Source organism: Triticum aestivum, chromosome 6B (assembly GCF_018294505.1).
Source record: "Triticum aestivum cultivar Chinese Spring chromosome 6B, IWGSC CS RefSeq v2.1, whole genome shotgun sequence".
NCBI classification, from domain to species: Eukaryota; Viridiplantae; Streptophyta; class Magnoliopsida; order Poales; family Poaceae; genus Triticum; species Triticum aestivum.
Window position 1 is genome coordinate 430,566,978 of NC_057810.1, and position 72,089 is coordinate 430,639,066.

Sequence of the window (72,089 nt, forward strand, 5' to 3'; positions counted from 1 at the left end):
TTGTAGCAGGGCCTGCCGCAGTGTCGTCCAAATCTTCATACTCATCAGTGTCATGCAATGAAGAATAAGAGCTGGCCACCAGTGGAGGGACTTTGACCCTCGTGAATTTCTTCGGAGGAGGTGCAGACCAGTCAAATTCTTCATTGAGACCCATAGTCTTCAGTTCTTCAGCGCTATAGACATGAGTGAGGACAGCCCAGGTGCGGTTGAGGGTTTCATGAAGGTAGTAATGGTTCTTCTTCACTACATTGTGTGTTGAGGTCATGTTGTGAAGAATTGCACCAAACTGACGCTTTACCCATTTGTGATTGCGATCAACCTTCTGATGAAGACTGAGGAGTAACTCACGGTCAGTCATCACCCTGGGTGCTGTGGCTTGAGGATTTTGCTTGGCTGACGTATTTGCGGCAGTGTCATGTGTGGCAGAGTCGTCATTGGTAGAGTAAGATGTAGCCAGGCGAAATTGACCATCCAATGGACGAATGCCTTCATCGATCACAGCAGCTGCCTTGCCTTTATCATCAGATGATGAAACTGGCCGTTTGAGGACTTCAATGGGAGGCAAGTAGCTACCGTGGTTGAGAGTGTCAGCTTTGTAATTCAGTGAAGATCTTGCCCTTATGAATCTCATAATCCAAGGCGCATAGGGCTTCAGCTCGAATGGTGACATAGCAACATTTGCCAGAGTCCTCATGAAGAAATCATGGAAGTTGACGGGAACGCCATGAATGATGTTGAAAAGCATATTCTTCATGATACCAATAAATTCTTCATCATTTGAATCGTGGCCTTTGATAGGACTCATTGTCTTCGTCAGAATGCGATAGACAGTCCGGGGCACATAGAGTAATTCCTTGACGAGGAATTTGGTTTGTGGGGCCTGCCCTGGCTTCAAAGGCTTCATGTGCACTTGCATATAGTGATTTGTCAGTTCGGGGTCGTTGTAGATGCAACATGCACTGTCATGGGGAGGATCAAGAGGAAGGACACGAAGCAATTCGGTTGCTGGTGCCTTGTAGTGAGTGTTTTCGGTCATCCAATCCAACACCCATGAGTTGACATCTTCAGCGTCTCCAGTGATATGCAGTGTGGCGTAGAACTGAAGAATGAGTTCTTCATTCCAATCATAGATGTCAGTGCAGAAATTGAGTAATCCTGCATCGTGAATAACACTGAGGACTGGCTCGAAGCATGGCAGAGATTCCATATCCACGTGAGGAATATGTTCATGATCGAAGATTTTGTCTTTGTCAAACAGCACTGAGGAATAGAAGTTGGCTTGACTAGCAGTCCAGAAACGCCTCTTTCTTATGCGAGCAGAGTCATAGGGGTTGTAGTCAGTGAAGAATACATGCTCGGAAAAGAAGTCTTCAGCCTTGAACTTCTTTTTGCTTGAGAACGGATTCTTCGGCTTTGGCAGAGGGGTGTCAGTGATTTGCAGTACCACCTCAGGAATCGCGAGCTCAGGTTCTTCAGGCTGAGGAATTTCTGGTTCCTCTTCTTGTGCAACTTGAGGATCAGTAGCAGCAGGTTCTTCAGCACTAGTGGCTGGAATTTCTTCATGAACAGAGGGAGTGGGATGAGTTTCTTCAGAGCCCATTTGAACTGTTGTTGCCGGGGACTGAGGAATCTGTTGGATAGGTGTGAATAGAGGAGTATTGGGATGCTGACTTTCCCAAAAGTCATCATTCATCACAGGAGTGGTGCATCCAATATCCACATCTTCATCTTCAATTTCCTCAACACCAGCCTCTTCAGCTGTGAACTGAGGCATAGGTGAGGAAATGATTGGCGTTGAAGGGATTGCGTCCACTTCAATTTCTTCATCAATCTGCTCTGACATAGCAGCAGAATGATTTTCTTCATCAGATCCGCTTGGGATCTTATAGTCTTCTCCAAAAGGAACAATTTCCTTTGATGACATGGACGAAATTGGAACATCATCAATTGGATTTTCAAAGGAGCTGGTCATTGACTTCATTTTCTTTGCAGCCGAAGAATTTGACGCAGCTGATGCCTTCCTTTTCTTCACTGCAGCTCACTCTGCAGCCTTGGTCTTCTTCACCTCATAGGCAGAAGGAAGAATTGGAGTTTGTGTAGGCGCAGGAGGAGCTGACGCATCTGGTTGATTTTCTTCAGGCACAACTGATGCAGTTGCCCTGATCTCTTCAGTTTCTTCAGGCGCACCACTAGTGGATGCCCTGGCAATTTCTTCAGCGGCTGGAATTTCTTCATCAGCCCTGGAACTAGCATTTTCTTCAGCAGGCTGAAAGTCGTCAGCGGTGCTGGCATGTTCTTCAGCAGGCTGAGCAGAGTCTGCAGCCTGAAGATTTTCTTGTTGCGATGGGGCTGCAACATTTGTGAATTTCTTCGTCAGATCGATGAATCTCACTTTGGCTCCTTGCCAATCAGCATAGTAGGCATCAAAGTCTTTGCTGAGGGCTTGAATTTCAGACTGAGCCTTGAGAAGTTCCTCAGGTGTCATTCTGACAACATTTTTCTTCAGGAGCTTCTCCTTTCTGTATTGAGCTTTCTTTATCTCTCTTGCCTTCTCAAATTTCCATTTCTCTTGAGTGATGAAATGGGTCATCATGTGACTTTGACCAGGAGTCAGAGGAAGATCAGGCATTGGGGTGTTTGGATCCTTGTGCCAGAGATCAATGTAATCGAGGATTTTTCTCGGATCCAAAAGCAGTGGCACAGATGTGCCTTTGGCTCTAGCTGCCTTCACCTGTCTATCTCTGATGATTTCTATAAGTTCATCATCAGAAGCTTCATCATCAGAGGGCACATGGAATGCGACCTGTTTCTTCCTTGGACTTGGTCGAGGACCGCGTCCAGCTATTGCTTTAGTCTTCAACAGTGTGGGGCCTGATGAGGACATTGGTGCAGCTGAGGAACTTGCTGAGACACCAGAGGCAATCGAGAAACCCGTAGTCCTTTGACATGTAGCCAGATGCACAGGAGCTGAGGACTTTGAAGGAGCTGCAACAGTCTGAGGAATTTTCCGTGAGGGCATAGCTGAGGAACTTGGCCGTGAGGGCGTTGTTGGTGAAGCACTTGGCTTACGAGCAGGCTTCTTTGGCATTGATTTCCTCGGCTTGACCGAGGCCTCAGTTGCAGCAGCAGCGGCAGAATCCTCATTGAATTTCTTCACAGCCTCCTTGGCTTGTCTTGCCAATTTGGCTTGGCGCTTAGCCCATTCTTCAGGAAAGTCCTCACCACTTTTGATGCTGGTGGGATCAGCTACTTGGCCAGGTGCCAATGGAGCTCTTGGGCATGGAGGATTGAGGGCGAATTTCTTCATGTACTTTGGAGTCACATATCTATATTCCCTCCATTCTCTTGCCCATCTCCGTTCAATCCTCTGTATACGCACCTTGCGCTGATTTTTGTTCTCTTTGCCGAACTTGGCTTCATCAGGTGTGCAGTAGTCCTTGTAAATGTCATCAGGGATCTCGAAAGCAGTCATGACCTCAGGCTTCTTTCCTCCTTTCTGCGGTCTTTTACTGTCAGCCATATTCTTCAGATGAGGAATTTGAACAATTGAACACTTTAAAGAAGTATGCAGTTTTTCTTCGAGGAACGCTGCAAATGAGTTAAGTTGATGAGAGCCTAGTGATTCAGCAGCGGACATGAGTACCTGTGAACAGAGTGTAGGTGCAAGAAATTTGAAGAGGTCATATGCGTTCTCAGAAGGTTTTTCGAAAAGACAAGTTTTGAGGAATTTGACCAGATAAACCTTGAGGAATTTCACCAAGCGTTTTTGTCTTAGGTTCCAGAGTTGTACAGATCGAAGATCCACACAATTAGGGAATCTTGAAGAAAATAATTGCTTAGAGAAATAGATCAAGAGCATACAATGTGTGAGGTGTTCATATGTGTGAAGATTTGAAGAATAAAACACCTTTGAAGATTTTCAGGAAAGCTTGAGAATCAAAGTGAGTAATAAAAGTAACTTTTAATTACCCGAAGTGAAGAACACGACGAACTAAGAGGAACGGATGCGAAGTTCGTCAGGTTAGATCTCCCACGCCCTAACTTGGCAGAGGAAGACAGCTACGGCGGCGGCGGAGTGAAGATTTTCGCAACCGGCGCGAGTACGACGGCGACGAGGTCGAGGCAGCGAAGCTCTTCCTCGCCGGCGATGATGGAGTAGCGGCGGCACTAGGGTTTGAGGATCTCGAGCGAGAGACAGCGGTCAAGCGGAGTAAATGAAGTGAGGAAGGGGAGAGGGGTCTTTATAGTCACGGTGAAAAACTGTTCGCCCGAAGATTTTGGACGAATATGCCCCTGCCCTTTCTCCTTCTCGCGACATGTGTCACCCACGTACTGTGTAGTTGAGATCGTGTAAGATCGAGGATGAATAAAATAATGCATCATGGGATGCGGAACGGTTTGAGCGGCAAAACCGAAAATTTGGATAAGATTTGTTTTAAAGTTTCGTTCGCAATTTCTTCAACTGACAAGGACACAGTGAAGATTTTGAACGAGTTTCAAATAGAACGCACATGAAGAATTTGTGAATAGATTGGATTGAGTATATCATAGAGGGGGAAGGGTCCGATCACATTCACTTAGCAGAAAAAGCAACATGAGGAAATAGCCATAAGTGAATGTTGTAGAGGACATAAACTCATATATATATAGCCAAGGAAGAAAAACGATGGAAACAGTGAAGATTTTGCAAAGTTGAAGAATTTGAAAAACTGAAGAATTTCAAAAACTGGGGAAAAACTCAAATTCAAGATTTTCAACTTTTTGTGGTGGCGTGACCCACCGTATAAGAATGATGATTTCAGACACCGCGTACAATTGTCGTAGGGTTCTGAGAATCAAATTCTTCATTAATTTCTTCACACTTAGAGTGTTATTCTTCATTGATTGAAGAAAAACGTTTCTTCATGTGTTGCACATCTAAGTCATCAATTTTGCATAAGTGTTAGGATGTGTGTCCTTTTAAAGAACATTCAAAGATTCTAAGATATTTAGCTCACACCGCAACTTGCTAAATCTCTTCTCATCAAAGGGCTTAGTGAAGATATCAGCTAGTTGTTCTTCAGTCTTCACGTGCTCGATGGAAATGTCGCCCTTCAACACATGATCACGAAGAAAATGATGACGAATCTGGATGTGCTTTGTCTTCGAGTGCTGAACTGGGTTGTGAGCAATCTTGATGGCACTCTCATTGTCGCAGAGGAGAGGCACATTCTTCACGTTGACGCCATAGTCCTTGAGGGTTTGCTTCATCCAAAGCAGTTGAGCACATCAAGAGCCAGCAGCAATGTATTCAGCTTCGGCAGTAGACAGTGATACACAGTTCTGTTTCTTCGAGGACCAACAGACCAAATATAGTCCGAGGAAATGACAAGTGCCAGATGTTGACTTGTGGTCCACACAATCACCAGCATAGTCAGAGTCAGAATATCCAATGAGATCAAAAGCAGAGCCCTTGGGGTACCACAATCCTAGTGTTGGTGTGTGAGCTAGATATCGAAGAATATGCTTCACAGCCTTATGGTGTGATTCCTTCGGTGCAGCTTGAAATCGGGCACACATGCAAACACTAAGCATTATATCTGGCCTAGATGCACATAAGTACAATAAAGAACCAATCATGGAGCGGTATACCTTGTGATCGAAGTCAATACCATTTTCATCAGTGCATAGATGGCCATTTATGGGCATAGGAATTTTAACGCCTTTGCAATCTTGCATGCCGAATTTCCTCAGTACAACTTTGAGGTATTTCTCCTGAGATATGAATATGCCATTGCGCTGCTGACGAATTTGAAGACCTAAGAAGAATTTCAACTCTCCCATCATAGACATTTGATATTCTTCACTCATTATATAGGCAAATTCATCACTATAACGTTGGTCAGTACAGCCAAAGATAATATCATCAACATATATTTGGCACACAAACAGTTCACCATCATAAGATTTAGTAAAGAGAGTAGGATCGAGTGAACCGGGTATGAAGCCATTCTTCACGAAGAATTCCTTCAATGTATCATACCACGCCCGAGGGGCTTGCTTGAGGCCATAGAGGGCCTTATTAAGTCTGAAGACTTTGTCAGGATTCTTTGAATCTTCAAAACCTGGGGGTTGAGCAACATATACTTCTTCCTCAAGCTTGCCATTGAGGAATGCACTTTTCACATCCGTTTGATATAAGATGATATCATGATGGTTAGCATAAGCAAGTAATATGCGAATAGCCTCAAGTCTAGCAACAGGTGCAAAAGTTTCATCGAAATCAATTCCTTCAACCTGTGTGTAGCCTTGAGCTACCAGTCGTGCCTTATTCCTAACCACAAGGCCATTTTCATCTTGCTTGTTGCGGTAGATCCACTTTGTGCCAATGATATTATGCTTGCGAGGATCTAGGCGATTGACCAGTTCCCAGACATTGTTAAGCTCGAACTTATGTAATTCTTCTTGCATAGCCTGAATCCACTCCGGCTCCAGAAATGCTTCATCTACCTTAGTGGGCTCTGTGATAGAGACAAAAGCATAGTGCCCACAAAAGTTAGATAAATGTGAAGCTTTTGAGCGTGTGAGAGGACCTGGGGCTCTAATGTCATCGATGATCTTCTCCACTTGCACTTCTTTTGCAACGCGAGGATGAGCTGGTTGTCGCTGAGGAATTTGATCAGCATTTTCTTCAGCACCATTTTCCTCAGGATTTTCTTCAGGTGCATCAGCTCGACGTTCTTCATGAACTGGAATGAATTCTTCAGCAGATTCTTCAGTAGGAATGACATCCTCAGTTGCCTTGAACTTGATAGAATCCTCAGGTGCTGGTTCATCTAACACAGAAGGTAGGTGCTCTCTTTGCGAGCCATTAGTTTCATCGAACCGCACATCTACAGTGTCAACAATCTTGTGAAGAACAATGTTGAAGACTCTGTAGGTGTGCGAGTCCTTTCCGTAACCAAGCATAAAACCTTCATGTGCTTTCGGTGCAAATTTAGAGTTGTGGTGAGGATCTCTAATCCAACATTTAGCACCGAAGACTTTGAAATAACCCACATTGGGTTTCTTGTCAGTGAGGAGTTCATAGGCCGTCTTCTTGAAGAATTTGTGAAGATATACTCTGTTGATGATGTGGCACGCAGTATCAATTGCATCAATCCAAAAACGTTGAGGCGTTTTGTATTCATCAAGCATAGTGCCAGCCATCTCAACAAGAGTTCTGTTCTTGCGCTCCACGACGCCATTTTGCTGAGGAGTATAGGGAGCAGATAACTCATGAGTAATACCAAGTTCATCAAGATAGGCATCAAGACCGGAATTCTTGAACTCAGTTCCATTGTCACTTCTGATGTGCTTGATCTTCACACCAAAGTTGGTTGAAGCCCTCGAGGAAAATCGTTTGAAGACTTCCTGCACTTCATGTTTGTAAGTAACAATGTGTACCCATGTATATCGAGAGTAATCATCAACAATGACAAAACCATATAGAGATGCATCATTAGTGACTGCTGAGTAATGTTAGGTCCGAAGAGGTCCATGTGAAGCAATTCGAATGGACGAGTAGTGGTCATGATAGTCTTCGCTGGATGCTTGGCCTTGGTCATTTTTCCGGCTTCACAGGCTCCGCATAAGTGATCCTTGAGGAATTTGACATTCTCAATGCCAATGACATGCTTCTTCTTCGCAAGCGTGTGCAAATTCCTCATGCCTGCGTGCCAAGTCGTCGATGCCATAGCCAGCCTTCTGAAGCTTTTGCAAGTAGACACACGGCTGGTTGTGGTCCTATAGAGAAATCAACAATATACAGATCTCCTCTCCTAAAGCCTTCGAAGACTTTGGAATTGTCAGCTTCCATAATCACAACACAGCGATACTTGCCAAAGACAACAACCATATCAAGATCACAAAGCATTGAGACTGACATGAGATTGTATCCTAAGGACTCAACAAGCATGACTTTGTCCATGTGTTTATCCTTAGAGATTGCAACCTTACCAAGACCCAATACCTGACTTTTGCCTTTGTCAGCAAAGATGATATGCTTCAGATGTGACGGTGATAAGGGAGCATCGATCAATAGATTCTTGTCACCTATCATGTGATTTGTACATCCACTATCGAGGACCCACTCAGTAGATTTGGGTTGATCATCCTGTAGATGAATTAGTGTAACTTACAATCTCATATGCTTCATCAGTGAAGAATATGATATCAAGTTCATTAGATGAATTTCATCAAGCAGTAAACAGATATAGCAGTATTAGGACGTGTGAAATGAAGGTTCATTTCATCATGATTTGCCTGCGTCCTTTCAGGCAATTTCGTCAGGTCCCCAGCAAATTCTTCAGACGTTAAAGCACGTCTGGAGACCTGACCCTGTAGAAGAGATTAGTTCTTTTTCTTCACCACCCACATCTGAAGGGGTGGCAAAGAGTTCATCATTCTGCGAGCACCATATGAGAAAGGTGGCAAAGATGCCAAACCATTTCGTTTCACATAAGAGGGGTTAGGGTAAGCATATGAATAAGCAGAGAAATTCTTCGAGGACTTATGAACATAATGATTTGAAGAATAATGCACATATTCATAGCCCTTAGCTCTACCCTGCGAGACAGAGTTGTTAGCACGATGATAATCATATGAGGACTTTGATCCTTTTGAGGAATTTGATCCATGTGAGGAATTTGGTCCGTATGAGGACTTGGATCCATATGAAGAATTTGGTCCATATGAAGAATTTGATCTGGGGTTCCTGTTCTTCACAGGTGGTGTCATGAGGACATTCACCTGGAGACTTTCGAGGCTCTTCTTGGGAACCCGAATTTTCTTCATAGGAGAACCATTCCTACAGTTAGTGCCAACATATCTAGCAAATACTTCACCATTCTGATTTTTGAGCAATTTATAGTTGGAGTCAAATGACTCATCAGAAGAATGAGGAGATTCACATGTAAAGCCAGATAAGTTAGATGGATCAACTAGAGGTCCCTTTGCAGCAACCCATGAGGTTTTGGGGTACTGCTCAGGCTTCCAATATGTTCCATCAGCATTGAGTTTCCTCTCAAAGGCAATACCCTCTTTCCTAGGGTTTCTGTTGAGGATCTGCATTTTAAGCACATCACAAAGAGTCTGATGCCCTTTGAGGCTTTTGTACATGCCTGTCATGTACAATTCCTTCAGCCCTGCATTGTCAGTGATACGAGCAATGTCCTCAGATGAGGAATTAGTGATAGCAGAGGCAGGTGAAGAATTTGTAATAGTTGAAGCATTTGAACATTCAGGTGAAGAATTAGCAGATTCACGTTCAATGCACTTTAAGCATGGAGGAATAAATTCTTCCTGAGAAGCGCTGATTTGTTGAGCTAGTAATGAATCGCGCTCCTTTTGAAGATCATCATAACACACTCTTAGCTTTTCAAGATCTTCCTTTCTTTGAAGATATTCAGAAGAAAGCTTCTCGTGATCTTGCTTTCCTTGAAGAAATTCATAAGAAAGTTTCTCATGATCAGATAAGAGAGTGTTATGATGACTTTGAAGGTTATCAAACCTAGACTGAAGTCTCTGAAGATTTTCAGTCAGGGCTTTGGTGCGATCCATTTCTTCACCCAGCATATCATCACTTTTGTCTAGCATGTTTTGAACCTTTTCAAAAGCCCTTTGTTGTTTTACAGCAATCTTAGCAAGTTTAGAGTAGTTGGGCTTGAGATCCTCATCAGATTCATTTTCACTAGATTCAGAGGAGTTGTATTTGAGTACCTTTGCACCTTTCACCATGAAGCAATAGGTGGGAGCGTAGTCATCATTATCTTCATCAGGCTTGTCGGTGGAGTCAGTTTCTTCAGTGTTGAAGATGGACTTGCTAACGAAAGAAGTAGTGAAGGCCAGACTCGCCACACTAGATTCAGATTCTTCAGACGCCTCCTCTTCCTCATTTTCCTCAGATTCAGCTTCAGAGTCCATTTCCTTGCCAATGAATGCCCGAGCCTTCTTGGAGCTGCTCTTCTTGTGAGATGAAGACTTCGAGGATTTTGATGACGAAGATTTTGACGATTTCTTCTTCTTCTTTGCATCATCAGAATTGTAATCCTTGTATTTCTTCTTCTTCATTTCCTTTTCCCACTGAGGACAATCTTGAATGTAGTGACCAGGTTTCTTGCATTTGTGGCACAGCCTTCTCTTATAGTCACTGGATGAGGAATCACTGCTTCTTGAGGATTTTCCAAAGCGACCACGTCTTGAGAACTTCTGGAATTTCTTCACGAGCAGTGCTAGCTCCTGGCTCAATTCTTCAGGATCACCAAGGCTACTACCAGAATCCTCACATTCAGAGTTAGACACAGCCTTGGCCTTCAGGCACGTGGTTTGCCATAGCTTGAACCATAGAGATCTCTCTTTTCAGCAAGCTGGAACTCGTGAATATTTAGCCTTTAGAGGATATTGGCAGGATCAAGAGACTTGTAGTCAGCCCGTTCTTGTATCATCGGTCCCAGAGTATCAAATGAGGAATCAAGCGATCTCAATAGTTTCTTCACCACCTCATGATCAGTGATGTCAGTGGCACCGAGGGCTTGAAGCTCATTTGAGATGTCAGTGAGGCGATCGAAGGTTTGTTGGACATTTTCATTGTCGAGTCTTTTGAAGCGGTTGAAGAGATTCCGAAGAACATCAACTCGAGAGTCACGCTGAGTTGAGACTCCTTCATTCACTTTGGACAGCCTATCCCAGATAAGCTTAGCAGTTTCCAAAGCACTCACTCTTCCATACTGTCCTTTACTCAGATGGCCACATATGATATTCTTCGCTTGAGAATCGAGTTGCTTGAATCTCTTCACATCGGTAGCGTTCAATGAGGGTGAGATAGATGGAACACCATTTTCCACAACATACCAGAGATCATTGTCAATTGCCTCAAGATGCATTCGCATCTTGTTTTTCCAGTAGGGGTAGTCTGTCCCATCAAAGGTAGGACACCCAGCCAAGACCTTGATCATACCTGCGGTCGACATAACTAAAACTCCAGGCGGTTAAACCAAAATCACACAGAACAAGGGAGTACCTTTCTCTGATACCAATTGAAAGTGCGTTATATCGACTAGAGGGGGGTGAATAGGCGATTTTTATGAATTCTTCACTGAGGAATTTGCCGGTGAGGAAATTCCTTAGCGAAGAACTACTTGCAGCGGAATAAGTACTTAGAAGTAAGCATAACAGAATACAAGCATGGTCATCATGGTGAAATGAAGACTAGCACAGAGTACAGAAAGCGTAATCACAGGATAACACAAGATGAAGACAAACAGACTGAAGAAATTGAACTGAGGAAATTGTGAAAGTCTTCAGTCAAAGTCTTCAAACACAGATATGAACAAACACTCAACACAGTAATGAGGAAATGAAAGGGTTGAGGAAATAGAACCAGTTAGGTTGGTGAAGACAATGATTTGGTAAACCAGTTCCAACTGCTGTCTCAGTTGTACGTCTGGTTGGAGAGGCTGAGTATTTAAACTCGAGGACACGCAGTCCCGGACACCCAGTCACTAAGCACGCAGCTCAGGACACCCAGTCCTCACCGTATTCTCCTTGAACTAAGGCCACGCAGACCTCGTCCAATCACTCGTGGTAAGTCTTCAGGCGACTTCCAAACCTTCACAGACTTGGTCACTCGGCGATCCACAATTCCTCTTGGATGCTCTAGACCATGACGCCTAACCGTCTGGAAGAAGCACAGTCTTCAAAGGTAACAAGCGTCGGATCCATGCAGGATCAATTTCTTCAGTGATGCTCAATCACTTTGGGTTTGTAGGGGTTTGGTTTTGGGTTTTCCTCACTTGATGATTTTTGCTGAAAGTCCTCGGAGGATGGGTTGCTCTCAAATGACAAGTGTCAAGTTCTCTCGGAGCAGCCAACCAGCTAGTGGTTGTAGGGGGCAGCTATTTATAGCCTAGGGAGCAGCCCGACATGATAAGACATAAATGCCCTTCAATGATATGACTGTTAGGTGGATAGGATATTTTGGGACAGCTGGCGCGCAGCACAGCAACGGTCGGAAATTTGACTCTCAAATTCCTCAGGGCTATCATGTTCCTCACTGTGTAGGCAATTCGCACTGGCGAATTCCTAACTCCTCAGTCAGAGCAAAAGTCCTCAGTGACCAGAAGAACTGCGTCTCTGTCATTGAAGAAATTGACTGAACTGTATGAGATTTCCAATGGCTTCACTCGAAGGGATTGGTAGGTGTAGGATTTTGAGTTGAGCATCACATGGAAATTTTTCCTTAATATTTCCTCGACCCCCTTTAACAGTACGGTGTTTCCTATGACTCAAGAAAGAGAAAATGAAACTACGAAAACAAAAGTCTTCACGCTTCATGTTCCTCAAATGAATACCAAGTCTTCAAGGTCACACCAATTTCTTCACTTTCAAAGTCTTCAGAAAGTCTTCAGAATATCAAAGTCTTCAGTCGAAGAACTTCATTTTTAGGGGTCGACTTTCTCTGTAAATATCAAACTCCTCATAGACTTATAGACCTGTGTACACTCACAAACGCATTAGTCCCTTAACCTATAAGTCTTCAATACACCAAAATCACTAAGGGGCACTAGATGCACTTACAATGTAGAATATTGCACTCCTAATGAAGCCAAACATGGCAAGGAGAACAAGAATCGGCGCAAGGTGCGCATACAGAGGATTGAGAGAAGATGGGCATGTGAATGGAGGGAGTACAAATATGTCACTCCTAAGTACATGAAGAAAATCACACTACACCCTCCTTGCCCAAGACCTCCACTGGCACCTGGCCAAGAAGCTGATCCCACTAGCCTCCAGCGCGGTGAGGACTATCCTGGTGAATGGGCCAAGCGGCAAGCTAAGTTGGCCAAAATGGCTATAGAAGCAGTGAGGAAATTCAATGAAGACTCTGCTGCTGCTGTTGTGGCCTCTGCTAGCAAGCCCAAGAAGCCAGCTCGCAAGCCCAGTTTCTCAGAAATGCCCTCACGGCCAAGCTCATCAAAGCCCTCATGACATATTCCTCAAGCAGCTCCAGTCCCCCCTGTTGCAAAACCTTCAGTTGCTCCTGCAAAGTCCTCGGCACCTGCGCATCTCGCCTCTTGCCAAAGGACCACAGGTATCTCTATTGATTCATTAACATCTGCAAGTTCTTCATCTCCTCCTCAGTTCTCAATAGGCCCAACATTGCTGAAGACAAAGGACAGTGTTGGACAAGGCACAAGACCAAGTCCTCATAAGAAGCAGGTTGCCTTCCATGTTCCATCAAGTGAAGACGAAGCTGGTGATGAGGAACTAGCTAAAATCATCATAGACAGACAGCAAAGGGCCGCTAGAGCCAAAGGCGGTAATATGCCATTGATGCTGGATCCCAAGTTGATCCTAGACTTCAACGACCTATGGCATAAGGACCCCAACACTCCTTTGCCTGAGATGAACCTCACTCCTGGCCGAAGTCATATGTTGACTGCCTTCATAGGTGAGGAAAATGGAAATTTGAACAGGGAGGAAGGTGAAGAAAGCTCAGTACAAGAAAGAGCGCTTTCTGAAGCAAAATGTTTTGAAGCTATCACCTGATGAACTTGTCGCTCTGCAATCAGAAATCAAGAGTCTTAGTGATGAATTTGACCGATACTATGTTGACTGGCTGGGAGCCAAAGTCAGATTCGTCAAGCTGACCAAGGGATTAACCTCAAATGTTGCAGCCTCAACGCAATGTGAAATTCCTTAGGCTGAAGCATCTGCTCAGCCTACTGAAGAACATGCCAGCACCGTTGATGAAGATCAGGCTGCTGAAGAAAATGAAAGCATTAGGGCTGATGAAGATATTCCAGTCGCTGAAGAAACTGACAGGGCAACCTCTAGTGTTGCACCTAAGGATCAATCCGGCCCAGTTGAAGAATCTGCTACTGCGCCTGAAGAAACAGACAATGCCAGGGCAACTACATCAGTTGCGCCTGATGAAACTGAACCAAATTCCTCTCCTCCTCGTGCACCAACGACAAGTCCTATCCTTCCTTCTGCATCAGAAGCGAAGAAAACCAAAGCTGCAGAGCGAGCAGCTATGAAGAAAAGGAAAGCATCTGCCTCCTCAAAGTCTTCAGCTCCAAAGAAAGTGAAGACTTTGACGAGCTCCTATGAAAATCCCATAGACGATGTTCCTATATCAAGCATGCCATCAAAGGAGATTGTTCCCTTTGGTGAGGAACATGTGATTCCAAGTGAATCTGATGAAGAAGATCCTTCTGCTGCTACGTCAGAGCAGTTGGATGAAGAAATTGAAGTGGACAATGTCACTTCCACTCCACTGGTATCATCGCACATGCCTCAGTTCACAGCTGAAGAGGCAGGCGTTGAGGAAATTGATGAAGAAGATGAAGATGTGGATATCGGGTGTTCAATGCCAATTCTGAAGGATGACTTCTAGGAAAGTCATCACCCCAATTCACCACTGTTCACACCTCTGCAACAGATTCCTCAATCCCCGGTTCAAGCTGAAGAAATTCACACGGGCTCTGAAGAACATCATGCTTCTCTTCTCACTATTCATGAAGAAGTTCCAGCCACTAGTGTTGATATAAATCTAGCTGAAGAAATGGAGACTCGGGCTGCTGCTGAAGACACTGTTCCTGAAATTCCTCAGCCTGCGGCTCCAGAGTCCGTGATTCAAGAGACTGTGAAGACTTCAACTGACAATCCTCAGCCCAAGCCAAAGAATCCTTTCTCCAAGAAATAGAAGTTCAAAGCTGAAGATTTCTTCAATGAGCACATTTTCTTCACTGACTACAATCCCTATGACTCTGCTCGTCTTTGATGGAAGCATTTTTGGACTGCTAGCCAGATGAACTTCTATTCTTCTCTGCTATTTGATAAGGACAAGATCTTTGACCATGAGCAAATTCCTGATGTGGATATGGAGTCGTTGCCCTACTTCACACCAGTCCTCAAGGTTCTTCATGACGCTGGGCTGCTCAACTTCTACACCGACATCTGTGACTGGAATGAAGAACTCATTCTTCAGTTCTATGCCACGCTGCACATCACAAGCAATGTCGAAGTTGTGAATGCATGGGTATTGGACTGGATGACTGAAAATACTCACTTCAAAGCACCGGCCACTGAATTGCTTCATGTCGTCCCAGTCAGTCCTCATGTTGAGAGTGCACGGCTCATCTATGCTGACCCTGAACTATCTAATCATCTGATGCAAGTGTTGATGAAGCCTTTGAAGCCAGGCCAAGCTCCAAGGACCAAATTTCTCGTCAAGGAATTCCTCTATGTGCCAAAGACAGTGTACAGGATATTGACCAAGACCCTCAGTCCTATCAAAGGCCACAACTCTGATGAAGAAGAGGTTGCTGGCATCATGAAGAATCTAACTTTCAACATCATACATGGTATTCCTATCAACTACACCATCATTTCTTCATAAGGACTTTGGCCAATGTTGCTCTTTCACCATTTGAATTGAAGCCTTACACTCCCTGGATCATGAGATTCATCAAATCAAGGTCTTCAATCAACTACAAGGCTGACACTCTCAATCATGTCAGCTACTTGCCCCCAATTGAAGTCCTCAAACAGACTATTTCCTCAGCTGATGAGAAGGGCAAGGTTGTTGTTATTGATGAAGGCACACGTCCATTGGATGGACAGTTTTGCAAAGCAGCATCCTACTCCACCAATGATGACTCTGCCACTCATGACACTACCGCAAATGCTCCAAAGCAAAATCCTCAAGCCACTGCTCCAAGGGTGATGACTGATCGTGAGCTTATCCTCGGTCTTCATCAGAAGGTCGATCGCAACCACAAATGGATCGAGCGGCAGTTTCGTTCAATTCTTCAGAACATGACAATCATGCAGAACTCTGTGAAGAAGAACCATTACTATTTGCATGAAGTGTTTGATTGCACCAGGGCTGTATTGTCTCACCTCTACGGTGAAGAAGATCTCAAGCGGATGGGCTTCAAGCAGGACTTTGACTGGTCTCAGCCACCTTCAAAGAAATTCAAGAAGGCCAAAGTTCCTCACGCAAGACAGGTGAACATGAAGACTTGGACGACACTGCGTTAGGCCCTACATCAACGGACGACCCCAACAACGTTGGCGCTTGAGGGAGTTCTGGACTAGGGGGTGTCCGGATAGCCGGACTATCATCGTCGGCCAGACTCCAAGACTATGAAGATACAAGATTGAAGACTTCGTCCCGTGTCCGGATGGGACTTTCCTTGGCATGGAAGGCAAGCTTAGCGATACGGATATGTAGATCTCCTACCATTGTAACCGACTCTGTGTAACCCTAGCCCTCCCCGGTGTCTATATAAACCGGAGGGTTTAGTCCGTAGGACGAACAACCATTACAACAATCATACCATAGGCTAGCTTCTAGGGTTTAGCCTCCTTGATCTCGTGGTAGATCCACTCTTGTACTACCCATATCATCAATATCAATCAAGCAGGAGTAGGGTTTTACCTCCATCGAGAGGGCCCGAACCTGGGTAAAAACATCGTGTCCCTTGTCTCCTGTTACCATCCGCCTAGACGCACAGTTCAGGACCCCCTACCCGAGATCCGCCGGTTTTGACACCGACATTGGTGCTTTCATTGAGAGTTCCTCTGTGTCGTCACCGATAGGCTTGATGGCTTCTTCAATCAACAACAACGCCGTCCAGGATCAGACTTTTCTCCCCGGACAAATCTTCGTGTTCGGCGGCTTCGCACTGTGGGCCAATTCACTTGGCCACCTGGAGCAGATCGAAAGCTACGCCCCTGGCCATCAGGTCAGGTTTGGAAGCCTAGACTTCACGGCTGACATCCGCGGGGACTTGATCTTCAATGGAGTCGAGCCATAGCCAAGCATGCCGGACTGTCACAATGGGCACGATCTAGCTCTGCCGCCGGACAATACCCTGGGGGCCACACACAAGTCCGCTCTGAGCCATAATTCGGAGCCGGCCGTGCAGACCGAGGATAGGTGGCTGGACACCGCCTCGGGAGCTGCAACTTCCACGGCGATGGAGCCGAATACTGACATTGTCCCTTATAAAGCTCGTGACTCCGAGGCGCCGGACTCCGAACCTCCTGCGCCCCCGCCAATCGAATCCGATTGGGCGCCGATCATGGAGTTCACCGCCGCGGACATCTTTCAACACTCACCCTTTGGTGACATCCTGAATTCGCTAAAGCATCTCTCGTTATCAGGAGAACCCTGGCCGGACTACGGTCAGGACGGTTGGGATGCGGACGACGAAGAAATTCAAAGCCCACCCACCACCCACTTTGTAGCCACTATCGATGATTTAACTGACATGCTAGACTATGACTCCGAAGACATCAACGGTATGGACGACGATGCCGGAGACGATCAAGAACCAGCGCCTACAGGGCACTGAAAGACCATCCCAACCCATGATGTATATATGGTGGACACCCCAAAAGAAAGCGATGACGAGGAACAACGGGACGCGGCAAAGGATAATTCCGCCGACAAACAACCAAAACGGCGACGCAGACGCCGCCCTAAGTCCCGCCTCGACAAAAATAGCACTCCTAACGACCCAGCAATAGAGCAGGGCAAACCAGTGGACGACGAACATGCAACCAAGCAAAAATCCGAACAGGACAAATCGGATAATCAATCCATGCCCGGCGAAAACAACAGTCCAGACGACCTCACGCCGGACACACCACCGGAGCATAAGAACCTGCACAAAAGACTTGTCGCTACTGCAAGAAGTCTGAAAAAGGAAAAACGGAAGCTCAAAACAGCGGAAGACATACTCAGAATGAGGTGGAGCAAAGTACTCAAGACCGCAGACAAATATGGCAATAGCCACCAAACAAAGCGCTACCCGAAGCGCAAGCTGCTGCCAGAATTCGACGAGGAGGCCATAGAGCCCCCACAGTCAAAAAGCAAAGAGGCCGCCTGGCCGGATAGACAACCAGATGACAAGCCAAAAGCGACAAGCGGTGCCGCACACAAGACGACACACGATCCTCACAAAACAGATGGCCCAGTCAGGTCCATTTACGGGCCAAAAAAGAGGGCCCCAGGAAGCAACACAACACGCCGCATGCTTGAAGATAACGGCACGCCTAAATACAGGGGCGCCGCACACCCACTATGTTTCACCGATGAGGTGCTGGATCATGAATTTCCAGCGGGATTCAAACCCGTAAACATAGAGGCATACGACGGAACAATAGACCCTGGAGTCTGGATTGAGGATTACATACTGCGCATACACATGGCTAGAGGAGATGATCTCCACGCCATAAAATATCTACCCCTCAAGCTCAAAGGGCCAGCTCGGCATTGGCTCAAAAGCCTCCCAGAAAATACTGTTGGAAGTTGGGAAGAGCTCGAGGATGCGTTTAGAACAAATTTTCAAGGGACCTATGCCCGACCTCCGGATGCAGACGATTTAAGTCACATAACTCAACAGCCTGGAGAGTCAGCGCGCAAATTCTGGAACAGGTTTCTTACCAAAAAGAACCAAATAGTCGACTTTCCGGACGCCGAAGCCTTAGCAGCTTTTAAACATAATGTCCGAGACGAATGGCTCGCCAGACACCTCGGCCAGGAGAAGCCGAGAACTATGGCTGCGCTAACAAGCCTCATGACCCGCTTTTGCGCAGGGGAAGACAGCTGGCTAGCAAGATGCAGCACCAGCGACCCGAGTACATCCGAGATCAGAGATGGAAACGGAAAATCACGGCGCAGAAAGGACCAGAGCCGAAATAAAGAAAAAGACCAAAGAATACGGCGGTCAACGCCGGATTCAAAAGCTCGCGGCCGAACAACAAAGCACTGCTTCTTAAGGACAACAGTGAAGAGCTATCCAACTTAAACAAAATCTTGGATCGGATATGTCAAATCCACAGCACCTCCGGAAGGCCTGCAAACCATACCCACCGAGATTGTTGGGTCTTCAAACAGTCCGGCCGACTCAACACCGAACACAAGGGGCTCGACGCGCCAAGCGAGGATGATGACGAACCCCACCAGTAGAGCGCCGGAAAACAGAAGACTTTCCCACAAGAAGTCAAAGCAGTAAATTCACTTCATGTGATAATACGGAACAATAGTGCGGCACCCGCCAAAGTAGGCGTCGCACGGTCTACCCCAGCGGAACCTCAAGATTGGATGTCAAAACCAATTACTTTCGACCACCTGGATTACTCCAGAAGTATTCGAAATGCAGGATGGACTGCTCTGATATTGGATCCTATAATCGACGGACTACAGTTGTCGGGGAAACTGATCCACGAACACCTATGGGACCGGCGGACCGAGCCCCTTTCTGTTCGGCGGGGGGCGGAGATCGCACGAAGAGCGGATTGAGGCGAAGCACACGAGCAGTTTACCCAGCTTTAGAGCTCTCCGGAGAGATAATACTCCTACTGCTGCAGGTCTGAGTGTATTGAGTTCTTGCTCGGGAGCGCTGAGTGCTACAGTACACCCTAGCTGCTAACGAGGCCGAGCGTGAGTGTTTTTCTGCCTTTGAACCCCCCTCTATGTTGCGCATGGGCCTCCTTTTATATGCTCAAGGGGTCATCGATAGGTGGCAACGCAGACAAGGGTAAAAATGGAAAAGGAATTGCGGTTGGTACAACTACATGTATAGTGTATCATACCTAACCCTGACGGCAGGGGACAAAGGCATTAAATGCCCGTCTGCGTCGCCCAAATAGCACAAGAAGGGACCGTCAGGGACGCCACCGCTTGCCACGATGGCAATCTTGTCAGCGCCGCTTGCCACCGCACACCGCTGGCTGCACAACCTCTTGCCACGCGCGCCTGGAAAGGCCCCAAGGTGACACGTTGGTGGATGTGCTAGAGCGCTGGTACAGAGTGGTAGCTTGCTGCGGCAAGCGCCTTGCCGCGGTCGTTGTCTTGTCGTGTCCGGAAGCTTGTCGCTCACCGGGCCTCGCCGGGACGCGTGGCGCGTCGCGGCAAGTTCCTTGAGATGCCTTGGTTGGCCTTCCCGGCAAGCTCCTCTTGCCGGGGCCTTGTCTCCTTGGCTTGAATACTTTGTTCTTGAATGGCTCCAAAGGAACCACGGAGGACCTTGGCGGTCACCCGGCAAGCCTTGCTGCAGGGTGCTGCGACTGCCCGTGCACAAGTTCGGGATACTAGGGTACCCCTACTCTAGTACACCGACAGGAGCCCCCGGGCCTGGGCCACACACGGTGCCGAGCGCTGTTGGGCCAGGCCCAAAACAGGGCATGGGCACGCGCGGCCTGGGTTACGCCGTATCTTACTCCGTATCCACCGCGCCCTCCCCGAACGGCACGCGTCGAATGCGGCGTCATGGGAGAGATCGTGGGTGGTTTCTTTATTCGGAAAGACGGAACGTACTCCCCCTCCCTCTTTATTAGCAGGGGAAACAGGGGCAGTTCGCCCATCTTGCCGGTTGCTACTCGAACCTCAGAAAACCTCCGCCGCTCCCCCCTTCTTCCCAAAGCCAAAAGAGAGCAGCGCTCCACCCCCCATCGCCACCAGCACCACCAACGCCATCGACCTCCCCCACCAACTCCGCCATGGCTCCGAAAGCCGACAAGGGGAAGGGCCTGAAGTCGGCCGAGGCGCAGCGGCTCGCGGTGCTGCGAAAGGAGCGGGCAATCTCCCCCCCCCCCCAGCTCGCCGCGAAGGAGCTGAGGGAGTACTACTACCTCTTCTGGTCGACGGAGACGCGAGCGCATCCGCGCACGAAGGTACTTTCAGCCGCCGCTTCAGAACGGGCTCCGAATGGATATCCTTTCTTCGCGTTGTTCTTCTACTACAGGCTCTGCCCGCCTTTCTCTGAATTCTTCTGCGACATTATGAACACCTACGGGTTCCGCCTCCTTGACTTCACCCCCAATGTTGTTCTGACCATGGCTGTTTTCGCACATCTCTGCGAAAACTTTGTCAGAGTCTATCCAAATGTAGCTCTTTTTCGCCACTTCTTTATGCCCCGAGTTGAGAGAGGGGAGCCTTTATCCGGCGGAATCGCCTGGATCTCGAGAACTGGCAAGAAAGAAGCTTATCTGGAGGGAGAGCTTCACAGCAAGTGGGATGAATGGAGAGCAGACTGGTGCTGGATTGTCGAGGAGAACCCGCAGCCATTTACCGCCCAACGCCAAGCCCCAGTAGCGCGCGGCAACGATTGGAGCAATGTGGCCCCGGAAGATGATAGGCTGAAGATTGCCGTCACCCGGATCCTACGCCTCAGGCTTGCCGGGCTCACTGTAGGCACCGTTGGCGCAGATTTTCTCCGCCGCCGCATCGCCCCCCTGCAGGAGAGGAGGAGACCCGCCTGGGAGTTCCAGAATGCGGCGGATATCATGAGGCTGTGCCCGGGCCTCAACTTCAACTTCACTGTCCTGGAACTGGACGCGATGCTCCTGGAACTGTTCAAGCACGATCCTCAACATCCCGGAGTGTTCAGGTTGCCGAGGGGTGTCGTTCCGCTGTGCAACAATTCCTCGCTCGACCCCATCCGTGCAATGATGCCGCTGTGCGATTCGCATGGAATTGTCCCAACTTGGCAAGAGCCTGCAGACGACGTCGTGCAGGAGTTTTTTGACGGCTTGGTAGAAGTGCCGGTCCACTCCGATGAAGAGCAAAGCCTTACTCAGGACACCACCGATGCAGAGATGCAGCGCATCGCCACTAGGCTGGAAGAGGCGGCGGCAGCCACTGCCGCGGGCAAGTTTGGATTCACCGTGGAGGAAGCAGAGGCAGCAGAGGCGGCAAGCCTTGCCGAGCGAGAGGAGCTTGCCGGCGAGGGAGAGCTTGCCGAGCTTGAAGCTGAGTCGAGCGAGCCCGCCGAGGACGCGAGCGACTCGTTGAAGATCGACTCCTCCCCTCCCTCATTTTCAGGCAGCTCGCCGCAAGCAGAGCCCCCAGCTCCACCAAGAAGGCGTCTCCGCAAGGCCGGGGACGTAGCGGGGCGGCAGATGGGTCAACAGCCGCCACGCCGCGCGACGCGCTCCACCGTGGTAAGCACTGTTGCCGCGGGAGCACCTCACGCCGCTGCGGCAACTGGAGCGGGGTCCTCCCGGTCCACCGCTCCTGCTCCTGCCAAGCGGCTAAGGGAACCTACTCCTCCGCCTCGTCACGCCGAAGGTGGGTCGGACTTCGACCTCTCCGCGCTCAGCTCCGACGAGGAAGAAGAAGAGTAAGATTCTTTGATGTACTTTTAGTTCTTCAATTCTTGTTGTTTTGTCTTGTATCTGATTTGCTTTACTCCGAACCCATTCCTTTTCAGGACTCTGGCCCAGAGAGCGGCGAAGAGAACCAAGGTCCTGGTGATTGTCATCGAGGACGAACCCACCGCGACAGCAGGGGACGGGTCCGAGACCACCTTGCCGGACCCGGCAACTATTCCCCAAAGCAGCCCCCAGCACAGCCCCCAGCATAAGTATATAGTTTACATCCTGCTGTTAGGCGCACATGGGTGCTCCTTCTTTGCTGACATCTGACTATTGGTTTGCGTAGGAGCAGAGCAGCCTCACCAGGAGTGCCCGAAAGCCGCTCCCGACGTGCCATCTGCTTCGACTACACCGCCAAGGGAGGATTCCCCGGCAAGGGAGCGTTCTCCGGCAAGGGACAGTTCTCCGGCAAGGGACAGCACCAGCGACCCCCCGGTGGCGGAGACCACGACTGTAGATCCTAGCACAGGTAATCTTCTTGCTTGAAAATTGCCCTTGGGTTCTTCTTCTTCTGATTTTCTTTTTGAATATTTGCTTGACTTTTCTCCCTTTTCCGGTCGTCAGATCCATATGCCACGGAGCCGATGGAAACCGAGGTCGCCGACGAGGAGAACGCGCGCGGCAATACCGACGACGCCGCCGTCACCGAAGAAGAAGCCGGCGCTGATGATCCCACCGGCGAAGAGGCCGCCAAAGCTGCCGCCGCAGAAGCTGGCGAGGGGTCCGGCAATCGCACTGACGGCCCCGAGGCCGCAGGAGCGTCAGGCGCTACGCCGACTGCCGATCCCTCCGCCACTACTGCAGCGTCAGGCTCCGAAGAGCCCCAGCCCGGCGCCTATTTGAAGGCCGGCGATGGCGTCTTCATCAAGCTCCCCTGGACGTCAAGCTCCAGGGTGCCGGTCGAAGGAGAAATCTTTGATGAAGAGTTGCTCAGCTCCGCTGGGCTGACGCTGGTCGACGCGCCGAGCAGCAGTAGCGGCGAGCTTGAGGAGGAGCGGCTGCTGCGGAAGCTATTGTCACTATACCACGCTCGACAGGCCAGGCTGGAATCCCGAGAAGCGCTTGTCGCGAAGGCGGGAGTGGACATCGAGAAGCGCGCGGAGGAGCTCCGGGGTCTAAACCAGGAAGCTCTCCGGTCCCTGGCAGAGGAGCGGGAGCAACTCGCCGAGGAGCGGAAAGCCTTCCTCCTCGAGAAGGCTGAAGTTGAAGAGCAACAGCGGCTTGCTGCCGAGAAGCTGTCTGCGCAAGAAGGCGAGTTGGCGCAGCGGAAGGTCAACCTTGACAGCCACGAGGAGGAGCTTGCCGCGCACGAGCAAACATTTGGTGGGGCTCTCAAGGAAGCAAAGGACGCTGCCGCAGCTGCCGAGGCCGCCAAGAAGGAGCTGGAGACGAAGGTGGCGCAGTTGGAGGCGATCTCAAGGCGAGCAGCGAGGAGCTTGCTGCGCTCAAGTGTGAGCGCGAGAAGGACGCCTACACCCTTGGCGAGTTGCAGGGCCGTCTCGCCAAGAGGAGCAAGGAGCTTAGTGCCGCCAAGGACTCCAACGCAGATCTTGAGTTGAAACTGACTACTTTGACCAAGACGCTGGACGGCGCCAGGGAGTAGGAGGTGGCCTTGAAGGAGGAGATCAAGGCCAACGAGGTGCTGCTGACGAGGGCTGCCGACACCCAGAACACTTTTAGGGAGAATGTGGAGCACTGGACGGAGGGTCTCGTGGATATTGCCGCAGCCATCGACAGGGAGCTGGCGCAGCTGGGGATGGAGGATCTCGGGTACTCCTCCGATGAGCACCTCCAACCCAGCGCCAAGCTCAGCTTGTTCTTCAAAGGCGTGGCGAGGGCCCTCCAGCGACTCCGGGAGAAGATCCCAAAGCAGTTGGCCGACGAGTCGCGCAAGATCTACGCGGGAGCTCTTCAAAAGGTGCTGGTGAAGGTGGCCTTCCGCAACCCAGGCCTCAACCTCACCAACGTCCTCAGGACCTTGCCGCCGGATGCTGATCTGGAAGCGCTCAAGGCCCTTGTCGCACCCATTGTGGACAAGGTGAGCGGGATCAAGAGGGTTGAGGGCGATCGCGTAGATTAGGCCGCCCATTTTCTCTTTTTCTTGTCGCCGCTGGTCATGTTATGAGAACAATCCGTTAGAGCTGCGACAAGCTATCTTGTAATATGACTCCAGTGATTGCTATGTTATTTCCTTTACTTGATTCCTTCCTTTGTATGTTTTTGCCCTACGCTTTTAGGGAACTTGTCGGTGCAGGCACCATAGCCGCGAGCGCTGAGTGTGGGACGTCAGCAGCCTGCTGGCGGTGCCGCTACCAACAAGAAACCTTGTCGCAGCTAGTCGCAGCTCACTTAAGTTGTTGAGCGGACTCGAAACAAAGTAAGGGCGCAACTAGCTATGAGTTGGTTCCTCCGTGCACAGGTTTTCCATACAAAGCACGGTCATTCGAGGAAGATAACTTAAAAATTTTAAAACTGATTGCTCAAACTTTAGCAACTTAGCTTTTCTGTCGTTTGCTTCCCAGTAAGGCGATTCTTCTTCGAACGACGCTTGGTCCACATCATTATCTTCTCCTTTCCCCCCAGCAAACTTGTGGGCGAGGGAACCTTCCTTTCTTCGAGAAAGAGGAAGAAGAGAAAATAAAGATATGAAGCCTTACGGCTCGTTATTGCTTACCGGGGGTAGGCGCTGCACAAAGTGTCAGATAACACATGCAAAAAAGGTAGAAAGCATGAAATTGACAAGATGTGCGGAGCACATGAGCTTTACTTATGCACGGGGCTGCGCCCGGCTTCGTACAAAGGATTACATGCAACATCGGCAAGACTTGTACAAAAGGTGGTTGCCGGAACAGGTTCCGACAACCGCGCCCTACGGGTAAACTTACGAAGATGCTCAATGTTCCAGGAGTTGCTCACCGGAATGCCATCTTCGGTCTCAAGGCAGACAGCGCCAGGCCTAGTGACTCGTTTCACCCGGTAAGGGCCTTCCCACTTTGGCGTCAACTTGTTGGAATTCTTGGCGGACTGAACGCGTCGAAGAACAAGGTCGCCTTCCTCGAGACTTCTGGCATTAACTTTGCGGCTATGGTGGCGGCGCAAAGCTTGCTGGTATCGAGCAGCTCGTACAGCGGCCTGAAGACGGTCCTCCTCAAGGAGCAGCGCGTCATCTTTTCGCGGCTGCTCTTGCTCAAGCTCATCATAAGCGAGCACTCGAGGTGACCCGTATGCGAGTTCCGTGGGGAGAACTGCCTCTGCTCCATAGACTAGAGCGAAAGGTGTCTGGCCAGTGGCTCGATTTGGCGTCGTTCTGATCGACCAAAGAACCACCAGCAGCTCCTCAATCCAGTTCTTTCCGCACTTGCGCAGCCTATCGAAAGTCCTGGTCTTGAGCCCGCGCAGCACTTCAGCATTCGCCCTCTCCGCTTGACCGTTGCTTCTCGGATGAGCAACAGAAGCGAAGCAGACCTTGGCGCCAAGATCTTGGATGTACTGCATGAAGGTGCGGCTCGTGAATTGTGTGCCGTTGTCGGTGATGATCCTGATAGGGATCCCGAAGCGGCAAACAATCGACCTGAAGAACTTGACTGCTGACTGTGCTGTCACCTTCCTCACTGCTTCCACTTCCGGCCACTTTGTGAACTTGTCGATTACAACATACAAGTACTCAAAGCCCCCGATAGCTCGGGGAAAGGGGCCGAGGATGTCGAGCCCCCAGACCGAAAATGGCCAGGATAAAGGGATCGTCTGGAGAGCTTGAGCTGGCTGGTGTATCTGCTTGGAATGGAACTGGCACGCTTCACACTTGGTTTGTGCAGTTGCATCCTGGAGGGCTGTCGGCCAAAAGAAACCTTGCCAGAACGCTTTGCCGGCAAGTGCTCTTGCGCCAATGTGGTGACCACATATGCCTCCATGTATCTCTGCCAACAGGTTGTGTCCGTCTTCCCGGTGAATACACTTCAATTTCACACCGTTGAGTCTCCTTCTGTACAGTGTGTTGTCGACAAACTGATACATACTTGACTGCCGGGCTACTCTTTCCGCTTCTTCTTGCTCTTCGGGAAGTTCTCCTGTCTGAAGGAAACGGACAATCTGTTGTGCCCATGCTGGAGCTTGCGGCTCGACAACAAGGACTAAAGGCACATATGCTGCTGCGGGAACATCCGCTTCTACGGCGAGAACCTGCGGCTCAGCCGGAGCTTGACGTTCCCCGGCAAGCTTGCCGGAGCAAAACTTGTCGGGAGTGTCTGCTTCAACGAAACAAACCCTAGGGCTTGCCGGAGCAGACTGCTCCTCAGCACCCTTGGTGTCGATCTTGGGGACCTTCTTGGCGGCGCTTCGGGAAGCTCTGCCGGAAAATAGTCACCAGAAATCAACTTCCTCTTCTTGCTCTGTCCAGTTGATGGTGTTACAGACAGCTGAGTCAGTCTGAGCACAAAGATCCCTGGTTCCACAGGTAACTTAAGTGCAGCGCACTTCGACAGGCCATCGGCAATGTCGTTCTGAGCTCTTGGAACATGTTCCATCTGTAGGCCGTCAAAGTGCTCTTCTAGCTTTCTCACTTCATCAACGTAAGCTTCCATCAACGGACTCTGATAATTCTTGTTCACTTGGCGGATGACAAGCTGTGAGTCACCCCTGATAATGAGCTTCTTGATCCCAAGGTCTGCTGCGATCCTAAGACCGGCAAGCAAACCTTCATACTCTGCGGTGTTGTTCGTTGGATGCTCCTTGGGAAAGTGCATCTGGACTACGTATTTGAGGTTCTCTCCGGTGGGTGCAACAAGTAGCACGCCCGCACCGGCGCCTTGCAGCGAGAAGGCAGCATCAAAGTACATCAGCCACTCTTTGCTTGCTTCCTTGACGGGGATGCTCGTTTCTGGAATTTCTTCATCTTGTGTTGGCGTCCACTCTGCCAATGCTCTGCTTTGGATAGTTGAAGTGCTCTCGAACTTGAGGCCAAAGCTTGACAGTTCCAGTGCCCACTCGACAATCCTGCCTGATGCTTCTGGATTTTGCAGTATCCTCTTCAGCAGAAAACAAGTGACGACTGTGATCTCATGTGCTTGGAAGTAATGGCGCAGCTTTCTCGAGGCCATGAGAAGGCCGAAAGCAATTTCTGCACACCAGAGTACCTTGACCTAGCCCCCTGCAGAAGGGAACTGACAAAGTAAACTGGGCGCTGCACCATTCTCTTCTGCATCTCCTCACGCGCCTGCACAGATCCATCTTTGTCGGGACCAGAGCTTGTCGGTGAAGTCCCCTGCTTGTCAATGGACGCATCTGCCGTGGTTGCTGGCTCATCATCCGCCTCCCTCTCCGCTACTAACGCAGCACTAACCACTTGATTGGTTGCCGCTATATACAGCAGCAACTTCTCTTGTGGCTTAGGTGCGACAAGTGTTGGAGTGGAGGACAGGTATCTCTTTAAGTCCTGCAGAGCAGCCTCTGCTTCCGGAGTCCATTTCATTGGACCTGCCTTTTTCAATATTTTGAAAAACGGCAGGGCGCGCTCAGCAGACCTAGAGATAAACCTGCTGAGAGCAGCCACGCAACCGGCAAGTCTTCGTACATCCTTGACACGCTTTGGTGCTTCAATCTGCTCAATGGCCTTGATCTTGTCGGGATTGGCTTCAATTCCCCGCTGAGACACGAAGAACCCGAGAAGCTTACCGGAGGGGACTCCAAACACACACTTCTCGGGGTTAAGCTTGAGGTTGATCTTGCGCAGATTTGCAAAGGTTTTGTCTAAATCTTGAATCAGAGTCGCCTTGTCCTTGCTCTTGACCACTATGTCATCCATGTAGGCTTCCACATTTCTGTGTATTTGTGGCTCAAAAGCGTCATGGACTACCCTTGTAAATGTTGAACCAGCATTCTTTAAACCGAAAGGCATCCGTACGAAACAGTATGTGCCACATGGAGTGATGAATGCGGTCTTCTCCTCATCCTCTTCTGCCATGAAGATCTGATGGTATCCTGAGTATGCGTCAAGAAATGAAAGCAAGTCACATCCGGCGGTGGAGTCAACAATCTGGTCAATGCGCGGCAAGGGAAATGGGTCTTTGGGACAAGCTTTATTGACATCGATAAATTCGATACAAAGCCTCCATTTCCCGATTGCCTTGCGCACGACTACAGGATTGGCCAACCACGTAGGATGGAGAACTCCTCAGACAAGGCCTGCTGTTTCCAATTTCTTGATTTCTTCTGCGATGAATTCTTGGCGCTCCACTGCCTGTTTCCTGACTTTCTACTTGACGGGCCGCGCATGAGGACAGACGGCAAGATGGTGCTAAATTACTTTCCTGGGAACATCGGGGATGTCAGACGGTAGCCACGCAAACACGTCGACGTTCGCCCGCAGGAAAGCAACGAGCGCGCTTTCCTATTTAGGGTCGAGAGTGGCACTGATGGTGAAGGTACCACCAGTGCCGTCCTCCTTGGCGGACACCTTCTTGGTTTCTGGCGGAGCTGCCATTGTCTTCTTACACTTGCCGGTGGAGCTCGATGGTGCGTCCTCGACGGTAGCGCAGCACTCCAAAGAGGTGTGCTTGCCGGAGTGGGCATCGGAACTCTTGCCGGACTTGGTCTTCTTCTTCCCCCCAGGAGCTTCAACGGCAAGTGACTTGCGATCTATTGCGGCTGCTGCTTCCCGGTAAATCTTGTCGGCGCAGATAAGAGCATCCTTCTTGTCGCCAGGGACAGAGATGACACTTATCGGGCCTGGCATCTTCAGCATGTTGTATGCATAGTGAGAGGCTGCCATGAATTTGGCAAGTGCTGGATGGCCGAGTATCCCATTGTAAGGCAATGGAAAGTCAGCAACGTCAAACGTGACCCTCTCAGTCCGGAAGTTCAACTCGCTGCCAAATGTCACCGGCAACGTGATCTTTCCCTTCGGCTTGCTCCTTCCCGGATTGATTCCTTGGAATGTGCCGGTCTCTTCGAGCTCGCTATCAGGGATCTGGAGTTTCTGGAGTACCGCGGAGGAGATCAGGTTCAAGCCGGCCCCGCCGTCAACTAGCATCTTAGTGACCTTGAGGTTGCGGATAGTTGGTGAAACCAACATCGGCAAGCACCCGACCGCAGTTATGCGATCAGGGTGGTCCTCAATATCAAAGATGATAGGCGTGCTGGACCATTTTAGAGGCCTGCGTGACTCGATGGGTGGTTCTGCCGCATTGACTTCCCGCACCCACTGCTTGAGCTGGCGGTGTGAAGTATGCAGAGAAGCACCGCCGTCAATGCACAGGACCTCTGTGGCTTTCTGGAACTCCTGCTCATCGGTCTCGTCATCATCCATATCTTCATCGTCGTCGTCATCTTCATCCTTGTCGCGGCCGCGGGGAGGTCTGTCTCCTTGCCGCTGCTTGGCCTTGTCGCGGCGTCCTCCTCGGCCGGGGCGTTTCTTGCCGGCTCCTCCAGCACCTTCCTGGGCCTTCTCCTTGTCGCGTCGCTCGTATTCAGCCTTTTGCTGCTCAACAAGCTGCTTGACCTTCTTGCAGCTCTGGAGGTCATGGCCCTTGGTGCGGTGGATCTTGCAGTACTGCTTGTTGGTGATGTCCTGCTTGTCGGCGACCGCCACAGCCTGGTAGTTGGTGTCTGCGGCAATCTCCTTGCCGGAGCTACCAGCTTTGGCTTTCTTGGCGCCACCTCCGTTGCCGGACTGCTCAACGACTAGCACATCTTTGCCTTTCTTCTTCCTGTTGTTCCGTCGCCGGTTTTTCTTTGCCGGGGCAGCATCCTCACTATCAGATCCTCCTGCTTCTGTATTCTCTCCGGGGAGTTTCCTCCCTTCCTCGGCACGTGCACACTTGTCGGCCAGGGCATATAGCTCACTGACGTCTCTGATCTTGCACATCGCCATCTCCTCCCGCATCCTGCGGATTCGTACGTTCTGATGGAACGCGCTGATTACCGCGGCAGGGTGGACATCTGGGATGTTGTGCTGTACACGGCTGAATCTCTGAATATACTTGCGCAGGGGCTCTCCTTCCTTCTAGGCGAGCAGATGAAGGTCGCTCTCTTGGCCATGAGGCTTGTGGCCGCCTGTAAAGGCGCCGACAAACTGATGGCATAGGTCTGCCCAGGAGGATATGGAGTTGTCCGACAAGTGCATGAGCCAGGACCTGACATTGGGCTTGAGCAGCAGCGGGAAGTAGTTGGCAAGGATCTTGTCGTCCTGCCCCCCAGGCAACTTGCACCGCGATGGTGTAGATGCTGAGGAACTCCGACGGATGCGACTTGCCGTCGTACTTCTCTGGTACGTCTGGCTTGAAATTCTTCGTGTTGGGCCACTGGACTTGCCGCAGCTCACGAGTGAACGCAGGGCAACCTACCGCGTACGGCAAGTCGCCTGGTTCCCCTGGCGCATGCATGTTGACAGAGGGCCCAGCGCGCTGGTCCGATTGATGTCGCGCTTCTCTTTGGCGCTCGATGCGAGTACGAGCGTCTTCTTGCTGTCGTTCATGAAGAACTTGGTGCTGATCGCGACGAGCTCGTGGATCTGATGATGCGGTGGAGTCGCTGTCGAGGTGGATCCGGCGAGTCGGCGATCTTGGCCTTCGGGGTGGAGAGTGCATGGTGGTTGCACCCCCACCAGTTTTGTCGCCATCGGCTCGCGCCTGGCACTCTTGCCGCGGCTGCGATGTACTCGGTTGTCGTGGAATGTCGCCGTTGGCGAAGCCGATGAGACTCTAAATGGTGGCCCTCCATTCGTCGATCTTGTCTGCCGTTGGAGGGTAATCCAAGAGCAGTTGAGCTCGCCCCAAAGCTTCTGCTGGAGTGGTGGGTGGCAGTGGCGAACGGTGCGAGGAGCGGGATATGCTCGGACTTCTAACTATGTTAGAAGGAGCAGTATCCCGTCCAGGCGACCGTGCCTCGCTCGTGCCAGCATGTTGGCGTGCATGCTGGTCTTGAGCACCCCGAGATCCACCAGCTCGATCTTGGCCCAACGAATGTATGGTACTGCGAATACCATGACGCTGTCGGTCCCGCGCCTCCTGAGATGGGCGCGGTGCATGTACGGACGCCGAGGTCTGCGCAGCCTTGTCCTTGGACCTGGCACCACCGTGAGCTCCCTCGTCGACGCCCGTTCCTCCGTCGGCGTCTACCCCACCACCCGTTTGCTCCGGTGGTGGTGGGATCGACGTGGACGGAACAGCTGCCTCCAAAGCCTTCTTCTTCGGTGGCATGTCGATGAAGAAGATGAAGATCTAGCTCGTGTGAATGCCGGATCAGGTTCACACAACCTCGCGCCCCCTACCTGGCGCGTCAAAGATGTCAGGGAAACTGATCCACGAACACCTATGGGACCGGCGGACCGAGCCCCTTTCGGTTCGGCGGGGGGCAGAGATCGCACGAAGAGCGGATCGAGGCGAAGCACACGAGTACTCCTACTGCTGCATGTCTGAGTGTATTGAGTTCTTGCTCGGGAGCGCTGAGTGCTACAGTACACCCTAGCTGCTAACGAGGCCGAGCATGAGTGTTTTTCTGCCTTCGAACCCCCCTCTACGTTGCGCATGGGCCTCCTTTCATATGCTCAAGGGGTCACCAACAGGTGGCAACGCAGACAAGGGTAAAAATGGAAAAGGAATTGCGGTTGGTACAACTACCTATACAGTGTATCATACCTAACCCTGACGGCAGGGGACAAAGGCATTAAATGCCCGTCTGCGTCACCCAAATAGTGCAAGAAGGGACCGTCAGGGACGCCACCACTTGCCATGATGGCAATCTTGTTAGCGCCGCTTGCCACCGCGCACCGCTGGCTGCACAGCCTCTCGCCACGCGCGCCTGGAAAGGCCCCAGGGCGACACGTTGGTGGATGTGCTGGAGCGCGGGTACAGAGTGGTAGCTTGCCGCGGCAAGCGCCTTGCCGTGGTCGTTGTCTTGTCACGTCCGGAAGCTTGTCGCTCACCGGGCCTCGCCGGGACGCGTGGCGCGTCGCGGCAAGTTCCTTGAGATGCCTTGGTTGGCCTTCCCGGCAAGCTCCTCTTGCCGGGGCCTTGTCTCCTTGGCTTGAATACTTTGTTCTTGAATGGCTCCAAAGGAACCACGGAGGACCTTGGCGGTCACCCGGCAAGCCTTGCCGCGGGGTGCTGCGACTGCCCGTGCACAAGTTCGGGATACTAGGGTACCCCTACTCTAGTACACCGACAACAGTTTACACAAGTCCTGATGGACGGCGGCAGCGATCTAAACCTGCTATATCCGAACACAATCCGCAAGTTGGGGATAGACCTTACTAAACTTTGACATAGTCGCACTTCCTTCAAAGGAGTGACACCAGGCCCCTACGCCAAGTGCACGGGCTCCTTACTACTAGAAGTTGTGTTCGGGTCACCCGACAACTTCCGACGCGAAAAGCTAATCTTTCATGTCGCCCATTCAAAAGTAGCCATCAAGCACTATTGGGACGTGAAGCTTTTGTCCGCTTTAATGCAATACCACACTATGCGTCTCTTACACTTAAAATGCCCGGTCCACGCGGCATCATCTCACTAAAAGGTCGTTCAAGACCCCGGACACGGCTAGACGAGGCCGGCATAAAATAAGCTAGGGGCTCCCTAGCCACACACCCCTTTACAAGGGGTTGTGCGTATGAGCTAATATAAGCTCAGCTTCATTTATTCATTCATATTTCAATTTTTAATTCATTTTGTGCACGATTACTTTTCAAACTAAGTTCCTCTCTTTTACAGATGAACAGCGTGTCACACCCGTCCAGGATACAGCACAACGGACACACAGGCGCAGACATGCAGCAGGGACCCGTTGCAAGGATTCTTTTCAGATTAAGACCCTGCGTAAACCTTTTTTACTGTCTCTTGTTGCTATCCATCGCCTGGTTTTTCGCTATAACTGGAGAGGAGCCTGACGTTTTGGCATCGGCCGCGTTAGAGGACCTTGCGTGTACCTGGACAATAGGGGCTTAGGGCATTGTTCTGCCCGCTATCATAAAGACCGAACACCTTAGGGAGTGTTCGGCGTCTCGAGTTAGGCCTTATATGCATCAGCTCCGAATCATGTCTTTGGTCAAATGTTCGGTTTGCCCGGCTCCTGTGTTTTGCTGCCTTACGTTCCGTATCATCGGCTAACGCGGCACCAGGAGAACTACTGCGATTGTGCCCCGATTCGGCCGGGCGAGCACCTCAGTAGAGAAAGCCGAAAACTGACTGTCATGATACAGCGAGAGACTGGTCAACCACTCGATCGACTACCAGAATGTTTAGAATTCCTCCGCTTTGACGAAGGACCGTTTCCCGGTCAGGCACATACGCGCCCCGAATTCGGCGAACGCGGTGCCCCTAGGGGCTATATCGTAGCCCCACCCTCGAACTCCTATGGCTAAGTGAAAGTGATAAAGCATTATAGGCCGGTTGCCTCATTTGCTACGCTACCACCTCCTTAACAGGACCGAGACGTCAGATTAAGTGTGAAAATGTGCTATTTTTGCGAACACCCCCGCACCTTGTGCGTGGGGGCTGAAGCCGGCGACTGCCATCTTTCAGGTTATACACACGTATACATAAACGGCCGCACAGGAGATATTTCAATACTTGAACGCACAAGTACAAAAAGCGCTGACATCATAAACATCGTTTTACAAACCAAAATGTTCACTTGAACATGACATTTTTTGAGCACTGCGACTCAATTACACGAGCACCGCATAGAACTTCCCCAAAATAGTGCTCGGCGGGTAACCGGCTCTCGTCCGAACCCTGGGTCGCAACAGCGGTGGCATCCATCTCTGTCCAATGTGTCTTCACACGGGCCAGGGCCACCCGCGCACCTTCTATGCAAGCCGACCGCTTCATCGCCTTGATATGCGGCACCGCCCCAAGGAATTGCTGCAATAAGCCAAAATAACTCTTCGGCTTGGGCCTATCCGGCCAGACATGAGCCACGATATCCGTCATGGCAAGTCCAGACAATCTATTAAGTTCAGCCCACTCGGCCAGCTGATCGGTCAGCGGAAGTGAACGCTCTGGACTATGGAATTGAGACCAAAATAGCTCTTCCGTCTTGTGATCCTCCTGACTTCGGAAGTGCACAACAGCGTTTGCCGCACTCGCCGCTAAGTCCATATAAGGATCCTCCGGACCCCACAGCTGGCCAAGCTGAGCATACTTTGGATCTGTAAACCTTCGGCGCAGCAGAAAGGGCTTGCCAGCCACAATCTCTCCCGCCTGGCGCAGCTCCTCCCTTATAGCCCGCATTGCAGAACGGGCATCCTTGGCTTCGGCGGTGGCCTTCCCCAGAACTTCTTGCTCCGCTAGGCGTTCCTTTTCAAGAACACCATTGCGGTCGGTAGCATCTTTCAATTTCACGGCCATTTCGGCCATCTCCTCCCTGCTTCGGCAGTGTGCAGCCCTTTCGGCTTCTAGCTCTTCGGCCGCCCTCGAGGCAGCCGCATCACTCCTTCTGGCTTGCTCCTTGGCTTGAGCAAGTTCTGCCCGAAGGCTCTCCACAGCAGCGGCACCATCTGCATTGAACACACATGTTGTAAGGAGTGGGCTTCGGCTCCCTTACTAGGTGACCACGAAGAATAAACATACCTTGTGACTCATCAAGTCGTTTATTGACCAGCGCGATGTCCGCATCCGCAACGTCGAGCTGCCGCTTCAGTTCGGCAACTCCATCTGTCCGGCTAGCCACCGAACTATCTGCCATCTGCTTAGGAAAGGCGTGAATCAATACCTGGGATTTTGATCCTCGGCACGCTGTCGTTTTCGACACCCTACCGAGTCTCAGGGGCTACTATCTATACAGGGCGCACTTTATGTGTAAAACTGTTAAAGGGTATGTCATTTTTACGTACCTCAAACCCCGCCAGCAAACTCCTAACGGCATCACGCAATCCGCCTTCAGCAGATGAAATTCTTTCAATCACCGTACTCATCAGTGTACGGTCACCTTTTGAGATGGACGCCCTCTCAAGCAGATCCTTTAGCTCCCCCGGCCGCACACCAGTTGGTGCCGAACTATTTGGCCCCGCCGGACTCGGGGATACCCTCCGTGATGACACTTCAGGCTCGTCCGCCCTATCTGATGGGGCGGCAGATGGAGGCGTCTCGCTCTCCATCATCTCCGGACGGAGTTCCCCCGAAGACGAGCTCATCTGAGAAGGACGGAGATCCGAACTACAAGGTAAAAACTTAAGTTATCCTCAGAAGCACAAATAGGGATGTCCCTCATTACAAAACACCCTTTTTTCTACTTACGGCTCGCTGGAGGGCTGATTAATTAGGGGAGACTGTGCGGCCGGAGTCTCTCCGGACGCAGGACCCTCTGGTGAAGATCTCTTCCCCCGCTTCGGGGCTTTGGCCTCCGGGTTTTCGGAGGCGGTCCTCTTCTCCCCCTGGAAGGAGGGATTCTCGATCCCCCCTTCCTCAAAAGCCTCCTTGGTTGAGGCGGTAGTTCCTATGTTCTCCCCTTTGCCTTCCTCTGAAGGCGCAACCTCCAGCATCCTGAACAGCACGGGGTCCGGCGCGGTCTCTGGGAGGGGGGCCGGACACCGTATCAGTTTAGCTTGCGCTATCCACTCCTGTTTAGAGGGCAGTTGGTCAAAAAAGCGAATTATAGAAAGGCAAATAAACGGTATGTCCGGACACGGAGCTACTTACTTGTGTATCCGGGCGATTGCAGCTTAGGCCGGCGTCCTCGGTCAATTCCGGACACGCCTCTCATGATCCGAAGAACAGTTTGTACATCTCCACGGGTGTCGTACCCATGAAGTGTTGGAGAATTTGCGGTCCCTCCGGATTAAACTCCCACAGCCGGAGAGGACAGCGTTTGCAGGGCAGGAGACGCCTAATCAGCATGACCTGCATCACCACGACCAGATCGATCTCCCTCGCCTGGAGGTCATGAATCCGGCCCTGCAATAGGGGCACGTCCCTTGACGGCCCCCAGTTGAGCCCTTGGCTGACCCATGACATCAGCCACTGCGGAGGGCCCGAGCGGAAGATGGGCAGCGGCTTCTGCCTGCTGCCCCTGGGAGTGGTTATGTAGAACCACTCCTGCTGCCACAAGCCGAGCTCCTCCTGAAAAGAGCCCTCAGGCCATGGAGCGTCGGCCCTTCTGCTCACAACCGCCCCGTCGCACTCTGCTTGACGCCCCTCGATCATCTTCGGCCCCACGTCAAAGGTCTTAAGCCACAAGCCGAAGTGAGGGGTGACCCGGAGGAAGGCTTCGCAAACGACGATGAATGAAGAGATGTGGAGGATGGACTCCGGAGCCAAGTTGTGGAATTCCAACCCATAGTAAAACATGATCCCTCTCACAAAAGGATCCATCGGGAAGCCTAAACCCCGACGGAGGTGGGATACGAACACGACATACTCGCCGGGCTCGGGGGTGGGGATGACTTGCCCTTTGGCGGGCAACCTATGCGAAATCTCGTAGGACAGGTACTTGGCCTCTCGCAGCTTTAGCACATCTTCTTCCGTGACGGAAGAAGGCATCCACCAGCCTTGTAGGTCGGAGCCGGACATTGTTGAAGGTCCGAAGCGCTCAAATCTGGGGCTCTGGGTGTTGGAACTCGGGGCAGGGAGCGGATTCGATTGGCGATTGAAGAAAAGAAACGAGCCTTGGTCCCATTATAAAGGGGGAGAATACCAAGAGCCGTCCCCGTGACCGTTCGGGACTCACCTCCGGTGGAGGGGGCGTAGCAACGGGCACGGCTGGGTTACCCACGTCCGTATTGATGAGAATCCCGGAATAAGGGGAGCACGATCTCTGCTTCGACAAGACGTGCCAATGAAACCGCTTCGCTAAACGCGCTGAGGTGGGGTAATAAAAAATGATTCAAGTAAAGGCTTGGTAGTGGTGTGACGTCATGCCACAAAATACATCAACAGATTGAACTTGTGTACATATTATTCTCTCTATGGTGGAATGTGGAATTTATTTTGCAGAGCCGGACACTATCCTGGTGTTCACAATCTTCTATGAATTATTCGGAGGAGGAACCCGCCTTGCAATGCCGAACAATATGCGCACCGAACTCATCGTCATTGAAGCCTGGTTCAGGGGCTACTGAGGGAGTCCTGGACTAGGGGGTGTCCGGATAGCCGGACTATCATCGTCGGCCGGACTCCAAGACTATGAAGATACAAGATTGAAGACTTCGTCCCGTGTCCGGATGGGACTTTCCTTGGCGTGGAAGGCAAGCTTAGCGATACGGATATGTAGATCTCCTACCATTGTAACCGACTCTGTGTAACCCTAGCCCTCCCAGGTGTCTATATAAACCGGAGGGTTTAGTCCGTAGGATGAACAACCATTACAACAATCATACCATAGGCTAGCTTCTAGGGTTTAGCCTCCTTGATCTCGTGGTAGATCCACTCTTGTACTACCCATATCATCAATATCAATCAAGCAGGAGTAGGGTTTTACCTCCATCGGGAGGGCCCGAACCTGGGTAAAAACATCGTGTCCCTTGTCTCCTGTTACCATCCACCTAGACGCACAGTTCGGGACCCCCTACCCGAGATCCACCGGTTTTGACACCGATAGCGCTCCTCCATTGACTTCATGATGACATTCTTTAGGGGCATTAGTCCTCATTTTTCGTCCCTTTTGGTCATTCAATGACAGAAATTTGAGTTAGTCTTCAAGCGGGTCTATATTTATGGGCGTTTTTTTGCTAAGTTACAACTCGTTCTTCTGAAGTATTGTTGGATCGAGTTGTAAACTTAAGTCCGATGGTGGTCTGATACTTTTGCTCTATTTTTCTGTATGCTATTTCCTCACATATGTTAATGCACGCATGCTGAATTATATCAGTCACCATATTTCATCATGCATTTCAAATTCTTCATATCATATGTTAAATGTGTGTATGAATTACAAGATATAGGGGAGATCTCCATGATTCTACTCTACAATGTGCATTGCTATTCAAAGCAAATTCCTCACATATGCACGTCTTCAGGGGGAGTTCTTCTATATCTTGTAATCAAATTCCTCAAAATCAGTATTTACACTTCATATGTTTATCCCCGTTGAAAACTTAACATATATTGTCATCAATCACCAAAAAGGGGGAGATTGTAAGTGCATCTAGTGCCCCTTAGTGATTTTGGTGTATTGAAGACTTATAGGTTAAGGGACTAATGCATTTGTGAGTGTACACAGGTCTATAAGTCTATTAGGAGTTTGATATTTACAGAGAAAGTCGACCCCTAAAAATGAATGTCTTCAACTGAAGACTTTGGCTTTCTGAAGACTTTGAAAGTGAAGAAATTGGTGTGACCCTGAAGACTTGGTATTCATGCGAGGAACATGAAGCGTGAAGACTTTTGTTTTCGTAGTTTCATTTTCTCTTTCTTGGTTCATAGGAAACACCGTACTATTAAAGGGGGTCAAGGTAAAACTAAGGAAAAGTTTCCAAGTGATGCTCATCTCAAAATCCTACACCTACCAATCCTTTCGAGTGAAGCCATTGGAAATCTCATACAGTTCAGTCAATTTCTTCAGTGACAGAGACGAAGATCTTCTGATCTCTGAGGATTTTGTTCTGACTGAGGAGTTAGGAATTTGCCAGTGCGGATTGCCTACAAGTGAGGAACATATAGCCCTGAGGAATTTGATAGATGAAATATCCGACTGTTGCTGTGCTATGCGCCAGCTGTCCCAAAATATCTACCCACCGAACGGTCATATCATTGAAGGGCATTTATGTCTTATCATGTCGGGCTGCTCCCTAGGCTATAAATAGTCGCCCCTACAACCACTAGCTGGTTGGCTGCTCCGAGAGAAACTCACACTTGTCATTGAGAGCATCCCATCCTCCGAGGACTTTGAGCGAAAATCATCAAGTGAGGAAAACCCGAACCCAAACACCTTCAAACCCAAAGTGATTGAGCATCACTGAAGAGATTGTTCCTGTGTGGAACCAATGCTTGTTACCTTTGAGGATTGTGCATCCTCCAGACGGTTAGGCGTCATGGTCTAGAGCATCCAAGAGAAAATTGTGGATCACCGAGTGACCGAGTCTGTGAAGGTTTGGAAGTCACCTGAAGACTTACCACGAGTGCTTGGGCGAGGTCTGTGTGACCTTAGCTCAAGGAGAATACAGTGAGGACTGTGTGTCCGAGACTGTGTGTCCTCAGGTTTAAATACCTAGCCGCTCCAACCAGACGTACGACTGTCATAGCAGTTGGAACTGGTCTACCAAATCACTGTCTTCATCGAGCTATGTGGCTCTATTTCCTCAACCCTTTCATTTCATCATTACTCTGTTGTTGTACTTAATCGTTACTATTTGAAGACTTTGACTGAAGACTTTCTCAATTTCCTCTATCCTATTTATTTAGTCAGTTTGTCTCCTGCCTGCTTATCCTGTGTTTACGCTTCCTGTACTCAGTGCTTGCTTTCAATTCATCATGATGATTGTGCTACTGCTTTGTTATGCTTACATCTGATTACTTATTCCACTGCTAGTTGTTCGTGACTTAGGAATTTTCTCACCCTGAAATTCCTCATTGAAGAATTTGTAAAAATCGTCTATTCACCCCCCCCCCCTAGTCGATATAACGCACTTTCAATCGAACTCTTGGATAGATCGATCAGAAAGAATACCTTCGAGGTAGTTTCGTACCCTACAAACAATTTCTTCTTATTGTTCTCCGCTAGATAGGAACTTTGGAGTGATTCTTCATCGCACGTTGAGGGATAGTTATATGATCCAATTATGTTAGCATTGTTGAGAGATTGCACTAGTGAAAGTACGGACCCTAGGCCTCATTTTCAAGCATTGCAATACCGTTGTTGTGCCCGTTTACTATTTGCTACCTTGCTGTTTTTATTTATTCATATTATAAAAGTATATTCCTACCATCCATATTACACTTGTATCACCATCTCTTTGATGAACTAGTGCACCTATACAAATTGCCATTGTATTGGGTGTGTTGGGTACACAAGAGATTTCTTGTATTTGATTGCAGGGTTGTTTGAGAGAGACCATCTTCATCCTACGCCTCCCACGGATTGATAAACCTTAGGTCATCCACTTGAGGTAAATTGCTACTATCCTACAAAACCCTGCGCTTAGAGGCCCAACACGAGTCTACAAGAATAAAGTTGCGTAGTAGACATCAAGCTCTTTTCTGGCGCCGTTGCCAGGGAGGTGAGTGCTTGAAGGTATATCTTTAGATCTTGCAATCGAATCTTTTAGTTTCTTTCTTGTTTATCACTAGTTTGGTTTATAAAAGAAAACTACAAAAAATGGAATTGAGGTTGCATCATATTATTCATATTTATAATGTATTTTGTGAAAATGATGGAAAGGAAAATTGTGCTCAACTGATAGAAGAAGAATTCAATAGAATGTTTGGTATAAATGATGAGCATGATTGCAATGTTGTTATTATGAATTAAATGAATATCCATTATGCTAATGATATGCAAAGCCATAAGCTTGGGGATGCTATGTTTGATGAAGATGATATATTTAGTCCCCCAAGATTTGATGTGCAAATTTGTTATAATGATTGCATGCCTCCTATTATGATGATTATATTGATGAAAGTGTATTTGGAGAGGTCATTGATGATGCCATAGACCTAGGGTAGGGTCATGGGCCTGACCTATACGCCCTACCCAAGGTCGCTACCCTAGAAGCAAAGACATTCAAAGCACAACAGGAAGTATCAACTGAAGCCATCGAGTGCAATCCACTCGACCAGTCACCTCACTTAGATGCCCCCAATTTCACTCGACCAAGATGAAGCCATTTGACCATACAGGAAACCACTCAGAGTACAGAAGACCTAGAGTCACTCAGAATGACAACAGTCAGGCGTTCACTCTGTAGTCTTAATGATCATTAATAACACTTTATAGCTGGCGTTACTAGTAATGCCCTATCTTAATGTACATTGAACCCCTGTAACGGAGGGTGGATGGGGTCCCGGCGCACTCTATATAAGCCACCCCCTCCTCTGGGACAGGGGTTTGCATCCCTTGTAACACACACCCATATTCCGGTCGACAGCCTCAGGGCACCGAGATGTAGGGCTTTTACCTCCTCCAAGAGGGGCCTGAACTCGTAAACTCATGTGTACAACCTCGCCATAGCTAGGGCCTTGCCTCCTCATACTTACCCCCTATTCTTACTGTCAGACTTAGTACCACGACAGTTGGTGCCCACCGTGGGGCAAAGCGTCCTAGCAACTTCCGACGAGGTTGCGTTTTCTCCGACCTTCATCAACATGGTTTCCGGTGGCGGTTTGTTCATGGGCCGCGAGTTCCGACTCGGTGCGCTCACTTTCCACTTTCATAGCCGACGACTCCGCCTGGCTCCAGGAAGCCCCCCTTGATGTCGAGGCTCTCCCGATCCATGGATCTTCGCACTTCCGTGCGAGTGCCTACGGCGTCCTCCTTCGACAGCCATCGACCCCGTATCGGTCTGCCCTCGCGTTGCCTTCTCACTCCGCAGGACACCGCCACAAGCGATCTGGTCGGTCGCGGCTCCAGCGGTGGGTGAGGCATGCAGTGGCTCGCCAGACGGCCACCCCCAAGTCGCGGCAATTGAGCCCGACGAATTTCACTGCGGTCCGATTGACCTATCGGCTGGCTTTCCAGACACATTTTCCAAGAGCGGGAGTTGTGACCCCGTGGCAGAAGTTCTTATGGTCGACTCCCATTGCATCCCGCCTGGGTTCCCCCGCAGCGGTGGCAACGATGGCGACGATGGCTCGTCATTCGACCATGAAGAGTACGAGCCTCAACCTCTCAACTCGCAGCATAAGGAAGAGTTGCACCGCCGCAACGTGGAGGCCCTCCAGACCCCCATCATAGGGGAAACCGTCGAGGCTCGGGCCTTGGAGGTAGCACGCCTGGCCATGCTGGCTGAGCGCACTCGTTTGGAGAATCTCCAACATTCTCTCGACGAGCGTGCCCGTCAACTGATCCCCGGGTCCAGTCGACGCCCACGACAGTTGTTTCCGCCTGAACCTCAGGTATTCTGCATTACGATTCGGAATCTTGTAGCAGCTGCATGCTTCGTAGAGCCTATTCAGCCGTCCTGTTCAAAGGCTGGAAGGGGCTTGGAGCAGATCAGAACGCTGCTCCGAGCAGCAGGAGAGCTGAACTCCATCGTTTCTCGGTCGCGGAACAAGATCTACTGCAGGTCGGTAAGGGCAGATACTATTCGGTCAGCACATAGTCCTGGGTCGCCTTTGCAATGTGAAGATCGTGATCACCGTCGAGATCGGCACCTGGGAAGAGCTCATGGAGAGTTTGATCGTGAGTGCGCCAGCGACAACCGTCGTCGAGTGCCTTCACCCCTTCCAAGGGACGGGTCGTATGCGCTCCGGCGGTATGACGACAGCCGCTCGTATGGTAATGACCGTAGAGTTCCAGTCGACCCAAGAGAGCCTGGGTTTGACGCAAGGTTAGTCCTTGTCCAAGGTTTGGTCGACTGGAACAGAGCATACAGAGAGGGGTTGGATAGAGACAGGCCCGGTGGAAGTAGGGTCCACGTTTCCGGCCTCGAGTGTTTCGGAAGAGCCATCCGAGAGATTCCTCACAACTTTAGATTGGCGATTGGCGTTAGTAAGTTCACAGGAGAATCGAAGCCCGACACTTGGTTAGGAGACTACCGAGTGGCTGTGCACATTGGTGGCGGCAGTGATGAGGTGGCCATGAAGCACCTCCCTTTGATGCTTGAAGGTTCCGTCAGAGCTTGGCAGAATCAGTTGGCCCCTGTAAGCATTTTTAGTTGGGATGAGGTTGCCCGAGTGTTCACCAAAACATTCGAGGGCACCTGCAAGAGACGTGCTGGTTTGTCAGAATTGCAGCATTGCATGCAGAAACAGAATGAGACCTTGAGAGATTATATCCAGAGATGGATCACTCTGCACCACACAGTGGAGAATGTATCGGATCACCAAGCAGTCTGTGCCTTTAAAGAAGGAGTTCGCTACAGAGAGCTCAATCTTAAGTTCGGTCGAACCAGAGACATGTCTCTGGCTTAGATGTTGGAGGTTGCCACTAAGTATGCTAACGGCAAAGAAGAGGACCGACTCCGGAGTGGCAAGAACAGACCAGTTGCCCAGGACACCGGAGGAGGAAATTCCAGTCGGAAGCAGAAGCGAAAGGCTGAGGCAGCAGGCCCTGCCGATGCAGCAGTGCTGAACCAAGGAAAGTTCAAGGGGAAGCCTAAAGGGCCATGGATCCCTAAAAAAGTGAAGGATCAAGCAGGAAATGATGTGATGGATTTGCCATGTCATATACACACCAAAAAAGATGGAGAGGGGAATCTGATTCTCCCCAAGCATACCACTCGATAGTGTCGACTCCTGATCCAGAGCTTCCGGGAAAGCCAACCCAATGAAAAGGACAAAGAGTCTGATAAGGAGGAAGACAAAGAGGATGATGGTGGTTACCCCAATGTTAATGCCACCTTGGTGATTTTGCTAATCTCGAGAGCAAAAGTCGACTGAAAGTTATTAACAGAGAAGTGAACATGGTTGCTCCGGCAACACCAAGATATTTGAAGTGGTCAAAAACCCCTATTACATTTGACTAGTCCGACCACCCGCTGCACGTTGCTACCCCTGGGCGGCAAGCGTTGGTGGTCGACCCAGTCATTGGGGGCACCCGACTGACCAAGGTTTTGATGGATGGTCGAAGTGGTCTGAATATTTTGTACGTTGAGGCCCTCCGGGGGATGGGCATTCCGATGTCCAAACTCAATGAGAGCAACATGAGATTCCATCGTATCATCTCGGGAAATAAAGCCAATTCACTCGGTTAGATCACTCTTGATGTGGTTTTCGGTGATTCTCTAAATTACCGCAAGGAAATATTGACGTTTGAGGTAGTGGATTTTGAAAGTGCCTATCATGCCATTCTAGGAAGACCTGCTTATGCTAGTTTCATGGCTCGACGGTGCTATGTGTACCTCAAGTTGAAGATGCCTGGCCCCAAAGGCATAATCACGGTCACTGGAAACCGGCGGAGAGCAGAGGATTGTCTTCAGAACGGTTCGAAGATCGCCGATCAGCAGATGGCAGCAGTAGAGTTTCAACAATATCAAAAGACTACAGATCCAAGTGATTTGCTGCGTGCCAAGAGGCCTGCCTCGGAGTCCGCGTTTCAGTCGGCCAACGAGACAAAGCCGGTCCACATTCACCCGACCGACCATAATGCTGCTTCGACCCATATCTCAACAACACTCGATAGCAAATAGGAAGAAGCACTCATCCAGTTCCTCCGTGAGAACTGGGACATCTTTGCATGGAAGCCATCTGACATGCCAGGTGTACCCAGGGGACCGGCTGAGCATCATTTGCGAGTTGACTCAAAGGAAAAACCCGTTAAAGAGCATCTCCGTCGGTCCACCCCAGAGAAGAGAAAGGCGATTGCCGAGGAGGTCGCTCGGCTTCTGGCTGCCGAGTTCATCCGCGAGATATACCACTCTGAGTGGCTCGCCAATGTTGTTATGGTCCCCAAGAAAGATAAGTCACTTCGAATGTGTATTGATTTCAAGCATATCAATCGGGCCTACCCGAAAGATCATTTTCCTCTGCCCCCATCGACCAGATAGTTGACTCAACTGCGGGATGTGAACGATTGTCCTTCCTGGACACTTATTCCGGGTAGCATCAGATCCGACTATATGGGCCCGACGATATAAAGACAGCTTTCATCACCCCATTCGGGTGCTTTTGCTATGTTACTATGCCCTTTGGCCTCAAGAATGCTGGTGCCACATTGATGCGCATGATTTAGAAGTGTCTGCTCACTCAAATCAGTCGGAATGTGGAAGCATACATGGATGACATAGTGGTTAAGTCACACAAATGTTCCGACCTACTGACTGACCTCACTGAAACCTTTGCCAATTTAAGAAGACATGATATCAAGCTCAATCCATCAAAGTGCACATTCGGGTCCCAGGTGGAAAATTACTCGGTTTTCTCGTTTCCGAATGGGGAATCGATGCAAACCCAAAGAAGATTGGCACAATCCTCCGAATGAAGCACTCTGTGCGCGTGCACGATGTTCAGAAGCTTACTGGTTGTTTGGCTGCATTGAGTCGCTTCATCTCACGCCTCGGTGAAAAGGCACCGCCTCTTTACCGACTGATGAAGAAGTCTGACAAGTTCGAGTGGAATGATGAAGCCGAAGCAGCGTTTGAAGATCTCAAAGCCCTGCTTTCCACCCAGCCGGTGCTTGCCGCTCCAGTCAGCAAGGAGCCTTTACTGCTTTACATCTCAGCCACTGGACAGGGTGTCAGCACAGTGCTCACGGTCGAGCGGGAAGAAGAAGGCAAAGCCTTCCAAGTTCAGCGCCCTGTGTATTACATTTCAGAAGTCCTGACCCCATCCAAGCAGAGATATCCTCATATCAGAAGCTTGTTTATGGGATTTACCTGACCACGAAGAAATTTGCACACTACTTTTCAGACCACTCAGTTTCAGTCGTCAGCGACTCCCCATTATCAGAAATTCTAAATAACAGAGATGCAACTGGTCGAGTGGTAAAATGGGCGATTGAACTCCTTCCTTTAGATATCAAGTTTGAGGCAAAGAAAGCCATCAAGTCCCAAGCTATTGTAGACTTCCTTGAAGAGTGGATCGAACAACAGCAACCGACTCAGATCCAGTCGGAGCATTGGACTATGTTCTTTGACGGGTCCAAGATGTTGAATGGCTCTGGCGCAGGGGTGGTTTTGGTGTCCCCAAGAGGAGACAAGCTCAGTTATGTCCTCCAGATCTACTTTGATTCTTCAAATAATGAAGCTGAGTATGAGGCACTATTGTATGGGTTGTGTATGGCCATTTCACTCGGCGTCCAGCGCTTGATGGTCTACGGCGACTCAGACTTAGTGGTTAATCAAGTAGTGAAGGAATGGGATGTCAGGAGTCCAGCAATGACCGGTTATTGCAATGCAATGAGAAAGCTAGAGAAGAAGTTTGAGGGGTTAGAGCTCCACCACATTCCCAGAATCAAGAATCAAGCTGCCGACGACCTGGCGAAGATAGGTTCCACTCGGAAACCTATTCCCAACAACGTGTTCTTAGAACGTCTCCACACCCCGTCAGTACAAGAAGATCCCTTCAAGGAAGAGCCCCCACAACCAATAAGTTCAACCAATCCGACTGAGATCAAAGTTCCAGCTGTGTTCGACCTGATCATGGAAGTCCTAGTGATCACACCCGATTGGACGGTGTTGTACATCACATACCTGCTCAGGCAGGAACTCCCTGAGGATGAGGATGAGGCCCGCCAGATAGTCCGTCGATCAAAAGCTTTCACCGTGATAAAGGGACAACTTTACAGGGAAAGTGTCACAGGAGTGGCTCAACACTGCATCACCCCAGAAGAAGGTCGAATTATCCTAAGTGATATCCACTTGGGGACCTGTGGTCACCATGCGTCCTCTCGGACAATCATGGCCAAAGCATACCGAGCGGGATTCTATTGGCCGCATGCAAATGAGATGGAAAAAGATATAGTCAACAAGTGCACAGGTTGCCAGTTCTACTCCAACATGTCTCACAAGCCTGCGTCTGCCTTGAAGACTATTCCACTCGTCTGGCCGTTTGCAGTCTGGGGGTTGGATATGGTTGGACCCTTCAAAACCGGTAGAAGTGGTTTCACTCATTTGCTCGTTGCAGTCGAAAAGTTCACTAAGTGGATCGAAGCCAAGCCCATCAAAAACCTTGACTCAAGCACTGTCGTCAGTTTCATCAAGGAGTTGATATTCAGATATGGAGATCACAAATAATGGCTCCAATTTTGATTCTGATGAGTTTAAGGCGTTCTGTGCTTCCCAAGGCACTCGGGTCGACTACGCGTTTGTTGCACACCCACAGTCGAATGGGCAAGTAGAAAGGGAAAATGGTTTGACCCTTCAAGGGTTAAAGCCCTGACTAGTGCGTGACCTCAAGCACGCTGACGGAGCTTGGGTGACTGAATTACCCTCTGTCCTATGGGGGCTGATGTGGGGACCCCCGACTCATAGGTCGTGATCACCGAATGCACGTGTACAGTGATCCCAGAGATCAATGCTCACTGAACACACAGAAGCTGAATGACAAGAGTCTTACATCCATACATACCGTCTTACATAAATTATGACCATTATGGTCAAGTCTTGAGTATAACTTCGCAGCAGAAATCTTCGTCGATAACTTGGACCCATGCCATCTGCCTTAACCCTACAGGCATTCTGACTGGGAAGCATCCTAGCTCGCATGTTCGTCACCAAGGTACTCTTCAATATATCTTGTTCTTTCATGCCTGGCCAATAAAATAACCAGTGGCAAGCCAATGAGTACTTTGAATGTACTCGCAAGCAACCCATGTTTTGGTTCAAGATACAACAATGCATGATATAGGTAAATTTTTGCAGAAAGCTAGTTTTGAGTGCAATGACATGTTCAACAACTTGTAAGACATGCATCGGGAGAATTCAAGTAACCATGAGGATAGGTTGCAGATATCAACATAAATAGAGTGGACATCAACCCAACTCAATCATGTCAAGTCCTTTGACTTGACCCAAGTAGATCTTCCCACTTATCCAAACACACACACTGGTTCGTAAACACATGGACGTAGCCCAAGAGCGGTTACCCAACTGTCCTTGACCGTGGACACGGCTATTCGAATAGTTTTACACTCTGCAGAGGTTGCACACTTTACCCACAAGATCCGGGGAACTTCCGTGTCATCCACGACCCGCGAGACCTCAAGTACCCGGGGTAAGCACCCGGTCACTATCTTTCGCTAGACGACACTAACAAGGAGTCCACTCGTTGTTCCATATCCTCACGATGTACATCATACGAGACTCACTCGAGATCGTAACATCCGAGAGGGGACGCAACGGTGTATCCGGTGCCCTGTAAAAACAGTCATGGCCGCCCTACCTGGCACGACCCCGTCCCGAGAGAGAGCACCAACTCTCTCCCATCACTAGTAATGCGGGCTCCAAGCTAGTATCGGCCTAGGTAATCAATAATGCCCTTTCCCATATAAGGGTAGAGTGGTTGCGCATGTAAGGTTGGAATAACGGTCGCAACTTAAACCAATCCATTTTGAAAACAACACACACTTGCCTCGGTACACCACTTTGTCATCAAGTGGCTACCCAACTCATCATCTCCCCCGGGCATAAGTGGCACCCGATGGGGTTTCCGAAAAGTCTTTTGAAAATACTTTGTCTCCATCGCCACGCATATTCCCGTCCCTTTTTGTGTAGCACTACTTTAGCATCCTATCTAGCCCCACCGGCATAACCCTCATAAGAAGGTAGGGTCATGCACAATGCAAGTATCAACGAGGAAGTACGGTGGCAAACCATCAAAGTAGTTACCACCTCATCATGATTCCGTTGCAACAACAATATGGTGCTATATGACATGCATAAAAAGGGTTTCATAGACATGGTCAAAGGGTTGCTTGCCTGTTTTAACAAAGTCTTCGAGGTCTTCAAATATCTCTGGTCCAACCCTGAGCATTTCGTATACTTCGTCAACTATCGTCGAAAGCAACCATAATAAGCAACTCAACAAGGCAGAAAATAAAAGTGCTCTAAAAATTATGAAGTTTACTTTTCTAGGACATCCCTGGTTATATGAAAAATAACCAGAGTGGTTTCATTGGGATTGGATTAGTGGATATTTCTGAACATTTCAATATGATGGAAACAAGGGAGTTAATGGATCTGCAAGTTTTCTACAGAATGCCTTTTTATAAAATGAGTAAAAGTACCCATTAAATCAGGCATGATTTTAGAAACATTTAGAAATTGGTTTCACTGGATTTGGAGTTGAAATGAATATAATATGGATTTTTGAAGTGGACTTATGTGGATAAATGACCTTTTTAAAGGGTCCAGTAAAAACCAAGAACAACAAAAATGTCCAATGTGGCCCATTAAATAGAGCTTGATTTATGGAGCCATTAGAAATTTGATTCATCAAATTTGGAGGCAATATGAATATTTGGGAGATTTTACAAGTTTCAGGAAAAAGAAAAGGACAAAGGAGGGGGGATTTATACCTATACTGCGCATCGGGTGCAGCATAACGCCGCAGTGCACTGGGCCGGCCCAACGGCTCGGCCACGCGGGCGACAGGGCGACGTCGAAGGCGGGAGAGGGTGAACCCACCTCCACTTGCCAGCATGGCCAGGCTGCCAGGTCGCTTATAGGCAGGCCCCGCCCGTCGGGTTCATCCCCATCCTCCCGCTCTAACAGGGCAGAGGCAGGGGTAGTGTCGACGGCGGCTTGCCGGCGCTGCAAGGCATCTCTGGCGATGCTCCACCCATCAGCATGCTCAGGGGACCCGGTCGCATCCGACTGTGGGTGGCACGGTCGCCCAGGGCCACCGGGTTGAGTAGGGTGTCGGCCGCGGCGGGAGAGGCTGACGGCGATGGCGGCATTGGTGCTACGGGGCACCGGAGCAGAGGGAGGAGTGGTGAGGGGTTTCGTTGTGGTCAGGGGGTTCGCCTAGTGGAGAAAGGAGGGGAGGAGGAGGAGTGTTGGGTGCGAATTTAGGAGGGGGCCGATGGCAAGGCTCCGGCCATGGTGGTGGATGGAGAGCACGAGGAGGGGAGTGGGCTGGTCCAGGGGGTGCACGGGAGGGAGTGAGGGCCAAAGGAGTAGAGAGGGGGCTCGGGGGTGGCCTTAAATAGAAGGGGGCGAGGTGCACCATGGACGGGTGCGCCGGCGAGGTTGTTGCCGTTGCCAGGGGTAACGGGGGCTCGCGTGTGCATGTCTGGGGTGCTCGTGGGGTTGGTCTAGGGCGAGGGGAGAGAAGAGAGATAGCGGGGAAGGGCCAGAGCATCGCGCGTGTGAGTTTGCTCATTAGAGCTCTCGGGCGGCCGGCGCGCGTGCAAGCTGGGGTGAGAGGAGGGAGAAGAAGGAGGGGACAGAGGCGTGGCGTGTCGCAGACATCGAAGCGCATCATCGGGCGCGCTGGGGAGGCCCGAGGTGGCCGGAGGCGGTTGGAAGGGGGTGGCTACAGTGCGGGTGTGCACTGTAGCGCGTTCTGGAGCACGCCAATTGCATGCCAGGGCATGCCTTTGGCTTGTAGGGCGCGGCCACTTGTGTCTAGGTTATTTACGGAGGAGTAAAAAAAGGGGAGAGGGCGTTGGATGCCCTGGACAGCCAGTAGGAGAGGAGAGAGGTTGAGGGAGAGAGGGAAATGGGCTGTCCAGAGAGAGAAAGTGGGGTTTTACCCCTCCAATAATTGAGATATGGATTTGCCATTGCTACTGGAGGTGCAAGGGGACTAGGAAGGGCTGTGGTAAAAAGTTGAGGCCATGGAGAAGAGTGGAAGTGGTCAAAACAGGGGTTCTAGTAAAATGGCAGAAGGTGTTTGTTGCTGGTTTGGGCAAGAAGATGAACTCCTCTTGTCATGAGGCTTGACAGGGTCAAATGGAATGAGATAATAATAGGTTCCACCAATGTTGAGTACATTTGGGCAAAGTTGCCAATGCAACTTTTGTAAACCCTAGAAATTAGCAGAAATGAACTTGTGTAGATCTAGTTGAGTAAATAACTTCTCCTTGATGCACCACTTAGTGTAGTGGCCTCATTTGGTCATGTGAATATGCTCACCAAGGTTGGGGTCAAGGAGAGAAAGTTGGTAGTACAAAGTTGTTCAAATTAGATTCTGGTCAGAGAGGGTTTTGGGGCACTTTGATCAATATAACATTTTCTCCAACTTGTGCCATTTTGTCTAGATGAATTATTAGACCATTTGAGAATGTTCACAAGATTTGAGAGCATTTGGACATGTTTGGCAATGTAAAGTTGCTCAAACTTCAAAATGGACAGAAATGGTTTTGAGGGGATTTCATGGGGTTATACTATTCTCCATGACATGATACTTGTCAAGATCATCCAGCATGTCATATGTGACATGCTAGAATTTTCTTGGAATTTTTGGAGAATATTTCCTTTGTAAATATTTCAAAAGCTTGAAATATCCAGAAAGGGTTTTTGAGGGATTTGACCAATATTTTGAACATGACCATGTGTTGAAACTATTATATATGGACAATATATGTCCAGTGAGTTTCCCTAGGTTTTTGTCAAATATTTTTGAAACAATAAAATGATTTTTCCCTATTAAAGACCATTTCTGGCCTTAAGAAAAATCTTTTAAATAAAATAGGAAAATAACTTCTAAAATTACATTTTTGTGGTTTATGGGAGTCCAACATCTAATAGGATTCAAATATACCTTTTGAATGATTTTTCACACCCCAAGTCAAGTACTTGTAGTGCAAACCTAAACTCAGGGGTTTTTGAAAAACTAATTTTTGAAAATACTATTTGGCCAAATTATTTTTGTAAGAAAATACTATGTTGCTCTATACACATGGCATGATCATTGGGCAGAAGCTTGGGGCAAGGAGATGAAGTATAGAAGGTGGGGTTGTGTTGACTTTAAAGAGCACTTGAAAAACACAGAGAGAAAACCAACTCAAAATAAAAGGTCAAATAATGCAAAAGTTTTTGTCAAACCACATTTTATCATGATTTATCATCTTAAGTGTTGTGCCATGAAAATCAGGGTGTGACAGCTGAGAACGACACCAAACCGGTCGACTGACCGAACCCCCTTCTTCCTGGTGTACGGCACCGAGGCCGTGCTTCCGAGTGACATGCTGCACAACGCTCCCCAGGTGGAACTCTTCTCAGAAGATGAAGCAGAACAGGCACGCCAAGACGCGGTTGATCTCCTCAAAGAGGAATGTGAGATGGCTCTGATCCGGTCGACCATCTATCAGCAAGATCTGTGTCGATTCCATGCCCGTAATGTCAGAGGTCGAGCGTTCCAGCAAGGAGACCTTGTGCTCCGAGTGGATCTGAAATGGCCTCACAAGCTTGCTCCGGCCTGGGAAGGTCCCTTCATCATCACCAAGGTGCTTCACAATGGAGCATACCACATCTACAACGTAGCCAAGAATATGGACGAGCCTTGCGCGTGGAACGCAGAGCTGCTTCGCCCTTTCTATACCTAAAATCACTCGGATCGACGAGTTGTAATAAGAAGTCCTTTAGTTTTCTTACCAAAGACAAGATTTCTGCAGTATCTTAATGATTGATTTCCCGTAATCATTGGTGTATGAATCCCCCAGGGGGTGGCTTAGTCGCGAACCTGATTCGCCTAAGTTAAAAAAACATTCTAGGTGGAGAGCAATCCTCCCACTCGGGAGCTTAGCTGCAATCCCGTACTCGCCTAAGTTAAAAAAACCATTCCGAGTGGAGAGCAATCCTCCTACTCGGAGGCTTAGCTGCGACCCCATACTCGCCTAAGTTAAAAAACGCTTCGAGTGGAGAGAAATCCTCCCACTCGGGGGCTTATCTACGACCCCGTACTCGCCTAAGTTAAAAAACACTTCGAGTGGAGAGCAATCCTCCCACTCAGGGGCTTAGCTGCGACCTCGTACTTGCCTAGGTTAAAAAAACGCTCTGAGTGGAGAGCAATCCTCCCACTCGGGGGGCTTAGCTGCGACCCCGTACTCGCCTAAGTTAAAAAATGCTCTGAGTGGAGAGCAATCTTCCCACTCGGGGGCTTAGCTGCGACCCCGCGCTCGCCTAAGTTAAAAAACGCTCCGAGTGGAGAGCAATCCTCCCACTCGGGGGCTTAGCTGCGACCCCGTACTCGCGTAAGTTAAAAAATGCTCCGACTGGAGAGCAATCCTCCCACTCGGGGGCTTAGCTGCAACCCTATACTCGCCTAAGTGAAAAAATGCTTTGAGTGGAGAGCAATCCTCCCACTCAAGGGCTTAGCTGCGACCCCATACTCGCCTAAGTTAAAAAATGCTCCGAGTGGAGAGCAGTCCTCCCACTCGGGGGCTTAGCTGCGACCCCGTACTCGCCTAAGCTAAAAAACATTCCGAGTGGAGAGCAATCCTCCCACTCGGGGGCTTAGCTGCGACCCCATACTCGCCTAAGTTATAAAACGCTCCGAGTGAAGAGCAATCCTCCACTCAGGGGCTTAGCTGTGACCCCATACTCGCCTAAGTTAAAAAAACATTCCGGGTGGAGAGCAATCCTCCCACCCAGGGGCTTAGCTGCGACCCTGTACTCGCCTAAGTTAAAAAACCATTCCGAGTGGAGAGCAATCCTCCCACTCGAAGGCTTAGCTGCGACCTCGAACTCACCTAAGTCACAAATATCTTCCGAGCTATGTCACAAGTACACGTACGCTCCATTCCGATCTGCAAGGACGACGAGGTGTCGACTGAACACGTCGTCAGAGCTGCATCACAAGTACAATGTACGCTCCATCCCGATTCGCAAGGACAACGAGGTGTCGATTGAACACATCGTTAGAGCTGCATCACAAGAGCAACGTACGCTCCATACCGATACGCAAGGGCGACGAGGTGTCGATCAATCACGTCGTCCAAGCCACTCGACGAAGAATGGAAGGGTCAAGTTCCACTCAGAATCAAAAAACATCTGAAAGCGATAACGGCAAAGCCTTCATATTCAAATAAAACCAAGTTCAGATAAATCCCGCAAAAAGTTCAGAACCACAGCGGGCAGAAGTACTCAGGCATCAGGCCTGAAAGAGTTTAACGATTACAAATTCACTAGGCATTCCGAGGCAAATAAAGGTGGGGCATAATGTTTCTTCACTCAGCGGGAGGAGGACTTGCTGGCTCGATGAAGCTATGAAGATCAATGTTGTTTGCGATATGAGTGGCGGCGTCGATGAAGGTGTCCATGAAGGACTGGAAACTAAGCTTCTTAGTGTTGGCAACCTTGAGAGTTGCCATCTTTTCTTCTCTGACATCCTTGTAGTGGACTTGGACCAACGACAGAGCAACATCAGCGCCACAACAAGTGGACGACTTCTTCCACTCTTGCACTTGACCAAGGATTTCATTTAGTCGAGTCATCAGAAACTCGAGATCTTTTGGGAATTCCGCTTGGGGCCAGAGTTCAGAGTCGATCCGTAACATTGCCACCTTCAGACGAGCAAGATAATCCACAGCACTGTCCAGACGAGACTCTAATCGCAGCATGCTCATCGCAACGTCATCTTTGACAGGAGAGTTTATGGGGTCAAGACCTGTCTCGACCCCCCAGTCTCTGCTTCGAAGTCTTAACAAAGTTCTGCAAAGTCAGAAAATCGGTGAGTCAACAGTTTAATAAAATGTGTCAGTCGACATCGGCAAATCAGTCGGACAAGAGGAAATACCTTCAAGCTTCAAAACTAGCTTCTCAGCAAGCCGTCCCAAATAAGCCTCCAGTTTGCCCTTCTTGGGCGTGAGACTTCCAACCTCGTCACTCAAGCTTTCCTTGTCCTTCTTCAGCCTCGCAACCTCCTGGTTGGCTTCAGTAACGGCAGTCTTCATCTTGGAGTTCTCCTTTTCCAACTTGTTGAATGAGGCCAGCTTCTTATCGGCAAGTGTCGTCTTCTCTCGCGCCTCCTTTTGTGCTGCAGTAAGGTCTTGATCCTTCTTCTCCAGAGCCTGCTTCATTTTCTCTAAAGAAATAACATTCTTCAGACGAGCTTGGAGTTGACGGTTTTCACTACGCACATCTGTTCGAGTGGAGTCACTCGGTTCAAGAGACTAAAAGAAAAAACAGAGTCATAGGGTGGACAGTCGACGAATTATTACCTCCCATGGTAGCTGCTTCTTCCTGGGCCTTCTGGAGATTCTTCTTGGCCAGCTCCAGGTCGAAGTTGAGGCTAATCTGCATCTTCTCTAGTTTAGCAAATTGGGCTCCAAGATCACAAGATTTCTGTGGTCAGCAAATAAGATATGTCAGTCGACATAAACAAAGGTCAATCACAGCGAAAATCTCTCTAAGACTACCGCTAAATCAAACATTCAACAGTAGTCTCGGGGACTACACCCAGTAGGTGCACTTGGCGTGCCCCCACTGGTCCGGTTTTCCACTCTGCATGGTCTGCCCAGCATGAGTATGCAAAAAAAGAGAGATTCTCAGACCCCAGCTGACTACCAGCAGTCGACGGCGGTCTCGGGGACTACACCCAGTGGGTGCACTGTGCGTGCCCCCACTGGTTCAGAAAAACACTTGACTCAACCTGGTCGACTCAAGTGGAAGAACTATTCAACACTAAGTCAAAACACCCAGTGGGTGATTGGATGTGAAATGCAGACCCATGATAGATGCACATAAAGGTTTGAAAACGCTCAACCAGGGACACTTTACAGACAATGAAGCAGCAGTCGCAACTACCACTAATGGAGAGATCAGTCGGAAATTCAACTAACATTGACATTAACGTGTAGAGCAGAACTGGCATTGTAAGCAGCCTGACTAGCCTCGTGCACCACCTTCATCTGCTCCATCATAAGGTTTGCTTGGAGTAGAGCCTCTCTGGTGGCACCCGCTGGGTCATCTGGAGTGCGATGCATAGCAAAGAGCAACGATGGCAGTACGGTCAGAGCAATCACAGGATCTGAAGCATGGAGTTGTGCGGGCGCGACAGAGACTTGAGCAGTCGACGCCGAAGGACGGTCAGTCAACAGTGGATTGGCAAAAGAAACATTGGCCCGAGTTGGATCTCCGGATCGATGGACCACTATATCTGGTGCCGATGTCGACTGAGGCACCTGACCCTTGGCCGTCCTCCTGCTTGAAGCCCTGCCCCTCCTTCTCGTATCTTTCAAAGGCACTTCTTCCTCATCGTCTGGAAGCTCAATGACATCCTGCGGAGCTACAACAAAAAAGCAACCATAAGGGCTCAATCAACCGACAATCCAGTCAATAGAACAAGTTCAAGACTGCAAGATTGTACCGGCTTTGGAAGTAGCTGCGTTGTCAGTATCTTCATCACCTTGGGCCTTGTCAATATCCATGGAGGTCCTGGAAGTTGCAGCACTAAAAAGTTCATAATCCACTCGGTCAAGAGCGGGAATGTGAGTCGGTAGGAAAACACAGAAAGTCAGAACACTCGCGCAGAAGCAACAGGAATGTCCATCTTGATCTTGGGCAAGGTCTTCCGAGACTTTGAAGGGGCAACCTTGGGCTACTTGGCGACCTTCTCTGACGGCTCCGAAGTCGAAGTCCGAGTGCGCTTATGTGCTTGCGTACTCGGAGCCGCAGTCTTGCCATGCCCGCCCGCTGGATCATGGAACTGCTTGGATCAACGATCATGGAACTTCTTGGGTTGTCAGCGTCGAATGGATCGACTCTCTTGGCTCCCCTGGGGTTATCTTTGTTTCCGGTAATGCTCCTCAGCCACAGGGCCACAGTCGCATCGGGAACTTCCTTTGGGTGGACCCGAGTGATGTCATTGGCACCCGAGTACATCCACATCGAGTAGTCACGGGCTTGGAGTGGCTGGATGAATCGAGTGAGGAACACCTACAGTAGGTCCATGCTAGTTACCCCCTGACGGACCAACTGAACTACCCTCTGGACCAACATGTCCGTCTCTAATTTCTCCGCTGCGGTCACGGTCAGTGAAGAAGGTTGCTGGGCTCGATCTAGGGAAAAGGAGGAAGACCAGTCGACTGCCCGGGGGTCGCAATATCCTGGCAGTAGAACGAGGTCGACTGCCAGCCCCTGACCGACTCGGGAAGTGTCATGGTAGGGAAAGTGCTCCTCTTCCTCATCTGAATCCCTAAACCCCATCACATCTAGATCACGTGCGTCCTCTCGTCACTCGGATTTGCCTTCTTCACGGTCTATGAGCGGATTGTGAAAATGTGTCTGAAGAGACCCCAGTGTGGTCGACAACCCAAGAAGTTTTCACACATGGACATGAATGCGGCAAGATACGTGATGGTATTGGGAGAGAAGTGGTGAAGCTGAGCACCGAAAAAGTTCAGAAAACCCCGGAAGAAAGGATGCAGAGGAAGGGAGAAGCCACGGTCGACATGGGTAGCAAGAAGGACACACTCACCCGACCGCGGCTGAGGTTCTGTCTCACCCACCGCCAGCCTCGCAGCCCCGGCGGCAATCAAACCAGTGGCGGCCAGATCTTCCAGATCCTCTGGCTGGAGCGTAGATCGGATCCAGTCTCCCTGAATCTAACCCGGCGGCAGCCCGAACCTCGACAACGACCCCCGATTCATCTTCTTGCCCTTCGCCATCGCCATCGCCTTTTTTGCTCGCTCCAGCACCGCCGTCTTGTCCTTCACCATGGTGACGGGCTGCACACTAGTGGAACAGCGGTGTCGAGGGTGAGAGAGGATGCAATGGAGAAGCAAAGGGAGAAGAAGGGGAATGGGAGTGCACAATGCAGACACCTCGGCCTCAATGCCTTTTAAGGCCTACTTCCCAGTGGCTGACGCGTGGGCCTGAGCGATCCTGTAAAATCCTGCAACAGTCGCGCACCGGACAGGTGGCAAAAAAGGTGGCGCGGAAATTGAGGTGCCCCTGTCTATCCATCCCGTTTACCGCGGTGCGCTCCGCCTTGCGCGCTTCCCCAAATTTTCGAATCTCGTGAGATTCGGGATCCGCAGTAACCAATCGCGCCAAAGATTTCATGTCATATCAACACTCAAAGAGTTCCAGCATAAGTTCACTCCACAACCTCTGAATCGATCAAGGCGACTGAAATGAAGCCGAAGTTTCAGCATGGACCTCGAATCTAGTATGAATGCTCATGAAGCATAAGAGTCAAGGCAGGACCAACTTCAACCTTCTTTCCACTCGGACCTCAATCCATTCAGGGGCTAATGACGATGCCATAGACCTAGGGTAGGGTCATGGGCCTGACCTATACGCCCTACCCAAGGTCGCTACCCTAGAAGCAAAGACATTCAAAGCACAACATGAAGTATCAACTGAAGCCATCGAGTGCAATCCACTCGACCAGTCACCTCACTCGGATGCCCCCAATTTCACTCGACCAAGATGAAGCCATTCGACCATACAGCAAACCACTCGGAGTACAGAAGACCTAGAGTCACTCAGAATGACAACGGTCAGGCGTTCACTCCGTAGTCTTAATAATCATTGATAACACTTTATAGCTGGCATTACCAGTAACACCCTATCTTAATGTATATTGAACCCCTGTAACGGAGGGTGCTGGGGTCCTGGCGCACTCTATATAAGCCACCCCCTCCTCTAGGACAGGGTTCGCACCCCTTGTAACACACACCCATATTCTGATCTACCGCCTCAGGGCACCAAGACGTAGGGCTTTTACCTCCTCCGAGAGGGGCCTGAACTCATAAACTCATGTGTACAACCTCCCCGTAGCTACGGCCTCGCCTCCTCATACGTACCCCCTATTCTTACTGTCATACTTAGTACCACAACAGTCATGACTTCATTTAATGATGAATCCACTATGTTGGAAGAGGTTTCAATTGATTATGAGAACAAAGTTGCTATCTATGATGATTATTGTGATGACATGTATGCTATGAAGAATAATAATAACCATGAAACTTGTCATCATGATTTTTATTTCCAATTGGATTATGCCAATCAAATATCTCATGAGAGTTATTTTGTTGAATTTGCTCCCACTGCTATTCATGAGAATAAATTTGCTTATGTGGAGAGTAACAAAATTTCTATGCTTATGTATCATGAAAAGAATGCTTTATGTGATGGTTATATTATTGAATTCATTCATGATGCCACTCAAAATTATTATGAGGGAGGAACATATGCTTGTAGGAATTGCAATAATATCAAGTTTCCTCTCTTTATGTTGAAAGTTTTGAAGTTGCACCTTGTTTTGCCTTCCTATGCTAGTTGATTATTGCTCCCATAAATTATTTTCTCACAAAATCCCTATGCATAGGAAGTGGGTTAGACTTAAATGTGCTAGTCATATGCTTTATGATGCTCCCGTTATGTTTCAAATCTTTACTTTTATATGAGCATCATTGAAATCATCATGCCTAACTAAAAGGCATTAAAGAAAAGCGCTCGTTGGGAGACAACCCAACATTTACCCCTACTGTTTTTGTGTGTTCACATGATCAGGCTACTATAGTATTCATGCTTTACTATTTTTGTTTCAATAAAGTGCCAAGTAAGACCTTTTGGGATGGTCTATGGTGATAGTTGATTTGATCTTGCTGAAAAACAGAAAATTTTGCGCTCAGGAAAATAATTCTACTTTTTAACAGAAGCGTGATAAAATACTGATTATTTTTGCATAAAATCAATAGACAAATTTCCCAGGTTTTCCTAATTTTGCAGAATTTTTGGAGAAGAATAAGTACGGTTGGAGTACAGATTAGTACAGACTATTCTGTTTTTGACAGATTCTGTTTTCAATGCATAGTTTGCTTGTTTCCTAGTTTCTATGGCTTATATTGCTCAATATAAATTGTGAAAATGATATTATACAGTAGGAATTGTGTGGAAACAATTATGAATCTTGTCTTTTACAGTACCAAAGTGAAATGGTTTGCTCTTTATCATACTAACCTATCTCACGAAGTTCCGTTAAGTTTTGTGTGATTGAAGTTTTCATGTTTTGGGTGAGATGTCGATATGAGGAGAATAAGGAGTGAGAAGACCCTAAGCTTGGGGATGCCCAAGGCACCCAATGTTAATATCCAAGGAATATCCAAGCAACTAAGCTTGGGGATGCCCCGGAAGGCATCCCCTCTTTCGTCTCCAACATTATCGGTAACCTTACTTAAGGCTATATTTTTATTCATCACATGATATGTGTTTTGCTTGGAGCGTCATTTTATTTTGTTAGGATTTGCTTGCTGTTATTTAGAATAATGTTATCTTTTATTTCAATAAAAGTGCCAAGGATAGCCTTTACCATGTTTATTTTGCAAGTCTATATGTTGCTGTTTCAAAACATAAAGTTTACCGCTGTTGCAAAAATTCCCTACAAAAGTCAGAATGTGATAAAATGTTGAAACATTTTCCATATTAAGCTCTGATAAATTTTCTACAGTGTGTTAAATTTTCATAATTTTTCGAGTTAAATAAGTATTGATACTCTTGCATTCTTTACAGACTATACTGTTTTGGCATATTGTTGTTATGTTTGCATGTGTTTGCTTGTTTAATGATTCTATTTGAGGATAGGAGTATTAAATATGTAGAGGCATTTAGTATGCAATGTTGAATAATAATTTTAGTGATTTTCTACAGTAGAGAATGATAAGGTTTTTGCATTGGTTTATACTAACTTATCTCACGAGTTCTTGTTGAATTTTGTATGGATGAAGTTTTTAAGATTTAGGGAAACCGTGATATAAAAGAAATTAAGGAGACACAAAAGCTCAAGCTTGGGGATGCCCAAGGCATCCCAAGATAATATTTCAAGAAGTCTCAAGCATCTAAGCTTGGGGATGCCCCGGAAGGTACCCCATCTTTCTTCATCAACAATTATCGGTTAGTATCGGTTGAGCCTAAGTTTTTACTTCTTCACATGATGTGTGCTATTCTTGGAATGTCATTTTATTTATTTTTTGCTTTTTCTTGTCGTTTTAATAAAATACTTAGATCTGAAAGTTTTTAAATAAGAGAGAGTCCTCATTTAGCTACCTCTTTACTTAACTACTCGCTTGATCTTCACTTATATCTTTTTGGAGTAGTTTGTCTTTTACTCTTGTGCTTCACTTATATCCTATGAGTAAATTGTGGAATGAATTGAATATCATGAAGTTGAAATTATATGTTCATATCATGCTTAGTAGTAGCTTCACATTGGGTTTAGAAAGTGAAATCTTTTGAAGCTTGACAATCACAATATTGGCCATACAAACAATTCCTGAATGATTACTATAAGAAAGAGAACTTTCACATGCAAATACACTATCTTGGAAATATTTTGTGATTGTGAGCCTCCAATCAAAATATTACATGCCAAAATTGTTGACATTGGACAAGGAAGACAACGTAATGGTTTATGTTTGTTCATATTCATAGAGAAGTTATATTGTCATAGATCCTTCAACATGTGGTGCTTGCCCCCCATCTTTGCTAGCCAAAAATTCCGCACCAAGTAGAGATACTACTTGTGCATACAAAAACCCTTAAACTCAAATCTTATTTTCAAGATTCCACCATACCTACCTACGGATTGAGCAAGATCCTTCAAGTAAGTTGTCATCGGTGCAATATGGCAATAAAAATTGCTTCTAAAAGTGTTAAATCATTTAGTGTAAGAGAAAATTGACGTTGTACGAACTTGTGATGGCAAAGAATAAAAGCGACAGACTGCATAATAAAGGCTGCTATCATAAGGGGCAATATAAGGTGATGTTCTTTTTCACTAAGGGGTTGAGCATACAAACAAATAAGCGCATGGCAACCTCTTCTTCCCTCTACGAATGGCTTGTCTTTTACTTTTATGTATTTACTTTCATGCAAGAGTCAAAGTTTTTCTCTCTATTCCTTTTTTTTCTTTTTTGGCAAGCATCATGTGGTGAGGAAAGATCTAGGCACATATATCCAGTTGGATATGGATAGCATGAGTTATTATTGTTGACATCACCCTTGAGGTGAATATGTTGGGAGGCGAAGTTATAAGCCCCTATCTTTCTATGTGTCCGGTTGAAACGTTTTGCTCACGTGTATGCGATGAGTGTTAGCAATCATAGAAGACTATATGATGGTTGAGTATGTGGAGCTCTTGCTTAAACTCTGTCGAATAAGTTGAATTACAATTGCTTGGTGACTGAGAACACAGGTTGTTGAGTTTCAAGAGAATTCATTGTTTGAACCTTAACATGTGAATTGATTGCTACTTTAACATGAGAAGTTTTATGAGAAAGAATTGTTGTTATGATGCTAGGAAAAGTGATTGAAATTGTTATTGATCAAACTTGTGCACTTTGCTAGCATTCACACTTCATAAATTATTTCTTTTATCATTTACCTACTCGAGGACAAGTAGGAATTAAGCTTGGGGATGCTGATATGTCTCCAACGTATCTATAATTTAGAAGTATTCATGCTGTTATATTATCATTCTTGGATGTTTTACAATCATTTTATAGCAACTTTATATCATTTTTTGGGACTAACCTATTGAACCAGTGCCCAGTGCCAGTTGTTGTTTTTTGCTTGTTTTTTACATCGCAGGAAATCAATACCAAACGGAGTCCAAACACCGCGAAACTTTTTGTGGATTTTTTATGGAACAGAAGACATCCATTGGGCCAGAGCAGCACCTGGGGGTGCCCCAAGGGGGGAACAACCCACCAGGGCACGCCTTGGGGCCCAGGCGCGCCCAGGTGAGTTGTGCCCACCTCGGTGGCCTCCCGCAACCCCTCTTTGCCCTATAAATTACCAAATATTCCAAAACCCTCGGGGGTAACCCTAGATCAGAAGTTCCGCTACCACAAGGCTCTGTAGCCACCGAAAACCAATCTAGACCCCGTTTCGGCACTCTATCGGAGGGGGGGAATCATCACCGGTGGCCATCTTCATCATCCCGGCGGCCACCACGATGAGGAGGGAGTAGTCCACCCTCAGGATTAAGGGTTTGTACCAGTAGCTATGTGTTTAATCTCTCTCTCTATCGTGTTCTTCAGATGTCACGATCTTGATGTATCGCGGGCTTTGTTAATATAGTTAGATCATATGGTGTTTTCCCCTCTCTATCTTGTTGTGATGAATTGAGTTTTTCCCTTTGAGATTTCATTATTATCGGATTGAATACTTTTATGGATTTGAGAGCACTTGATATATGTCTTGCATATGAATACTCGTGGTGACAATGGGGTATCATATTGATTCACTTGATATGTGTTTTGGCACTCAACTTGCGGATTCCCGCGGTGACATTGGGGTAATATATGCATAGGGGTTGATGCATGTTCTCGTCTTTTGTTTCTCCAGTAGAAATCTTGGGCACTCTTTGAGGTTCTTTGTGTTGGATTGAGTATTATGAATCTGAAATTATTTGGTGTTATTTTAGTACGAACTCTTGGATAGATCGATCGAACTCTTGGATAGATCGATCGGAAAGAATACCTTCGAGGTGGTTTCGTACCCTACAGACGATTTCTTCTTATTGTTCTCCGCTAGATAGGAACTTTGGAGTGATTCTTCGTCACACGTTGAGGGGTAATTATATGATCCAATTATGTTTGCATTGTTGAGAGATTGCACTAGCGAAAGTACGTACCATAGGCCTCATTTTCAAGCATTGAAATACCGTTTTTGTGCTTGTTTACTATTTGCTACCTTGTTGTTTTTATTTATTCAGATTATAAAAATGTTTTTCTACCATCCATATTACACTTGTACCACCATCTCTTCGCCGAACTAGTGTACCTATACAAATTGTCATTGTATTGGGTGTGTTGGGGACACAAGAGATTTCTTGTATTTTATTGCAGGGTTGTTTGAGAGAGACCATCATCATCCTATACGCCTCCCACGAATTGATAAACCTTAGGTCATCCACTTGAGGAAAAATTGCTACTGTCCTACAAAACTCTGCGCTTGGAGGCCCAACATGAGTCTATAAGAATAAAGTTGCATAATAGACACCAGGGTCCTCGCGAGGGGGCCTGCTCATGAAATCCCGATGATGGGCCAGCTTGGGCCTTGTAGGGGCGCTGCGTCCTGGGCCGCAGGCAGACGGGCTTGGGTACCCCCAGTCCCACAGGCCCGACATGCATGCTATAACATGTTGTAGGGATGAGAGAATTGACCCAGAGATAATGGTTCATGATTGCTACACCATGCAGAATTACCTGAAAGCATATGGTTATACTCTAGTCCCTCTTACAGACCAAAAACACTAAGAGGTGCAAAATGGGTACAAGGTATTTCCACTAGTGTTCCCTAAATAGTTGGGAAGGCCAAAGAAAAATAGGAAAAAGACACCTGGGGAGAAGATAAGAAATGGTGTTAGATATTTGAACAGAAAAGGGGTTACAATGCACTGCTCAATCTGTGGCATAGGCGCATAGCTGACCACAACAGAAAAGGGCACTAGAGATGGTAGGAAGCATTAATTGAAGAAGGGGTTGAGCTGGTGGATGAAAATTATGATGGCCCAACATTTTTGTAGGTATGTTTCATTGTATGAGCTTTAACTTAAGAATATGAGCCTAACTGCATAAAATTGCTTTAACTGTATGAGTTTGGACTTGTTTCTTTGTAGAACATCTTCCCAGGCCAGATCCTAGGTTGGATCCTAGTGAGTTACCCACCAGTATGGTGTTCAACATGGCCAACAGAGAGAGAGAGATCAAGAAGAGCTCCTCAAAGGGTTCATGGCCCATTGCTAGAGCAGTCTTCATTTGTTGCTACTACTGGTGCTGCAATACCCCAGCCAAGGGTCACTACAAAGATGAACATTGGTAGGCAGACAATGGCAACCACAATAGCTGAAAGGGGAGAAGGATCTCAAGCTGATGGTAGAGAAAGAGGAAGGAAAAGGAGAGGAAGAGGAGAAGTAAATCTAGATGCAAGGAGACGGAGAGGAGCAAGTGCAGTTGCTGGGAGAGGAAGAGGAGCAATTGGAGATGGAGGAAGAGGGAGAGGAGCAAATACAGATGAAATGATAGGAAGAGGAGGCATAAATGTGCATGCTTGGAGAGGAAGAGGAGCAAGAAATCGAGCTGTAGGTAGAGGCAGAGGAGGAAGAATTCCATATGCAGGGAGAGGCAGAGGAGGAATTTCGGGTGAGAGGGCATGGTGGTTGCTGTTTGGAGATGACATGGGCAGCGAAATTCTTGATCTCAATGCTCCTCTTGATGAAATTCCTCATCCCTCATTTGGAGTTTGAGTGCTTGACTAGCCTTTTTTATGACAAACGGTGGCATACATTGCCCAATTTTGTTGTCAAATAGTGGCATACATGTTGCGGAACATAGTAATTTCAAAAAAATTCCTACGCACATGCAAGATCATGGTGATGCATAGCAACGAGAGGTGTTGGGGATATTACCACTGGGCGTAAACCGGCCTACTTGGGCCGGGTTAACTTCATAGTGGTATAAGCAGGTGAAGGCCCAAGGCCTATAGTCGGTTTAGAATCTGTAGCCGTAAAACCGACCTGATGTATAACTTGTATTGTAAGTTAGGAATAGAGAGATACCGACCGGGATACGAATATGAACCGGCTGGGACTCTATGGACCGATGGGTGTCACCCGTGTATATAAGGGGACGACCCGGCGGCGGTTCAAGAGAGACAACGACAACTCGAGCCTAGGCGAAGCTTGTTTGCTCCCTAGCCATCGAGATCATATCAATATTCACCACAACTAGACGTAGGCTGTTACCTTCATTGAAGGGGCCGAACTAATATAAAACCCCCGTGTCTTTGTGTCCGCTTTAACCCCTTCAAGTAAACTCGTAGCGATGGCTCCACGACTAAGTCCTTTCGCTAGGACACCTGCCGTGACAAATCCACGACAGTTGGCGCCCACCGTGGGGCTATCGCACGATGGTTTGACGATCTTGGAGGGCAAGCTCAAGGGACTCGAAGGCTATGTTGTGGGCCGGATGACCAAGAGTCGTCGGGGCAGGATCTACATCGATGATGCAGGATGGGGTCCCGAGGCCGATTCAATCGAGTATGGTTACCGGGTCCCCTTTGGCAGCGTACACGTCTTCATCGGCAAGATCGGTGAGCCTGGGCCTGAGCCGGACATCTACACCGACCCCGTCGAGACGGCTCAGCGTGCGAGATCTACCCAGTTTAAACCGGCCATGAAGCGTGCCTTCGTTGGAGTCATCTACGGAGGAGAGCGCGAGGACGAATCAGAGCACGGTAGCGAGACCGTCGTCTATTCTGGCGACGAGTCCTCGACCGGAGAGACCGAGTCGCTATACCGGATGCAAGACGATCAGGTTAGGGGTTGGCGACAGTATTCCGGACCCCCCAGGCCAGATCAACCGGGTTGGAATATTCATGGCTGGCACCCAGGCGGCGAATTATTCTTCGACTGCCGCAGCAATGCTCTCCGGATCCGCAGCGGCAGCGGCAGCAGGGGCAGGAGGCCTTGTGCGCCTGCCGGTTCAAGTTCTATCTGATGTGTTTGACGCACTAGCCGCGCTTATGGCAGAGGATGACCCGGCGGATCAAGAGGCTCATAATGCAGAAATCGCGAAGGTGAGAGAGCAGATCGTGCAAGCCAAAGCGGATCTGGCAGCAGAAAAAGACCGGATGGCTGCAGAGCGGGCCGCTTTGGACGCACAGGCCTATAAACTCATGCTTGACCAGAATGCATCACAGGAGGTCTTGAAGCGGAAGCACAGATCACGCCTGCCGTTAGGGTTTGACCCCCGAAATCTCTTTCACACTCCAGGAGCTGGACCCAGTAATCCACCGCGGTACCAGGAGACAAACCGGATTGAGGCGCCAGGGCCAGGAGCGACGGTCCAGCCTCGCCTGATGGAACCCCCTCACCAAAATATTGTGGTTCCTCCACCGGTCCAGATGCCCCCGGGTCATTATTCGAATCCTATGGACAACCTTGTTGCGGCCGCAGCACGGTTAGAGGCCATCCCAGTCGAAGGGGATTCTCCGCAAGCAGTAGAGACGCGCCGGGTTAAGGAGCTTCTCCGGACCGTGCTAATTCAGCAGGAGGCATACTCATACAGCCGTGATCGGATTCATTCTACGCCCCGTCCGAGCCGGAGCTATAGCAGGCGCATAGATGAACCGGCCATATCAAGCAATGCGCAAGGCCGTGAAGCGGCCCGTGGTGATGACCCGGCAGGTGGTGTTGTCGATGCTCGGGATGCGGTGAACCGGGCCCGGGCGCAAAGGGAGGCCGAGTTAGCAGCACAGGATAATGCGGGCCAACTTACACCGGTTCGTTCTGCCACCTTTGCCAGACCAGGAATCACATCCGCTCTGGGAGTGCCTTGCTTGATCCCTGCTTTACGTAATGTGCACCTGCCCAGAGATTTCAAGGGTCCATGCAAGGTGCCGAATTATACCGCTGATTTACCCCCTGAAGCATGGATAGAGAGTTATGAGATGGCCATGGAAATGCTGGACGTGGATGAGGCCGCATGTGCAAAATATTTCACCATGATGCTTGAGGGCACGGCTCGTACTTGGTTAAAAAGCCTACCGCCCAATTCTATCAGCTCATGGGCCCAGTTGCGGGCCCGGTTTATACAGAATTTCAAGGATACATGTAAGCAGCCCAAGTCCATAGTAGACCTGGCGGCTTGTGTCCAGGAAGAAGGAGAATCAACGACCCATTGGGTGCGCCGCGTTTCGGAAATTTTGCACTTGTCTGACAGGATTAATGCTGACTCTGCAGTCTTAACTCTGGAAGGCAACTGCCGGTTTGAGCCTCTAAAATTGAAACTGGGACGCATGAAGCGGTTCTGTAATGACATGGGAACCCTCATGGCTGCTTTAGTGAAGTATGCCGATTCGGATAGTACCAAGGATCCCGAGCTTAATGATGATGAAGCAGGGAAGGGAAAGAAGAATAGCAACTCCAAACAGCAGCAGAACAAACTAGCGGGTCATGGAAACGGAGGCAAGCGCAAGGCGGACGGCAGCGTGGACTTTGTGGCCAACACTAACGCACAGGACAGGGGGCAGCGGCGCAGAGGTAAAGCGGCAAATCGTAACGGGGCTCCCAATCCTAATGCAAGCCGTTTGAACTATTTGTTGAATCAGCCTTGCCCAAAGCACGGGACGAAGGAGGCACCGGCTAACCATCTTTGGAAAGATTGCTATATCATGCAGGAGTTCAAGAACTCTAATGTTTTCCGGTATGATCACGGATCAGGTGGCGGTTCAGGATCCGGTTTCAGCGGGCCGGATCACGATGGGGTTTCCGGTTCAGGTCGTAATCAGGGCGGTCACAACCACCAGAATAATCAGAACAGTCAGCAGCAGCAGCAGTCAGGCTATCAGAGCCAGCCAAAGCAGTTGAGCAATGGGCAATACCATGTCTTCACAACGGGCTTGGATAAGCGCGGCCGAAAACTCCACAAGCGAGCGGTGAATTCTGTTGAACCGGCCTTACCGCATTACTTACGCTGGTCAGAGCAGCCCATCGTGTGGAGCAGAGAAGATCACCCACCCCGGGTTGATAATCCGGGCCAGTTAGCATTAGTGGTGGACCCTCAGGTGGAGGGTTATAAATTCACCAAGGTACTCATGGATGGAGGAAGCAGCATTAACATACTATATTATGAGACATTCAGGCGCATGGGACTAACAGACAAGGATCTCAGACCGTCGAATACGGTATTCCATGGTGTTGTGCCAGGCAAATCTGCATATCATGTTGGTAAAATAGCTCTAGATGTGGTTTTTGGAGACGAGCACGACTCCCGGTCGGAAAAATTGAGCTTCGAAGTGGTGAAGATCCAAAGCCCGTATCACGCCTTGTTTGGGCGACCGGCTTACGCCAAATTCATGGCGCGGCCCTGTTATATCTACTTACAGCTCAAGATGCCGGGTTACAAGGGGACGATGACGGTTCACGGGAATCGTAGGATCGCTTTGGAATGTGAAGAGGGTGATGCGGCTTACGCAGAGTCGGTCTGTGCCACAGAAGAATTGAAGTATTATAAGGACAGTGTCGATCCGGCGGATATGACCCCTTTAAAGAAGCCAACTACAGAGCATGTTTCAGATCTGAAGTTCAAATCGGCAGCTGAGACCAAGCTTGTTGACTTCGTGCCCGGCGATTCATCCAAGCAGTTCACTATCAGTGCCAACCTGGATCCCAAATAGGAAAGCGCGCTCATCGAGTTCATCCGTGAGAATCGGGACATTTTTGCATGGAAGCCATCTGACATGCCAGGTGTACCAAGGGAACTCGCTGAGCACACTCTTAATATGGATCCTAAGTATAAACCGATGAAACAGTTCCTCCGCCGGTTTAATGAAGAAAGACGCAAAGCCATTGGAGAGGAAGTGGCCAGGCTTTTAGCAGCTGGTTTTATTATTGAGGTGTTCCATCCAGAGTGGCTTGCTAATCCGGTGCTGGTTCTTAAGAAAAACGGCACTTGGCGTATGTGTGTGGATTACACAGATCTTAACAAAGCCTGTCCGGCAGACCCTTTTGCCCTCCCCCGTATTGATCAGATCATTGATGCTACAGCGGGTTGTGAGCGTTTGAGTTTTTTGGATGCATACTCTGGATATCATCAGATCAAGATGGCGGTTAAGGACCAGGAGAAAACAGCATTCATTACTCCCTTTGGAGCCTTCTGCTATGTATCTATGCCCTTCGGGCTCAAGAGTGCCCAAGCCACCTATCAACGGTGTGTACAGAATTGCCTGCATGAGCAGATCGGCCGCAATGTGCACGCATATGTGGATGATATTGTGGTAAAATCAAGGCAGAAGGAGACACTGGTGGATGATTTGAAGGAGACCTTTGACAACTTGCGAGCTTACAGGATGATGCTTAATCCGGCCAAGTGTGTTTTTGGTGTTCCGGCAGGCAAGTTACTGGGTTTCTTGGTGTCTAACAGAGGAATTGAGGCTAATCCGGAGAAGATTACGGCTATTACATCTCTAGCTAAACCGGAGTGTATCAACAATGTTCAGCGTTTGGCGGGCCGAATCGCTGCGCTGAGCCGGTTTATCAGCCGCCTCGGGGACAAGGCTATCCCTTTGTACCAAATGCTGAAGAAGACAGACAATTTCGTCTGGAGTCTAGCTGCTGATGAGGCATTTGAGGACCTGAAGCGGCAGTTAGCCAATCCGCCTGTTCTTGCAGCTCCGGTCGACAAGGAGCCACTATTATTATACGTAGCGGCTAATGCTCGGGCAGTTAGCGTGGCTATTGTGGTGGAGCGCAAAGAGGCAGGCAAGGAATATCCGGTTCAGTGGCCGGTTTATTATATCAGTGAGGTGCTGATTGAATCCAAGCAAAGGTATCCGCATTGGCAGAAGCTGGTCTATGGTGTTTTTATGGCCAGTCGGAAGTTGAAGCAGTATTTTCAAGGGCACCCCATCACAGTGGTCAGTTCAGCTCCCTTGGGTGATATTATACAGAATCGGGAGGCGACTGGCCGGATTGCCAAGTGGGCTATAGAGCTGGGGCCGCATGGACTGAAGTACGTGCCTCGGACGGCAGTAAAGTCTCAAGCACTTGTTGATTTCATCAATGATTGGACGGAATTACAAGCTCCAGAGGAGAAGCCGGACCACACATATTGGACTATTCATTTTGACGGATCCAGGCAATTGGAAGGCTCGGGGGCTGGAGTCGTATTAACTTCCCCGCGAGGTGATAAGTTTTGTTATGTTCTCCGCTTAATGTTCCCTTGTACTAATAATGCAGTTGAGTATGAAGCCTTGCTCCATGGTCTACGGATGGCTAAAGAGATGAATTTAAGCCGGGTTAAGTGTTTTGGTGACTCGGACCTAGTGGCTCAACAGGTGTCCGGCACTTGGGATTCTAAAGACCCGCTCATGGCTGCATATCGTCGGGAAGTGGATAATATTGCAGGTTGTTTCAAGGGTTATCAAGTGGATCATGTGGACCGTCGGAAGAATGAAGCGGCGGATGCTTTAAGCCGGTTGGGCTCTCAGCGTAAACCGGTCCCGCCTAACGTCTTTTTGGATGTGTTGCACAATCCGTCAGTCAAGCTCCCAGGTGAAGCGGATTTGGCTATTCCTGATCCGGAGTCTCAATTGGTGGCAGCCCTGCGTGTTATTCCGGATTGGACAGTTCCTTATCTTGCGTACATGACAAGCGGGGAGTTGCCAGAGGATGAGATACTGGCCAGGCAGATAGTCCGGCGATCCAAGTCTATGACAATTGTCAATGGTGAATTACATCATTGCAGTGTATCAGGGGCGTTTCAACGTTGTGTTTCTCCTGAGGAAGGCTGTGAAATCTTGAGAGAAATCCATGAAGGGGATTGTGGGCACCACGCCGGTTCAAAGTCTCTGGTTGCAAAGGCGTTTCGTCACGGGTTCTACTGGTTGACAGCACATGCTGACGCGGAGGACTTGGTTAAACGGTGTGATGGATGTCAGAAATTTTCAAGGCGTGCTCATGTGCCGGCTCAGGAATTGAGGATGATCCCAATAACATGGCTGTTTGCAACTTGGGGGCTAGACATGGTTGGACCTTTTAAAAGATCCAAGGATAAGAAAACTCACCTTTTGGTGGCAGTTGATAAATTTACCAAGTGGGTTGAAGCGGAGCCTGTCAGCAAGTGTGATGTAGCAACAGCGGTACAGTTCATCAAGAAGGTGATTTTCCGGTTTGGTTTTCCACACAGTATCATTACTGATAATGGTACCAATTTATCCAAGGGCGCTATGAAGGAGTTCTGTGAACGTGAGCACATCCGACTTGATGTGTCGTTAGTGGCACACCCCCAGTCCAATGGACAAGCAGAACGAGCTAATCAGGAAATCTTGCGAGGCATCAAACCCCGGCTTTTGGTCCCATTGCAAAGAACACCAGGATGTTGGGTTGAAGAGCTGCCATCTGTATTATGGAGTATCAATACTACGCCAAACCGGTCCACAGGATACACGCCATTTTTCATGGTCTATGGAGCAGAGGCAATTCTCCCTAGTGACATCCGGCACGATTCGCCTCGTGTGGCAGCTTATGTTGAGGCAGACAATGAGACAGCACGACAAGATGCTTTGGACCTATTGGACGAGGAGCGTGATATAGCGGCTGCCCATTCGGCGATTTACCAGCAAGATCTTCGTCGCTATCACAGTCGCCGGGTTAGAACCAGAACTTTTCAAGAAGGAGATTTGGTGCTTTGATTCATCCAAGATCAAACAGATATGCACAAGTTATCCCCACCTTGGGAGGGACCTTTCGTAGTCAGCAAGAATCTGCACAACGGGTCGTATTATCTGATTGATATTCGAGAGCATCAAGACTCACGTACATCATAAGAGGAGACCAACAGACCGTGGAATATAGCTCATCTTCGGCCTTACTATACTTGAGCCATTGGCTCTATCTATGTACATATCATGACAATGTATATATTATCTTTGATATATCAAACCGGAGCCTCAGCTGAAGCGGGGTCTCTATCTA